Raw genomic sequence first — 72,089 nt, 5'->3', positions numbered from 1 at the left:
CATGTCCCGGATATATATATATATATATATATATATATATATATAAGACACAAAGAAAAATAAAGCAGAAGAAAAAATGCTGAAGTACCCGATCGCGGATTCGAATCAGCATGCCCTCGCTCCCCAGCGCGCTGCGTTACACAGCTCAGCCACACGCCATGTATGCGCCAGCAAAATAACGGCTACCTATTTATTTACACCATGTGCCGCTGGTGGTACGCAAATCTCGGAGGAGCGTGAGCGTAGTTTCTGTCACGCAACGCTCCTAATTTTCTTTCAGTTTGAAAACTGCCCTTGAGTCGCGCACGACAAAGTGGCCCTTTTCTGTGCCTACTCGTGATGTGGAAAGAAAAAAAAGAAAAAAAACACCGGGAACACCTTGCATCAGACGACCCCGTGTGGTTGGAGACGCAGGGGGTTACTCCAGGCGCCACAGTTTAAAAGAAAAAGAAATACCTAAGAGCGTCTCATTCTCCATTGTCGACACTTGCAGACGCAGCGCCCCTAATTTTCTTTCATTTCGAATACTGCCCTTGAGACGCGCACGACAAAGTGGCCATTTTCTGTAACCACTCGGGACGTGGAAGAAAAAAATCACAGCATATCCACGGAGTGAATGATGATGAGGGGGCGAAGCTGCGGAGGTTCATCGGTAAACCGCGAATCTTCCGTGAATTCTGCCCAGTACATCATCACCGACGTGAGATCGGCGCGTTTATACTAAAGGTTCGATGAGAGTTATGACGACTTGCAGCTCACTTTAATTTTACATGTACGCTGTGAATTTTCATTTTTTAGAAAAACCATTGCTTTAGAAAACATCTGGCGTCTTTCGTTAAGCAGCTGGCGTCTTTTCGTTTTGCTTTAGAAACATCTGGCGTCTTTTCGTTTTGCTTTTAGAAAACATCTGGCGTCTTTTCGTTTTGCTTTTAGAAAACATCGGGCGTCTTTCGTTGGTTTATTTCATCAATCAACGGCGTTTTGAACAAAATTTTTATTGTTTAATCACGCACAGGAGAAATCTCACCAGGCACTACCTTGGAGGTAAACAATGGCTGCTAATGGGAATGAGAGACAGAAGAAGTCGGCTTTTAGCTAACACTTACACTTCGACTTCTACTAACGTTTCCTACTGGAACATGCCAATGGCTGCTAATGGGGAATGAGAGACAGAATAATTCGGCTTTTAGTTAATGCGCACGTTGCGAATTTTTTATTGTTCAACAACGCACAGGAGAAATCTCCCACCGGCACCACCTTGGACGTCAAGATCTGGTACTAGCGTTACGACTGGTTACGCGCTACGAGGGACGAACGGGTGCCGCTTTAAGGAGCTTCGCCCCTAAAAAAAGACAAAGAACACCGGGCACACCTAGAGTTACTGTGTATGCTACCTTTAGGTAGAAGAGTTGCGCATCTGTTTTCCAACGCCGCTAGCAACCATGCATTGCGGAGAAGCTGACGCTCGGGCCAATTTTTGTATTTCTCGACGCCGCCGCTGAAGCTCACTCAATTAACACTAGTCATCGACAGCCAATGTTTATCGCCGGCCTTCGACACGCGAGACATGTTTATCGGCGACGCGGTGGCATGTCGCCTGCAAAAACGAAGTGCGACTTCACCGTATAGCTGTGGTTGCTAGCCGGACCTATGCGCTACTCTGCTACCTAAAGGTAGCATATACAGTGACTCTAGGCACACCTTGCATCAGACGCCCCCTGTGGTAGAAGACGCAGAGGGTCACTCCACGCGCCGCAGTTTGAAAAAAAGAAGAAATATCTAAGAGCGTCTAAATTCTAAATTTCCCCCACTTATATTAACTGCCGGTTTCATGGCCAATCCCCCCGTAGAGGGCAAGAGCCAAGAATTAAGGCACATAGGCGTAACAACTGTGACAGTTGTTAGTTCACGCTTGCCTTGTGCACGCCTGTGCGTTCTTTTCGGGCGACCATCTTTGTGCTTCAGCGGCACGCTGTAGGTATCGAGCTGCTTCTGGTTCTTCGTGTGACATTTCGATTTCTCGCTATCGCATTCATTGCTTCGCCCTTGCGGCGAAACTGTGACTTTTTTTTATGAAGCAGCCATGGCCCCAAATGTTTCCGTATCAGCCATAAGGAACGCAAGGCTTTGCATCAAAGCGAAACATGCACTGAGCTAAGCAAATAGCACAATCAGTTTTTAGTTAATTAGGTGTCCCAGTGAACGCATCGTTCGTGGAAATGTACAGTCTAGGTAATGAAGATAATGAACGGCGGAACGTGCTCAAGTATCGCTGTTGTTTGTGAAAGGGCCTTGATCGTTGTGTACTTCGAAGGTTGTCATTCTGCGTTAAAAAGCGATCATTTCTTGATCCATCATCCCTTTGTTCAGCTGAACTCCCCTACTTTTCTCGACAAGACGACGCGGTTGTTCGTGCATAAAATATTCAGTATTTTCACTACCGAGGATCTTAAATATGCAGCTGCGACATTCATTACCTTCCCAAAGTTGGTGACAGGCTCACATGAAAATCCGTCTTCAGCTAATAAGATAGAAAGCCTATGACGCCAGATAATGAACGAAATACTCTGCTCTTTGTATGTAGGCTCGCGTTCTGGACGCTTCAATGTTTGTATATTATTATTTATATCTAGCACAACAATAAAGAGAGACGTACTTAAGCATAACGTGCTGTGTAGAGCGTCTTGCGTAATAAGGAATGCAAATTTAAGAATGATTAATGGCTGATTAATAGGTAGGCACCAATTTTAAGACCCTTGCGAGGTTATCTCGACATTTTATTAGTTCTTTCACAGCAACTAATGGAAGAAGAAGAAAACGAATGACATGCTCAGTGACGAAGCACCCTCCCTTCCGTTATCGACGAGATTAGAAAAAAATTAAAAAATTAAGGCAGCATCGCACTAGGGCTGCCAAGCCTGAAGAAGTGCGGAGCTGGGAGCCTTCTTTCTTTCTCTTTGTTTTTATGTTTCCTTCTTCATCTCTTTCGTTCTTTTTCTTTCTTCTCTCTGCTTTTTCTGTCGCCTTTGTCTCTGTTTACTTCTATTTCTTTCTTTCTGTCTCTATGCATTTGTTTGTCTTTCAAGCTCTTCTGTCTTTCTCTTTCTTGCCGTTCTTTCACAGTCTTTCAACCTTTATCTTGCTTGCCCTTCTTTCTCTCTCTCTCACTTTCTCTCTCTGTCTTTCTTCCCTTTCTTTCGCTCTTTCTCTTTCATTCTATGCTATGTCTTATTCTCTCCCTTCATTTTCCACCTCCTCACCCTAACTTTCCTTTCCCGACAGCTGGCTTTAGTCTACTATACAAGGCAAGGCTATGCACCGCTAGCGTGCCTAGATAGCCGAGTATGATCGCTTAAAAAAAACGTTGCTTAAAAACACTGTTTGAAACAGTTTTCTTTGAAGGTGGCCTTGGAGAAGTCATGTGTTTACCTAGCACATGGCAGCCTAAACGATCAGGCTGCTCGGTTGATGAAGGCTGGTTTTCCTACGTCTCTTGTGGTTTCGCTGGCGGAGATGCTCCTGCATAGGTTGAAGGCTAGTGCAACTCAGGAATGTCCAAATCGCAAAAAAATACGGCCGGCGGTTGTCAACTATATACATTGGGTGTCTCACAACCTTAAGAATGTTGCCAATCACCATGGTGGGTCGGTGGTATTTTCTGGCCCAAGCAAGTTGGCTTCACTATGCACCCGCATCACTTCCGCAAGTAGGAGTGTGCAAGATTGCACTAAGCACCGCTCAGTTCGTCGAGTGATCGACGGGGGTGGTATACGAAATCCCTCTCAGATGTGGGGAAGTTTTCATCGGCCAACGGGCCGGTGTATGAATGAACGACTTAGGGAACACCAGCTTTCGATAAAGACCGGACAAGGGTCTAATCGCCCCCTCCACTGCAGTGCATGCCCTGTTGGCTGCCTGTGGTAAACCGTGCCAGTCTTTACTGGCGACAAGGAAAATTTTGAGACGCAGTCGTGGCCAGTTCGCACGTGAGCTTGCCGAGACTTTTAGGGGCGAAGCTCCTTATGCCGTGGGTCTTTCCATTCTCCGTTTGTTTGTAGCGTTGTAGTAGCCACCTCTAGCTCGTGAGAAGCGCGCGTTCTGGTATGCAGTAGAATAAGAAGACGACGTTGACGAGTGAGACTCTCGTGCGTGTTCACCTGTGTGGCATTCTTTCTTCTTTACTGCGCGCGTTCTGGTATGCAGTAGAAGAAGAAGACGACGTTGACGAGTGACACTCTCGTGCGTGTTCGCCTGTGTGGCGTTCTTTCTTCTTTACTACGTCTCGTGTTTTCAACGACACCCGGGCAGCGGTGGAAAGGCTATGCCTCACCGCACATAATGCCCGGGTGGCCTGAGCCCGGGCCGGCAACCTTGCAGGTGTTTTTTTTTTCTTAATAAAGTTTTTTTCCGTCCGTCCGTCCAACGACACCCGAAGACAACATTTCAGAAGTAGCGCGCCGTGAGACTCCCTCTTGGCACGCTTTCTCGTTAGCTCGGAGTCGTCAGATGGAAGACGAGGCTGCGGAACGGAGGGCAAGGAAGGCGGCGGCAGCGCGCGCTCGAAGACAGAATCTTGAGGTGAGAGCCCGCGAGGCCGAAGCTGCACGTCGACGCCGCGAAGCAAATTCCGCCGTTTGAGCCCGCGAAGCCGAAGCTGCTCGACAAGCTGCACGGCTGCGGCGAGAAGACCCCGCGTTCGAGCCCGCGAGGCCGAAGCTGTTCGACAAGACTGCACGGGGCGCGAAGACCCCGCCGTTCGAGCCCGCGAGGCCGAAGCTGCTCGACAAGCTGCACGGCTGCGGCGCGAAGACCCCGCCGTTCGAGCCCGCGAGGCCGAAGCTGCTCGACAAGCTGCACGGCTGCGGCTCGAAGACCCCGCCATTCGAGCCCGCGAGGCCGAAGCTGTTCGACAAGCTGCACGGCTGCGGCGCGAAGACCCCGCCATTCGAGCCCGCGAGGCCGAAGCTGTTCGACAAGCTGCACGGCTGCGGCGCGAAGACCCCGCCGTTCGAGCCCGCGAGGCCGAAGCTGCTCGACAAGCTGCACGGCTGCGGCGCGAAGACCCCGCCGTTCGAGCCCGCGAGGCCGAAGCTGCTCGACAAGCTGCACGGCTGCGGCGCGAAGACCCCGCCGTTCGAGCCCGCGAGGCCGAAGCTGTTCGACAAGCTGCACGGCTGCGGCGCGAAGACCCCGCCGTTCGAGCCCGCGAGGCCGAAGCTGCTCGACAAGCTGCACGGATGCCGGGCTGCGGCGCGACTAGATCTTCAAAATGTAAAGGACCGTGAAGCGGCGAGAAAGCGCGCGTACCGGCAGGCAGAGCCCGAGGCTGTGCGAGCACGTGAAGTGGCTGCAAAACGCATCAGGCGGGCTTTGCCCGAAGGCGCCGACGCGCGCTTCCACCGGGACTTCCTTGATAACAATTTCGGCCATAGTTGCGGTGTGTGCAACAGATTGTGGTTCTCAAACAATCTAGTCACAATATCTTCCATCAAGAAGGACCACGCTCGCGCCAATGCCATCGCCATGCTGCAGCGCGAGTTCGCTTCGCCCCTCTCATCATCATTCACCACGTGGATATGCTGTGATTTTTTTCATCACGGAAAAAAAGACACGTTTGTATCAGTGATACATGGGTAAGATTGTATAACAATGAACACCGGTTTCTCGGATGCGCGTAGTATGCGGTTTGTAGCGCATTTAAATACGCGTTTTCTTTTTCCTTAATAAAATCCAGTCGCGAGTCTGCGCCTGTCCTCGTCCTCTTCTCATCTATAGTTCTTTTGCGCAACACCTTGTTTAATGATGCACGACCGACTAGCCCAGCAACATGCACTAATGACGATAGTTTCTGCTCGCACGACCCGGCGCCACGAGAAGCTTGAAGAGCTCCGCCTTTGACATAATATTCTCCACATTTTTTCAGAAACACTTTACCGGCAATCTCTAATCTTATTACCTTTACCGCCCTTAGATTTAATTTACTTCGTGTTAAACCGCGTACTTTTAAGGCAAAATCTTTATATACCTCATCAAACGCGACAATTGACCGCCGGAGGCGGCTGCGTCAACACAAGTGATGTAAAAATCATTACGTGATGACGTCGTCATATGGCGCCATCATGACGCCACAGATCGGCATCGCCAGAATGTGTGATATCATCGTGGCGTCATCATGACGTTACTATAATATGACGTGATGACGTCACATGATGACGCCATCACGTGATATCATCCTTTGGTCAAAGGTGGCCGGATCCCGGAGGCACTTTAAACCCCCGTGAGGTGCAGAAAGCTTGCAATGCCTGCGATCCCGGAGGCAGGGTAAAACCACGTAAGGTGCAGAAAGCTTTCGGGGGCATCGGTACAATCGAGCGAGATGAAAAAGAAGGAGATGGCTTTCGCCTGTGAGTCGGATTGGGCGAATGCATAAGGGATCGTGTGAATTTTTCGCTCAGGTTTAGAGTTCCTTCTCGCGTTGTCTTGCCGGCAGTGGTGCAGCTATAACCACAATACTCGTACTTACAATTGTACAACCTATTTCCACACATTTTTGTTGTTCAAGCGGGTACACTTTCTGCTGACGTTCATCGTACAGACGGCGTTAAAAGTTTAGAGACCAATAGGCCTGAGAAAACTTTGAATTTCCCAACAATTTGCGAGTGCATTCGGTCGAACTGCGCATGCATGTTGTTAGACGTGCATGTTTTAGAGCCCGTAAATCTAAATTCTAGCCTGTCTTCCGAAGCAGCGGGAACATTCAGTTTATTCCTGTGCCTCGTAGTCCACAAACTTTTGCCAATGACTGCATCTTCACGCGTTACTGCACCCGCGGGCCAAGTTCTGTACAAATCACAATTGGGATCGTAATTACACGAATAGGGCACTACTGCCCCGACATGAAGCGACTACCTGTGTAACTACGCTGTACTATGCAGCGTAACCAACCATGAAATTGCACTGTCACCTGAGGCAAACAAGCTGCAAGCAACTCCTTTGTGAGAGAGGCTTTGGTAAAAATGAACCAAAGTGTTTACGTTCGACCTCATTCGGATTTAACGGCATAATCAGAGCCAACTAGTTAGTACTGTGTGCTCACTACTTTGTGTAGTGGACCAGAAGAAGGGAACCAACGGGTCGTTAAGCAAAGCGGTGTGAAGGCAATGAATGTAATGGATGTAGTCCTTTCTACATCAAGGGTGCAATTCGTAGCGACATTCTAGGAAAGCAGCACTACTCCGCCTACGTTTCTCTGTACCCGGTTGCCGGTTTAACTAGAAACCACCTAGTAAAGCTTTGTCGTGACCATTTCAAATAAAAAAACAGCGGGAAATCTTGAGAAAGGATTTATGCTATATAAACAAGCCTAACCTATAAACTTTAACGAGAATTTTCCAAACTTTGTACTCCACCACCAAATAGCATATACAGACAAACTGTGAAAACTATAATGGACACTGTATATACAGCCGACACCCGAAGAAGTTTAAATAAATTACCTCAAGCGGAAGCATTCGTGTCGCGCCGGTAAGGAGACGGTAATTTGGTTATTGAATTCTTCACTAATACTACCGATTGAGCTTGTTGTACGCCTTTATTTCAGAAATCCTGCTGCGCTTAAGGAAACAAGGACTAGAGAACAGGAACAAACAGAACTGACGCTGAACATGTAAATCACGTTTTTAGTGAAGCTGAAGAAGGCATACATACGTATTCATTAAGGTTATCAAAGAAACTTGCAAATTTAGCTAGTGTCCATGCGTGTTACAATGCATTCATCCCATGTATATTCATTTGTAGTAAGTTGCACATGCATATTTGTTTTTTTTTTGGTATTGCTTATGATTACTGCTTTTATAAACATTCATTTTGACAGTGTAACAGTACATGTTTCACGGTTGTTTATGTCATTTAACAGTGTTTTAATGTGTCCTAAGGTAACGTACGTGTATTTCGATATATTTCTGTCCAAAGAATCACGTGTTGCATAACTGGAACTGTCACAACAAATACCTTTGTGTTGCGCATCTGTGCACTTCGTGAGAAAGTTGGCAAGGAAAGTTTTGGCGATCGCGGGCTTAATTACCGAGCGCGTCTATGCGAAGGTGCTGTATTTATGAGGCAAGCGCACAGCGAATTACTTGCAGTAGTGTCTCCTGAGATCCGGCTGTTGGTACTAGGCACTCTCGTTCGGTTATGCGGGCTTCTGTATACCTCGCTGAAACATTCACACACTCTCTCGGCACGTGCTTGCCCGGTGGAGTAGTTGTCGCATTCGGCTATATGTTCTCTTGTCGATGGGTGCTAGGTGTCGAAGTTTAGGAGGAGGAGGGGGGGGGGAGCACACGTAACGCACTGAAGCACTGAAACTGTATAATGTAGAAGGAGAGATCACAAACCACTTCTCTTCTGCGGGAGCACACGTAACGAGGATGACAACCAATGCAAAGTCGTGACGTGGGTAGTTGTTTTGCTTTTCACGTGAAAACAAAGTTGATTTCGAAGGTGCGATGTGTCCCGTTTTGCGTTAAATGGCACAGTATACAGATCAAAATTGATTTTAAATACGTACCAGACAATATGTGCCGCTGCTATGTCCTACGTAATGATAGGTTTTAGGTATTTTCCCATCTATTTACATCCGAAGTCCCCAACCGTCGAAGTATTCTGTCACAATTACTTTGAAAGGGTATGGACACGAACATTTTTCATTGCCGCTTCTTTTTTGAGTGAAAGGAGGGGCCATGCCATCAAGAGCCTAAAAAATGTGCTGGAAAGTCTGAATGCGCCTTGACAGATTATTTACAACATATATTTTTAAAAGTTAGTTTCGGTTCCTCCTACCGTACCCTCACGTCACGACCCGGTATGAGCTTCTCGTCTCGCGCTCTCGCAAGATTCCGTGACGTTTCCACGGTAGCCTTGCTCCGCGGCTGCGTTGGTGACGCACAAGTGAACATTTTGTATTTTTTGGTACCTGACGTCACCACAACTAGCCATTCTGGTGCATGAAGTCGCCAGATTTGGTACTGTAGCCTGACGAGGCGCTTGTGCTGACGTCAGTAGGCGTGACATGCAAAAATTAACTTTAAAATCCAAACGAAACACCTTATCAGCAATAACTAAGCTTCGCACATGCTCAGAGCCGTCGCTGTATGCAGGAGATCTGCATAGCGGAGTAAACTCAGCTTCCGAGATTGGTGTCAGCGCCTTTTGAACGTTTGGCCCGGCTCCGTCTCCTGATGCATACGCCAGGGAATTTTGTCGCTTCAAAAGCAAGGGGCTCACACAAATCACTTCTCTTCTACGAGCAGCCGTCGGCGTATACATGGGAGGTCATACTGCAAAGCAAGTTCAACGCACTCCTGAGAGCTCCGTGTCTCCCGAAATTCACAAATAAATGATACACTGTGTTAACCTTTACTTTTCGTCGAGGCAATATGGCGCAGTTTTCCCGAGGGCCTACTGTGACAGGGACATAAAAACAAAGAAATTAAAGTGACTTCTCGTGTCGCTTCAGACTCGCAACATCGGGACGCACTATTCAGTGTTTTCCTTTTTCGTTAAAATTCGTCGTTTAACCTCACTCTTTCTGTCTATGCAACTACGTTGAATTCAATGCTATTTGACGGAAAGTTTGAAGAGACTGAAGAACATTTTATTTCGTTATGTTAGAGCGATTGTGTACTTCACCGTCGCGTTGAGCACAATGACTCAACTTTGACGACAGTACATGCATTCTCAATTCTTGCATGAGACTGCATGGGAACCTCTACTATATAAACTACCTTGCACAAGCTCTATAAAGAAAGGCTGTTGGAGCACTGAAAAGCAGAGTTATTGTCTCGGGGGTCGTAAATATTCAAGTAGCGAGCAACTCCCTCGAACTTGCTTGCGTGTCACCATCCACGCGGGTATTTTTGAAAGTGTTTGTGCGTTTTTTTTCTTCGCGGTTTGTTCATACTAACAACAGTCTCCTCAACGTTGCTTTGAAGAGGGAAAGTGCGTTGTATTAAAATGACATAGCAGCATTTAAATATCAGAACTTCGAGTTTTGGTGAATTCATTTGCTCGTCCTGGAAAACCCGTTTCGTCGTTTTTCTTTTCAGAAGCTCGTGGTGTTCGTTAAAAAAGTGCTTTCTCGTTCTTTCTTTTTTTCTTTTTTTAGAGCGAAGCTTTATGTATATAGGCTATTCGTAGCTCCGCGAAGAATTTGCTATTCAAAAGAGAACTATCGTCCTCACTAACAACCTTTACCTTCAAATATTAAAAATAAAAAGACCATGGACTTGAACCATGGAGCTTCAACGATAGCTGGCAAAATGGGCGAATTGCTTGACATGACTGCGACACTGAGACTAAGAAAAACATATCGTAAATCCATAAAGAGTTGCCTACTCGGCAAAAACCTACTCAAAAGTAGACGCTTAGCTGGCATTAGTAACAGAAATTGGGCCGTTTTCAGGATTTTCCAAATGGTAAAGGCATTCACTGGACTTTAGAGTAATTTTACAACCCCGCGTGCGGCCCCCTAATAACACTCCACTACATACTTTTCCGGCGCCTTTGCGATTAGCGTCATGGAAGACTGACGGGTTACTATATCTCCTACATGCAAGCATGATGCTACGTCTTGTGTCACGAGCGTCTGTCGATCGGTGCCCCGTCTAGAAACACGAATGGTGAGAAGAATATTACAAACCGACGACGCAACCGTTGCGAATGGATCGGAAAGTGCAGACCATTATTAAGGACATAAGCACGCGCACAGGTGAGGGGGGGGGGGGCAGCCGCCCCTTTCCCCTATTCATCTCATCATCATTATCATCATCAACCTAACTACGCCCATTTCAGGGCAAAGGCCTCTCCCGCGTTCCTCCAATCAACCCGCTCCTGTGCTTGCTGCTACCATGTTATACCCGCAAAACACCTTAATCTCATCTGCCCACCTAACTGTCTGTATTTTCCCAGCGCATGAATACACCTCCCACATGGATAGGCGAATTAACCCTATCTAAGAGGGCGCAAAGTCTGCCCGGTACCTTCGCTAAGTCGGTCCTGTCACGTGGCTGTTTAAAGTACAGGTTTTTGTTCATGAAGGCTTTTGACGATAATGGCGGCAAGGGCCCCTGATGTTACATGCTGGGAACTGTTTACTTCGCGTCTTTGCTCCCGGAAGGTAGAGAACCAAAGGCGGGCCGCTGTGAAAAGCACGTCATCACTTGACTTTCATTTCTGCATCCATTGCGAAGCTTGTTCAATTCGGACTCGACCAATGAAGGAGGGGGGGAGGCACAGCGGCAAAACTTGCCTCCCCCCCCCTTTTAACGGGGAACCCGGCACACGCCTATGATAAATGTGCTCAGTCAGCGGTGAGAGCCGCGATTCTCTCAAATACATTGATTTCTTGCAAATGTTTCGCTCAGTGGGCACCTTGGACAAAAACTGCAGCGATACATCCAGGCAGCTCACGCCAATTCGTAACTTTCACGAGTATTGTCCGAAGATTCCGTGACGAAGACGGGCACTTCAAACGGTTGCTTTCCGAGAACGTTCCCAGGAGTTTTTCCTGCCAACTCTCGTGTCAGCGTGATTGCAGTTTCATGTACCGAAACGTCTGTGCATGTCTGTGCATACATTCACAGCCTATCCTTCCGGTCTCTGACACATTTTCTGTTTTCGCAGAAGTTCCCCAAGCAAGAAATAACAGCAATAATAAATATGAAGAAGAAACAAGGGCGAAAGTGTTTAGCCATCACTACTCAATGCATACTGACATTTTTGGCAGAGATGCTCGAGACCGATTTATCACTTTTGTTACAGCTGTCAGGAGGCGTGGAAATGTTTCTCACAAGCTGCACACGTGACGTAGCTTTTCTTTTTCCTGGCAAACATTACGAGAAGCCAAGGTGTGCATTCGAAGGTAACATAACTCTTGTGATTTATGTGGTTCCGACGTCACTAGGTTCGATAGATAGTGTCTCATTCTTTTTTTCGCTTTCTCTCTTTGTTTGTTTGTTTGTTTCTTTCTCTCTTTCTTTCTTTCTTTCTACACATTGCGCAATGCCATCTCCGAACATCTGCCTTGCACAATGTCGCGAAAGTGGAGCTTCATCCACGTGCTTAGCAGGGCAACACTTGAGTGGCTACAGGCAACAACGGAGGTCGTACGTTCGTATCCAGGAAACAATGAATCGTGGCAACGTGAAATGGCAAGTGACCTCGTAAACAATCCGATTGCCATACAATGTCAGATAACTGTGCTCTCACCGCAAGTTTGTGCTCTTACCACATATACAACAATTACCATTCGTGGTACTCGGAGCTCGGTGTCTTCAGCGTGTTCTTGTTATCACTAGCGAGATGGTGCGAAGAGCGCGCAAGGCGCGCTGTAAAGGTCGTCACACCGCGCGTCGCGATGCGAGCGCGCTTCTACAGGGGGTGTCTCTCGAGCTCGCGCTTGTCTCGAGATGAGGGCGGGTTGTTACGTCTTACCCTTTCATCGCAAGTTTCCGTTGACGATTCAGGGAGCGCGAAGGTCACTTCGCTCCCTGCAGCGGCCGCTTTTGCGAAAGAAGCGCGCTGCTCACACAGAAATAAGTTACAACTGTGACAGTTCGCGCTCATCCTGTGTATGTTTGTTCCGTGCGCCCTTTCTGCTTGAGCAGTGCGTTGCAGGTTTCGAGCTGCTTGCCGTTCTTCGCGTGACATTACAATTCGTTGCTGTAGCATTCATTCCTTCGCGCTTTGGGCGAAAGAGTGCACAACAAACGCTCAACTACGTCTGTGAAGACACGTTTCGCTTTCGTGTTATACCGATTCCTATGACAGAGGAATCAGCCATGTTTTTTTTTTCTTTGTTAGACACAATATTAATGAGAACTAACAGACGATAATGCCAAGAAAAATATAGGGGGTGTTAATTGTAATAATTGGAATTTAAATGTCAAGAAAGTGGACGAAAAGATAACTTGCCGCCAGCAGGGATTTATGTAGTTTCGACGTCACTAGATTCGATAGATCGTGTCGCATTCTTTCTTTTGCTTTCCCTTTTTCTTTCTTTCTTTGTTTGTTTCTTTCTCTCTTTCTTTCTTTCTACTCATTGCGCAATGCATTCTCCGTACTTATGCCTTGCGCAATGTCGCGGAAGTGGACCTTCATCCACGTGCTTAGCAGCGCAACTCTTGAGTGGTTACAGGCAACAACGGCGGTCGTACTTCATATCCAGGAAACAATGAACCGTGGCAACGTGAAATGGCAAGTGACCTCGTAAACAATCCGATTGCCATATAACGTCAGATAACTTGACGTCGTCGCTTGGTCAAGGGTGGGCCGATCACGGGGGCAGTGCAAAAAAAAAGATGAGGTGCAGAAAGCTTGCAATGCCTCCGATCCTGGAGGCAGTGTAAAACCGTGTTAGGTGCTGAAAGCTTTCGGAGGGGGGCGGGGGAGGATCTGCACATCGACAGAGCAGAAAAAGGGAGAAGAAAATGGCTTTCGCCTTCGAGTCGTCTTAGGCGGATGGATAAGCGGAGTTCCAAGTCTTTATTTTTTCTGTTGGTTTGGGTCATCTTGCCTATTTTACTTGGCGCACCTAAATTTCACACAGCCACGTGGGGCTTTTCCAACCAGGGCGAAGAGGAGTGCTTTTTTTTTTAATCTATACTGAGCCGATGAGTAACCGGTGTCCCAAATGAGCGCTTTAATTGCAACGTCCTGTTAACGTAAGTCGCAGCTCGTTAGCTGCTAACGTAAGTCGCGTACATCGTTAGCTGCTAAGTTCGAGAGCCCTCCTATCAGTAAGTACTCCAGTGATGCGTATTCAGCAGTGGTTTCGCAATACGGCGTTCGCAAATCAAAACGACAAAAGAAAACATTTTTATTCTTCCCTCGCATTCCTTCTGAAAATCCCCACTGGAACGTACTCATTATTCCAGTGACAGCAGTGGCCCACAGGTTTTGTGTGTTCATTTCAATCAACGCCACCATAGTCCTTGGATAAGAGGAACGTGGGATCGAAGCTGTCGAAGAGCACGCGCCGTTTGCTCCCAAATGAAACTAGGAATGCGCCCGACCGCTAGGCTGAACGTGACATATTGCGCCTGCGAACTTTTCCACTTGGTTCAATAGGGAATAGCGCGAAAAGTGGGGCACCGCCACTCTGGGAGGTTCTGAGAAACGTAGCTTTTTCGCTGTGAATGCCACAATGCTTTATCCCGTTTTATACGTTTTATGTGCCACGATGATTTGACACCAGTTCATATGTACGCTGGAGAGACATCCCACCTCCGCAACAGTGGTCGCTAGCCTTTTCCCGTGACCGACTGCGCATGCGCCATACGCGCGCGATGGGTTGCAGAGTAGCGCTAGATTATGTGCTGCTTTTTGATGTATGGTTCGCGGTTATGCAGGGTGCGCGTCTGACTTGGAAAACGACGCCTTGGATCCATGGGAAACACTGCACTCACCCACCTATTTAGAATATTGTAGATTTAGCGGGACCATGGGCCATATTATGAGGTTATCACTTTCGGCGATGGTGTCCCTTTGCATGATGCCCATTGGCGTCCAATGACTCTTACGTCACGAGACAGAGTGGCACAACGATTGGTGGAAAGTGTCGCCGCCGAGTACAGCGACTTTTGTGAAAGAGGCAACAGTGGTGCTGAGGAGCCGATGGGCGTCTTGAAAGAGGAAACTATTACAAACAGGTAATAGCAAAAGAACAAAAAACATTAACCACCGTTTAGCACGTTTTCAGATAAAAAAGGCCGGAAAAGAGCATGGTCAGAAAATGTCACCGATCGGTAGTCGAGGCTCCTGAGTACAGGCGCGACAACAAGCACGTGGCCTGGAATTTACAATTAATTATCAAAGTCGGCTAGAAATCAATCCCTCCTCTCTCGACAAATGATGTCATAAACCCAAAGCCCGCGACCATTGGCTGATTTGAGCATTGTGAGCTGCATAGTTACCACGGTCGCCACCGGATGCCGCCACGTGCGCGTGCGCGTGCACGGGATCACACTGAAAGTAAGCCGTATGCGTTCGAAGAAAAAAAGAAAAAGAAAAGAAAGTGCTCTAGGTCATGACGCGCGCTGACGAACGGACGTAGCTTCTTGCCTCTTCGTCGAACCCCCACCCCCACCCCTTGGCAGCTTTCAACACTGCTGGTTGGTACGAAAGGAGAGAGAAAGCGCTTGAAGCGTACTGCAAATTTCTGTCAGTCCGCTCGCACTTGATGGATTCTAAAAATCTTTGCTGCAGTCGAGTCGTGAGGCAAAAACTCTTCGAATAAAGATATTCGATGCTCACTTCAAAAAACGTTTCAGGGCCCCTTTAAATCAAGACACTGCTTCGAGAACTTGACAACTTTCGAAGCAAAAGGAAAATAAGCACACACTATTTATCTAGAATGGGTCCCAACAGTGTAATGTGTTCCAACACGCCATTCCACTGACTAGTTTCAAATGAACACTTTGCGGGCTTAACACCTTGCACAACACTACAAAGCCCTCGGTGTGTATAACATTGTTGTAACGTCTACGAATGGATCACTTGAATGGTCGTGCGAAGAAATTTGTCGCCGAATACAGCCTCGTGGTAACGCGTACGCATGGATCGCTTACAATACCACGCGTCTGCATATAAAAAATGGTACAACAAAGATAAAGATTAGCAATTGATTGTGAGCCTTGTTGAGAGATAATAAATGGGTAAAGCCAGGAATTTTTCGTTTCTTTGTTTTGTGTTCAGGCAGAAGACGATTAGGATGACGACTAACGAAGTTACCGGACTTAGATGCCAGCGATAAACTCAGAAATTTGGGGCACGCGTTCCACGAAATTAGATTATCTCCTGGTCGCTGCACTTATGCAAAGCCGCCTGTAACTGCGCTTGCAGCAAACTCGCCGACAGTGTTGCAAAAAAAAAGAAAGAGGAACCAACGCATGACCGCGGCTGTAGCGCGTTGTTCAATATAACCCGTAATAAATGAACCATGCCTAACTTATTTTTGTTCTGTTCCGGTTTTGTACGCTGAGCAAAAGGCGGTCGTATACTTGTGGGGGCTCAAGTGATTAATGAGGTGATAACCAGCAACGCCATAGAAAACACTTGTCAGTGCTCTGTTTGGCCGAACTGTGAATAAATGTTAGTATGTTAGCAAACGGGTATTGAGGAACACCGCAAAGTGGCGCAGTGGTTATGAAAGGGATAATTGACAGCCACCCGTTCGCAAAGGGAAGCCACAAGAAAATCCATAAGCATTTATAAGATATGAAATCTTGTTAGTTGAAAAGCTCTCACTTCTGCGGGGATTGAACCGGGGACCAACGTGTTTTCGGGGCCACCGGTCTGGAAAGACCGAGCCGGCCAAAGGTAACGTCAGAGTGCTTACTTCTCGTTTGGCCAGCTCGGTCGTTTCTTTATTTTACTGCGCTCTATCAGTTCAACAATGACAAATCAACTTGCCCAATCTTCGACATTACTTGACACACAAGGTGGTCATGGTACCGTGTAGAAGAAACGGGTTAAAATTTGGGTGGCGCATTCCAATTCGCGCAAGTATAAGATCTACCTTCAAGGCACAAATTGCAGCGCTTAACACCAAAGTGCAGAAAGAGAGGCCTTTAGACAGCGAGAAAAAAATTAACCACGAGTTATAGGGTCCTGCAAATATTTGTAGAAAAGACGTGCCATTTGTGTTGAAGCTGATGAACTTCAGCAATTAATAAGGCGGAGGTCTTAGATGCCTCACCATTGGCGAAAAGCAACCGCCAGCGTAGGCGTTAACATGAGTGATGCAAAAGAATCATAATCATGTGATGGCGGTAGCTACAGGAATCCCGGACTAGGGATCCGTCCTGGTGTTTGCGTGGGGCGGCCCCTTCCGACTCGCCCCAACCATATATACCTCTCAGTGTAAATAGTTAAATAAATGTTTTCCACCACCACCATATGACGTCATCATGACATCACAGGTTGCCAAAATTTGCGTGGTGAATATGACGTTCCTCTGACCTCCTACAAACTGACGTTGCAAAGATGACGTCATCACATGACTTTGTCGCTTGCGCAAAGGTGGGCCGATCCCGGAGGCACTGCGAAACGGTCTGACGTGCAGAACGCTGCTTCTAATACCTCAGATCCCGGACGCAGTGCAAAATCACGTTGAGTGCAGGAAATTCTCCAGGGGGGGGGGGAGAGCGGGCAACAATACAACCGACTCAGACACAAAATAATAAGATAGCTTTTAGGAAAGTGCTCAAGGCACCGTGTGAGTTTTCTCATGCCCTTCGTTAAAAATTAGCCTCATGCGATTCTTAATAAGGATATGAATAAAGCAACAAATATGTTCCGAAAATATATAAGCATGAGCTCCACTCCCCTCTCTGCGAAGTTTTTCATCAACTGCCACTGAGGGTGCTAGTAAATGACAGTCACGACAAGTGCGAAATGTATTGCTTGAATTATTTACGACACGAAGACGTCTCGCGAATTTTAAAATTGATGTCTGTCCAGTAGGACGGACAACATTTGATGTTATTTATTCTATGTGTTTGTGATGTGGTTTATGTCTGGAAGCAGGCAATAAAGCAAAAAAAAAAAAAAAAAGTCGTGGCCGAGTGGTTAAGGCGATGGACTCGAAATCCATTGGGGTCTCCCCGCACAGGTTCGAATCCTGTCGGCTGCGTGTAATTTTTTTCTTCTCTTTTTTTTAGCTATTTCTTTTTGGTTATCGACGAAAACACCACTATCACACAGCAAGTTAACTTCATGAGCTTATTTAGCTCCTACGGCATCCTAAGTACTAATGAGGTGTTTCCTCTAAAGGTGGCCGATCCTGTACGCCTGCAAAAGGTTTGATGGCTGTGGCATCGAGCTGAAACGTTACAAATTAATAATTGATGACTACCACCAACATGAAGCACGGGTATGTCACCGTATTCTTGCAGTTAAATATAATAAAAACATCGCTCATAGAAAAGAGCTCAACCCGAATAAACGGAAACTTGTCATGCTCGAATTACACGTTAAGGCAAAATTTCAGGCGATTCTAACGCTGCTTATGTCATAAGCGAAATTGGGCAGCCAATAACAAAAAAAAAACTTATGGTAAGAAATCTTTGCCAATTCAGCCTCAGATCTCTCACGTTTCTCCATGTTTAAAATTTTTGGTATTTTTTATGTTCGTTGAATTCCATCAGCATTGCTTGCGACCACAGACTGAACACTGAACTTCTGTCACCGATGCAACCGTACTCTAAATCGCGCAGGCTTTTCGCAATCGGACGAGTCATAGACAGCCGGCTGTTATGTAAGGGCATATGTCACAAAACCTCATTCAAAATGCCGTTTCCAATCGTTATTGATGAAGCATTCCGCTATGCTGAGCCACAATATCAACGCACCATCGTTCCGCGGACAGTTGCGGATATCTGTGTCATTCTGTTACACCCGCGCTATCGGGACGTAACAGGCGGTCCGATTTCACGCATGACTTGACACAAACGCGCACCGCTTTCTTCATTCCGAGAACTGCAGCCTGAAAAAGAAAGCCGTGACAACACAAGATTGTTGAAGGACTCTGGTAGTACGTTTTCCGCGTCGGATCAACGTTTGTCGACAGTCACCGCACACGTTGTATTCTTTACTTTTGCTTGCCGAAGAACTGTATGCAAATCTGACACTCTGTAAGAATGTCCAGCCTTTATGGTCGTCTGTTGTCATCTTTATTGTATATTTTTTCTGTATTGTGGTTGCATTTGTACGGGCCTGCCTGACGTGCAGCCGGCCGTGTGATATTCGACGTTGCCCAAGCGTCGTACAGTGAGCCGGAGGGTGGAGTGTTTGGAATAAGCGTCACGCGAAGGCCACGCTGTCGCTGTCACGCATCTCGTTTCCGACAGTCGACGGTGTCGCCAGAACGGTCCGCTAAGCGAGCCGGAAAGCCCAACTATCAGGAGACGTGGTGTGACGGTGGAACGTGCGGTAATAATGACCGCATTATACTATGAAGCCAAACACCCAGGCGACTACTTAGAAACGGTTAAATAATGTACGCAGGAAACGTGCTAAGTATATCAAGTGCGCTTTTTTTGTATAGGGACCGACTTTCTTGCTATTGCATTCATTGCTTCGCGCCTGCAGCGAAACTGACTTTTTATCGAGTAAATAACAAAACGTTACCTCCATGGATAAAATAATCAGCCCAGTTAAATTGTTTGAACGGTAACAATAAGAAAGCGAGAAATATTCTACATAACAAGTTTAAATAAAGAAAAAGAAAATATCTTCCAAAAACGTGAGAACGACAGTTGGCACTGCAGCAAGAAATAGTTATAGAAACGCATGAATAAGAAATATAAAGTAAAGCTCTGTTTGCAAGCCTTCCGGATTGACTGTTCTTTTTCATTTTGTCAGAAATTTCATATATATCCGAACGCGCTCTACGCAAGTGCGGTTATCAAGCCACATTGCTCAAAGAACTCGATATTACTGGCATGAAAATTCCAAATTTTTATTTTGAAGCAACGAGCACTGTTGACTTATAATAAACAGATTGCTCATAAGTACGAATACTACAATTTAACGAGCTGGATCAATGAGTTGGTACGATGCTAGTACTTATCCGCAACCTTGATCATGACTTCAGTTTCAAAATTTGTGGTCGCTAATTGTACAAAGAAATAGCGCTTGCGTAGCGGTCATTTCCGTTCTTCAGAGCGTTAAAAACAGTTCGATAAAAACAGACTATGCGCAACATTGTACTTTCATCAAAGCTCATACTCAAGGCTGAAAATTAGTTCCAAGAACCACAAATAAGCGGCGCGAATAATGGAACACAAGCTAAGTCACAAACAGAATAAGATGACTTACCGGCAACAGAAAGTCTATCGTGAAAGTTAGAATCTGTTCTAACCCTACATGTCTTGTGTCATCAAAAAAACAAGCTGTTAAAGAACAGGAAAAAGACAACAAGAACCTTTAAATGAATTTCTGATGGTTTAGTTGGTGACAACTAGGCCCTCAGAATGACAATATTATTGAAAGTAATATTGACGACGATATTATTGAGCGCAATACAGGACACGACACACAAGAAGCTAATGAAACGAGCATACAATCAAGCCAAGGTAAGTATAGGGGCATTATTTGCATTTTCTAACTGTAACGTGGTAATATGACATAAATGTAATGAAAATCGAAGTCGATGAAAAGACAACTTGGCCCAGGTAGGGACCGAACCTACAACCTTCGGATCCACCTTCGTCCAATAATCCACCAATTGAGCTACAGCTGTGGTCGTCCCGCCTTTCCACATTATTTCGTTTTTATGCGTATGTAAATCTGGGAGTGTTAGCCAGCGGCACTTGCTGGTTTCATTAGGTTGCAGATGAGAACAAACACGAGCACTTGATCAATTCTCCTTCCGTCGTTGACAGAATAAAGCGTTACGCACAAGGCCGCTAAATCGTTCGCTATAGCCGTTCGCTATAGCCGCTATAATCGCTATGGCCGATTTCGTTCGCTATAGCCGCTAAATCGATGTATCAGTGTTTGTTATAACGAGATTCAACTCTACCACGTCATACAACGCCTCACCGGAACTGGAGCCATACCTCAAGGCACACTGTCAATGGAGCAGGTGTCGGCGTTTGTTTTGCAAATAATAGGGATGACTTACAATACCGATGGGGAGAGCTGCAAGCTGTCCCCATCTACTAAACACGAAGGTCGGTGTGTCGTAGATGATGTCATCCTGACCAGTGCTGGGCAGTATCGAAGATACAGGTATCTTAGATACGATCTTAGATACTCTTTGGGTATCTTGTATCTGTATCGCGATACGTCTCGCAAGACGTGTATCAGCATCTGTATTTCCGATACATTGAAGAATGTATCGTGTATCCTAAGATACAAGATACTGCGATCGCACAACCACTGTGCGAAACAATAAACAGGAATAACACGTTTCGAGCTGGTTGGTTGTTCATACCGAGGCGAAAAGAGCGCGTAGAGACGAGTACGAACAGACACAAGAAAAGGCACAGACACAGGCGCTGACTAACAACTGAAGTTTATGGCTCATACGCCACGAAAATGAACAGCACGTATCAACAAAAAACCAATACGAAGAGAGGCACAGCAAAAGAAGAAAGGCTTCATAGGACACTCAAAGCAGTTAGCCAGTGGGACCTAGATTATCTAGTCCCCGATAGGAAGGCTAGCTCTTTATCTAAAAGGGCTATGATGGGGCGCTTACGCAGCTGTCCTGTAATTTCACGATATTTTGGGCCTCCAAGATTTCTCGGGACACTCTATCGCTAGACCTGCCTAATACTTTCGTGTTGTTGAATTAGGGCGCGCATTCACAATCTCGGCAGTGGATAGTCAGCGCCTGTGTGTGTGCCTTTTCTTGTGTCTGTTCGTACTCGTCTCTACGCGCTGTTAGGTAGGAACGGTAGGAAACAATAAACGTTGGCTGAACTCGGCTTCTCAAGCTGATACTGCTGCCACTAAGTTACCAGAACAAAACTAAAGGCAGTGACATTTTATCTTTCCTCCAGAGCTTTCCAGCGAGGATGAACGAAGAGCTCTGAGCGTCCCTAGTGGTGGATCAGAGTCACGTGGTGGCGCTCGCGTCGTCTCGGCAAACAAGCGCGCGAAGCTTAAGGCCCAGCCTTGACCCTTTCGTTTTCTCGTTTCCTTTTTTTCTTTTTAGCTGTGCGAGTTCCATGACACCGGGCACTTAGCCACTGTCCTGTGCCGCGTAATCCAATGCGTGCGGCGTCTTTCGCACACATTCTGATGCCGCTGTAGTGTCATCAGAGAGTTTGAGAATTGGGACCCCAAGAAATTTGTGAGTCGCCAGAGCGCATGCGCAGAACCCAGACCATTCTTAGGGTCTTGCGCTCCCGTTGACCCAAAACCCAAAAATCGAAAACTAGCGTGAGTCCCCAAGGCGTACTGGGTCGCCAGTGAGACGACGCACACGCAGTGCGGGCCCCGACGCAGTATGGCCCGTGTCACGCATAACTTTAATTTCGCCCCGTTTGGAGCCCCGTGCGCCTGATCCAACGCAGCCTGCGCTTGACCCAATTCTCAAACTCTGCTGATCCTCTGCTGCTTGGGTTCCCAATTCTCAAACTGTCTATTATCAAGGCTTCTCTTGCGTAGTGCTTCGTTACGAAGCCTTAAGAAAGCAAAAATGGGGGGGGGGGGGTTGCTTTGCCTCTCGTGGCTTTCACATATCGCGATTTGGAAGATCTCTCCGGTGGTTATGGCGCTCGACTGCTGACCCGAAGGTCGCGGGAATCGAATCCCGGCCGCGGCGGCTGCATTTTCGATGGAGGCGAAAGTGTTTGAGGCCCGTGTACTTAGATTTAGGTGCACGTTAAAGAACCCCAGGTGGTCGAAGTTCCCGGAGCCCTCCACTACGGCGTCTCTCATAATCATATCGTGGTTTTGGGACGTTGAACCCCAGATATTATTATTAAGGATCTCGTGGACGTAAGTTTGACTTACATGCAATGAGATTGACTTATATGCACAGAAGATTCTAACGGCCATAGCACCACCGGTACCGGTGCCGAACCTAACACAGCAAGCATTTACCTAACAGACTCTATCTTAGAGTACGTATCTTTTCTTTTATTGAATGAGTTTTAAAATCATAACTTTTATTGTTAGCACAAGTTATTTTCTAGCTGCCCTGCTTTTCCATCCAATACATAACCTATGTCTCTATATTGTTTTTTTATCGGTCTCCTTACTGCAATATGTCTTTGAAGTTTTGCCAAGGTAAGCTCTTTGCTTTATTCTTACTTTTAACGGGGTGCGTCATTCCTGCTACTCTTTCGATACTTATATTCCACTTGAATTTACTGTTACGAAAAAGGCCATGTTGAGAACAAACATGTAGTAATCCGGCCACGCCTGGAGTATACACAGCAACAAAAATTCTGCTTACTACTAAGCAAAGTAGGGAAATCGAGTTTGCATTATAATAACGTAAATTATTAGGAGCCATCTTGAATATGTAAGCAAAGGTACTTGAGGAACATTGTTATACCAATCGCGCCGTTTTTTTCAGAGGTGTGTCAGGAAGCCTTTCCACGCTATTTTTCATAGGCCCTAAATTTATTTGTCATAGCTATTAGGGGATACCCGCCGCAGTGGTATAGTGGTTCTGCTTACCTGAAGGTCATGGCGGCCGCATTTCGATGGATGGTATATGCCAGAGACTCATATTTAGGTTTTAGAACCTTAGGTGGTCGAAATTTCCGGAGCCTTCCATTACAGCGTCTCTCGCAATCATATCGTGGCTTTGGGACGTAAAACGCAATAATTACTTCTTGAGGGTGCCGCATGATTCGTGCTTCCATACTTATTCGCTGTGTTTGATACAGAAAAGCTTTTCCATTTTACTTAGATATATTTGTTTTCCTTGTTTAGGCTTCCCTAAATTCTCCTACTGTTACTAATCACCAGGTAATCGGAGCTATAAGTGGCAATAGTGTGAATAGTGGCGGTGTCCTGCGGTGCTTTGTGCAGCTGTACAATGCGTCTGAAACGTTTCATCGCTGCACATGTTCTTGGCGATGTACACCTGTCCGCTGATACGTTATTGCGAAAACCGTAATACGTTTACGGGCAAGGTATAGGCTCCACAGCGGTATTTGCACCATCGTGCGGAGACTTGGCATTGAAGTTGTTGTGGTTAGACGAGAACCCGCTAGCTGACCTGCAAGCAGAGTAGCGACCATATGTCGGCAAACTCATGAGTCGACTCACTCAGACTCACTCAGACTCAGATCATGCGGTGAGTGTGAGTCCGAGTGAGTCCGGTTGAGGAATATTTTAGTGAGTCTGAGTCCGAGTAAGTCCACTTGAGGAAAATATTGGTGAGTCTGAGCCCGAGTGGGCCCTAAGCGCAAAATATACTTTTTCAGTGAGTCCGAGTGAGCTCCACCTTTTCTTGCCGACCTATGGTCCTATCCATAGACGTGCGAGGAGGGGGGGCAGGGGGCGGCCGCCCCCCTAGTCACCTAAAAAGAGGGGGGCGTAAGGTCTGCCCCATACATTGACTTAATAGGGAGGGGGGCGCCGCGGTGAACCTCGGCCCCCCCTGAAGGGGAACCCTGCGCGCCTATGCTCCTACCTACTCATCTTCAGCATTACTATCTGCCTTATAGCGGCTTACGTTTATACTCAAGTCTATTCACGCGTATCTCAGCACACTAGCAATCCTGCGCCACCTCAATATTTATCGACGAGAGGCATATTTAGGGGGAGGGGTGCCATGACCTCCCTCGCCAACTCTTTCATGGGAAGTTCTTGATAAAAATATCTCGTGTGAGTCGCGTATTTCGTAAATTATGTCCTTACTGGATCGATTATGATAATGATAATATATGATGTATGATGATAACTTGTAATTGAAGGTAGAAGATCAAAAGGCGTATCGTAGGGCACTGATTATGTGAGATATTGGCGCAAAAGAGGATTGACATCATGATCGAAACAGTTAATTTTACGTCAACGGACTCATGACTCCACTCACTCAGGCTCAGTCAGACTCAGTTGAAGCAGTGAGTCTGAGTCTGAGTGAGTCCGGCTGACTAATATGTTGGTGAGTTTGAGTCCGAGTGAGCCCGGCTGAGAAAAAGTTTAGTGAGTCTGAGTCCGAGTGAGGCCGGTTGGGGAAAATTTTGGTGAGTATGAGTCCAAGTGAGCCCTCAGAGCAAACTATATTTCTTAATTATTGAGTGAGTCTGAATGCTCGAGCTTTAATTGTTTTGCCGACCTATGGTAGCGACTCCCATCAATTACAAACGCGACGAGCAAAAACCACTATCAGCGATGTCTGTAAGGAGCTGTAATGTTAAGCACCTAAAACGCCAGTAAGTTGTTTTCGGAAAGAAACTAATATAGCTTGAGCAAGAAGTACAAATGTTTTGAGATAATCATAAACATTTCATTTGAATAAAACGAAATTGGTCGCAGGTAATAAATGTTCAAGCCAAAATTTTAGCGCACAGGCGTTCAGTGCTGTATTGTATAGATATATAACAACAAATTTCCGAATGTATCGAAGTATCTTAAAGGGCCCCTCACCAGGTTTGGCAATTTTGAGCTGACTAGCGCACTGCATACACTGGGCGTTCACGATCCAAGGAGGTTAAAAAAAAATTCTGGAGTGGAAGCTCTCGCAACGCCTTCCCAGCACAAGTGAAGCCAGCTTTTGCCCACCAAAGAGCTCGGAAACATGCTCTTTTCTGGTGGTACCTACTAGAGATCAAAGGGCTTTGATCTGTTAGTATAAACACTACGTTAATTATAAAATAAAAGATAGTTGTTGCCGACAAAAGTAACTCGTCGAGTAGAGTATTGGCGATTGATCTCCAATAAAATTTGCCATGACTTTGAGGCTTACTGATAAAAACTAGTGACACAAAGACACGCTTGGAGCGGTATCTGACCCGTAAAAGTTGCCATGTTAAACTCGTCTGGCGTGCGTGGAAAACGCTCGCTTTCCTTCGCCAAACGCCGATGATTTATCGTGCCCCTACTAAGATGGCGGCCACAGCCGCCATCTTTTGGTGGGCACGGCTTCACTCTTGCGCAATAATCGCCACTCCAGCAAATTTTCTTTAACCTCCTTGTCACGATCACGTCTACCAAAATTTGCAACGCTACGCGCCGCAGAAATGGGTCAAATTTCAAGCTGAACGCTGCTTGCCCTTCTTCTCGCGGCCGCGCGCCCAGAGAATGAGGGGATGACGTACATGAGAGAATGGCCCTGCGTAGATGGTAGTGCTGTGACGTCGGTCCTCTACGTAGACGACTGTGCTCTGACGTCGCCAACAGTAGCACGTGACACTGCGATAAATATTTGACACGACGTGTAGTTTGCGTAATTTGTTGCTTGAATGGATGAATAAAACTTGAGAACAATAATAAAACACACAAACGGAATGTGTGCGTTGTCGTTTTTTAATTTTTACTGCGAATCGCAGCGAGATTCGAGACTAATCTGCCTCCGTTTTGCACGCGTTCGTGTTCTCGCGCTTTGCGCATCGTGCAGACGCCACCCCTTACAACGAAACTAATTTTCCACCGCGTTCCAGCGCTTATTAGGCTCATTTATCCTCCCGCGTCTAACTAGATGTTCATGCGGCACACCGCTAGTCTCGCGTCCGTACAAATGTCGCAGCTTTTGTGTTCATTATTAGGTTGAAAGCCAAGTGATCGGCGAGGGCGCATTCGGCATAACTTGCAGAGACGAAGCGCAAAGAACGCCGCCACAACACCGCTCGCGTCTCGGGGGCTCGGGCTGGTTCGGGCACGTCATGCGTTCGTGACATTGTGTGCGCATGACGTGTTCATGCGTATGCGTTATGTGATCCTCCCGCTCGCGTGCCGAAGAGGGCAGGGAAGGGATTTTGCTTGTGAAGGCTACACGGTGCGAGCGGCAAGGGTTTTGCAGCTCACCTCCTCGCATCATGGTTTCGCGCCGCTACAAATTATTGTTTTTCTCGGCTTCCATCGGACCGATTAGAAAAATTCTTGTGGCATAATGCTCCTTATTGGGCTCGCAACAACTTCCAATGTCTAACTAAAATTCGTTATGTCACCTGGTGAGGGGCCCTTTAAGATACAATTAGAAAGTATCGCATCGGATACAATCAGTGTTGTAGCGTTGTAGTATCTTGTATCTGTATCTCAAATACTTCTTGCCAAGTATCTTGTATCGTATCGCGATACAATTTCAATGTATCTTTGCCCTGTCTTGATCCTGATCCTGACACACTTTCCGTATAGCCAAACCACAAGATGAAAGGCAAGTACTGCCACTGCCCTTGACGTCCTTTGTTATCCCAACAACTTTCAAAGTTCTCCTTAATTCCTGCGGCGAGGTTTCTCAAATGTGACTATCGAAAGACGACACAGCAACTCACTTCGTCATAACATGATGTCTTTTTATCTATTATATCCCTGACGTGCCGTAGAATGTCACAAGACGTAAGCTTACGACCTCGTATTTCTGCTCCCGAAATGGCGGGTACCTAGAGGTACGCAGCTTCCGTCAAAAGACCCCTGACAGCGAAATTTTTGTTTGCGACTTTTCTACTGTAATTAGTGACTTTGTGTCCGGTAAGCCTGAAATTGTATCGCGAATGCTCTACCGAATCATATAATTAATGCTAGCGTCGCTAATTGCGACCATTCTTGCGTCGCTTCGAAACGCTCGCCTAAATTCATAAGACACAAGCGCCCCGCTGCAGGGGAGCGGCTAAGGCTACGTGCACTCAAGCATGGGTGTAGTTGAAAGCGCAGTTTTCAAATAGGGGCCCCGCGAGCGGAAAAGAATGAAACGATGTGGGTTCTTCGGTGTGTTAAGCCTTTTAAGCGCGGGTCCCCTCAGTAAAAAAAATCACAGCATATCCACGGAGTGAATGATGATGAGTGGGCGAAGCTGCGGAGGTTCATCGGTAAACCGTGAATCTTCCGTGAATCCTGCCCAGTACATCATCACCGACGTGAGATCGGGCGCGTTTATACTAAAGGTTCGATGAGGGTTATGACGACTTGCAGCTCACTTAAATTTTACAGGTACGCTGTGAATTTTCATTGTTTAATCACGCACAAGAGAAATCGCACACACGCACTACCTTGGAGGTCAAAATCCAGTGCCTATAGACGAGATTTTTGTTAGCCTCGTAGCGCGAGTGTCAGCCGCGCCGCTACTCTCGACACCAGGCGCCGCCTGGTGGTGCAGACGACGGCGGGGGCTGCTGATGGCGGGAGGTGACAGCCGCGCTTGTGTTCACTTGTGTCAGTGCTTTCAGAGCTGTTAGAAAGTTGCCGTCTCAGTTGCTTGCTTGCCGCATACTAGGAACGGCAGTGCAATGTATAAAAATTCATCCGGGTGGCACTGCGCCGTCGTTGGGTGCCCGAACAACGAGAGAAAAAGGAAGCGGCTGATGCAACAGACCTGCGACGTTCACGGGAACACGAGCGGTTTGTGCTTGTGCAGCGTGTATTCCAGACGTTCTCAGGGCCCTTGATTTCGATAAGTAATAAGTGAGCTGGTGCTTTTGCTCAGGAGGCCATATTTTCTACCTGTTCAAACGGCTGCACTGCAAGTGTATGGGTTAAAACAGGACCACCTGCTGGATGAGCAAAAAAATATTAATAAACTGAATTACTAGAACGACAACGACGAATCTTGAAATGAGAAAGACAGTATTCATGCACCTCACCAGATATTTTTCAAACTGCGAAGCCAATTAACAAATGTTTCTTAATTTTGCCTGAAGACTTACAGGCGCCACCGCAGCTACCGAGTGGAAACAAGCTTCAGTTATTAACATGCATAGAAATTTGAACACGCGGTTGTTTATTCTTGCTTCTGAAATCCAAAATGCGGCCACCTTGGTTGTAAATTTGCTCAAAAAGGCGCAGGTAAACCTCGATGTAACAAACTGTTTCACTTTTTACAACTTCATGTCTATAGAATATATGTATTTTGAACCTCACAGCCGCGAGGCATGTCGACCTGTGGTTTCATAACAACGAAGTTTTACTGTGACAGCAAAGGAAGGTCAAGGCGATAAATCCTGATCCGGCTCAATTGTGATATCGAAAGTGCCCGTGTGACAGGGATCTTGTCATTGCAGGGGCGATCCTTCCATTGCAGTTATCCTTAACGACGCACGTCGCGACAGAAAGTGCACGCGTGTGCGCCGCTTGGTCCGGATCGAACTCAATCAATATCGGACTCAAACGTAATCTTCGTCTGTTCTGATAGTGATTCAAAGCACCTGTGCGACGGGGTGTTCTTGCAGACTGCTCTTTAAGAACACAGACGTTGGGGGCCGGCATGCGCGCTGCGTCTAGCTTTGCTTCAGACGCTACGCCAGGCCATCCTTTCGCAGTAATTAAAGAAACCGCACGTAATCTCCGCTACAGCGTTCTGCGTTAAAAACTTAAATAATCGCCTAAGTAAATTCATCCCGTTGCATTTTGCGAGAGAGCACAAAACAGCCATCGTGCAGCACAAAGTCGGACGGTAGCGCGGCACGAAAATATCTGTCGCTGCTGCCTTTCAGAAAAAAAAAAAAGAAGATACAGCTTACTAGGCTTCATCTGGCCGTTATCATAACAAATGCGTAAGTTTAAAACGTTTCTTGATATGATACAGTTATAAAAGAAAAAAGAGAGTGGACGACTGCACGGCGTTGCAACTATTCAAACTTTCGTGACGATGTTGCTGAACGTTCTCGCGATGTTTGGCAAGCTCCCTGGCACAATTGCACTGTTCGAACATGTAGTCCCATGAAAGAAGATGCACGTTCCGACATTCAGAGAAGACTGAGCGGCTGCAGCGCTCGCGAATCTGCCATCGCCCGCTACTGAGAGCCACAAACGTGGTGCACCGCGCTGTACGCCAGCGCGTTTCAGCAGCCCCCAAGCAAATGCTCGCACCGCGGCGCCTCGGTCGGCCAAACATGGCAGCCCCCTACGAGCGCTGGAAATTCTGGTCTATATATACGGGGTGGTCAGTGAACGGTTGTGCAGCGCGAGCGGTCGGTTTTTTCAGTCAAGACGCTGCCGCGACGCTGCCTGCGTCGGCGCCGCTGCGCCGCGAGGCTAGATAGGGGGACCGTAGGAGAGGAGAAAGAGGGGAAGCGTAGGAGAGGAGAGGGCGATACATATCACGTACTGTCGCAGCGCATTGTCTTTAGGGAGCCTTCATGTGTGCACGCCCCCTCCGTTTTTAAGACTGGTTACACACTACGACGGGACGAACGGGTGCCGCTATAAGGAGCTTCGCCCCTAAAAGAAAAAAATCACAGCATATCCACGGAGTGAATGATGATGAGTGGGCGAAGCTGCGGAGGCTCATCGGTAAACCGTGAATCTTCCGTGAATTCTGCCCAGTACATCATCACCGAAGTGAGATCGGGCGCGTTTATACTAAAGGTTCGATGAGTTATGACGACTTGCAGCTCACTTTAATTTTACATGTACGCTGTGAATTTTCATTGTTTAGAAAACCATTGCTTTAGAAAACATCTGGCGTCTTTCGTTAAGCAGCTGGCGTCTTTTCGTTTTGCTTTAGAAACATCTGGCGTTCCTTCGTTTTGCTTTTACAAAATATATGGCGTCTTTCGTTGGTTTATTTCATCAATCAACGGCGTTTTGAACAAAATTTTTATTGTTTAATCACGCACAGGAGAAATTTCACCAGGCACTACCTTGGAGGTAAACAATGGCTGCTAATGGGAATGAGAGACAGAAGAAGTCGGCTTTTAGCTAACACTTACACTTCTACTAACGTTTCCTACTGGACATGCCAATGGCTGCTAATGGGGAATGAGAGACAGAAGAATTCGGCTTTTAGTTAACGCGCACGCTGCGAATTTTTTATTGTTCAACAACGCACAGGAAAAATCTCCCAACGGCACCACCTTGGAGGTCAAAGCGTAAGACTGGTTACGCACTACGACTACTACTACGACTACGAAGGACGAACGGGTGCCGCCTTAAGGAGCTTCGCCCCTAAAAGATCCCTGACCTGAGACACAAGAACTACCTTAAGAGCAGTCCGACAACAGAGCGAGAGAGGTGAGGAACAACAACCCTCGCCGGGTGCCTGTCGTTGTATTGTGTGTGCCCCGCAAATCTTCTGTGACGTCGAGAATACTCGCTTTACTCGTGGAACGTCACACGGGGTCTCAATCTACGTCTCACTAGGGGCGATGTCGCGAGGGCCAGCCAACTCATATGAGCCCTCACGCATACCTTAAAACCAAATTAAAAAAATCACAGCATATCCACGGAGTGAATGATGATGAGTGGGTGAGGCTGCGGATGTTCAGCGGTAAACCGTGAATCTTCCGTGAATTCTGCCCAGTACATCATCACCGACGTGAGATCGGGTGCGTTTATACTAAAAGTTCGATGAGAGTTATGACGACTTGCAGCTCACCTTAATTTTACATGTACGCCGTGAATTTTCATTGTTTAGAAAACCATTGCTTTAGAAAACATCTGGCGTCTTTCGTTAAGCAGCTGGCGTCTTTTCGTTTTGCTTTAGAAACATCTGGCGTTCTTTCCTTTTGCTTTTAGAAAACATCTGGCGTCTTTCGTTGGTTTATTTCATCAATCAACGGCGTTTAGAACAAAATTTTTATTGTTTAATCACGCACAGGAGAAATCTCACCAGGCACTACCTTGGAGGTAAACAATGGCTGCTAATGGGAATGAGAGACAGAAGAAGTCGGCTTTTAGCTAACACTTACACTTCTACTTCTACTAACGTTTCCTACTGGAACATGCCAATGGCTGCTAATGGGGAATGAGAGACAGAAGAATGCGGCTTTTAGTTAACGCGCACGCTGCGAATTTTTTATTGTTCAACAACGCACAGGAAATATCTCCCACCGGCACCACCTTGGAGGTCAAGATCTGGTACTAGCGTTACGACTGGTTACGCACTACGACTACGAGGGACGAACGGGTGCCGCTTTAAGGAGCTTCGCCCCTAAAAATCTTAAAACTAACGTCCGCCTCTGGTAATCGTTGCGAAATAAGTGCCCCTGTATACGGGATAATGAAACAACACAAACATCTTGAGGTTTCAGTTTTGGTGTCAGAGGTGGTTCGAACGCCGACACCGTAGTCCGTGACACCGGTGACTGTGAGACAATGCGTGCGCTCACTGACAGAATACCGTAGTGTAGCACCTCGTGCGTAATAAAAGGGGTCAGCCCTCACGCCTGTTTCGTGATGCAGTTGAACCTCATTAGAACAAACACTGTTTTAGTGAATTATCGGTTATAGCGAACTATATACGTTCTTTGATTTGTCACACTTTATTTTAATGACATTTATTCTTTCTACAAGGAAACTGAAAACGCGAGAGTCGCCGCGCTATCGGCTGTAACGAAGAACTACGTTGTTCGCGCGAGGCTTCAAACTCGAAAGAACGCTGAAAGACAATTCGAAAGAATTCGAAAGAAAATGAAGTCTGAAAGACAATTCAGAAGTATAGGACCTACACATACATCTACATCTACCATATCTTTAAGCAAGAAAGTGGTCGTGACATTAAAAGTTTTCAAAAAAAAAGTTAATAATTCTTCGAATAAATGTGGACGCACACCTGCTTTGTCAGTTGAAATTGGTTCTGCTGTAATTTTACCTGATCATGTTCAAGTCTATTTAGCTTGATATGCCACAAGACGACTGGCAGGGATGAGTCTGTTTGAAGCCTAGAATAATGTTTTTGTTAGACACCTCATCAAACGCAAGAATTGACCGTCAGCGTCGGCGGCGTCGGCGTCAACACTATCGATGCGAAAAATCGTCATCAAGTAATGACCCCCTCAGATGAACTATACGGCGTCTTAGATTGCCGAAGTTTATGCCGTTACAATGATGTAATTGTAACACCACTACGACGTGACGTCACATTGTGACGTTAGCTCATCACATAGTCGCTTGGGCTAAGGTGGGCCTATCACGGAGGCAGTGAAAAACTGGGTGAAGTGCACAAAATATTTCAATGCCACCGATCGCGGAGGCAGTGCGAAACCACGCTAGCTGCAGAAATCTTTCGTAGGGGGCTCGGGAGGATCGTTACATCGACTGTGAAGAAACACAAGAAGAAGATGGATTTCGCCTTCCAGTCGTCTTAGCCAAATGCAAAATGTACCCTGAGAGTTTCTCTTTCTTTTAAAGGCATGTAACTTTCAAAGGAGTTTCCCACGGGCGACAGAAGCTCAACAGAATGCACAGCCTCGCTGGCCAAAGAAGCAAAATATGGCCGCCATCGGGCTAGAGACGAATGCGGCCAGCGCCTCTTTGATCTAGTATATCCACTGTTGGCTGGAACCACTGCCGAACACATTCAGTCTTCAGTACGCGTGGCCGCAGAGTTTCCTAAATTTAACTAGAGGGGACTCTGGCGCTGCGATCGTTCAGCCACCATGGGAATGATGGGTATTATACGGATTTGCCTAGTCTTCGTACTTGCGGGCTTCAAACGCACTTGTGGCTGTGTTCATTGCTGTGTTTTGGTTTTCCTTCGGATAGAAGAATGGATCGTTGTGAACTTGGTGAATAGATTTGAATTGGTGAGGCTAAAAAAATGCCCCCACCTCCCCGAAGGGAATCATGAGGAAATGCGAATGCATTTCTTGCCCCGAGAGAGGGTACCGTTGCCGTCAGACATTCACCTTCACCGACTTCTGCCATAGCCTTGAGAGGCGCCCAGCCAGCGAATGGTCGAGAGTGAGGCGCGAGCGGACGGGAGAGTGGGGCGCCAGCGTTCTCGGCTCGGCGTTGGCGCTTCACAGCGGCGTCTCGAGCACACATTTCCGGATGTTCTTGAGAGGCGCCCAGCAAGCGAACGGTCGAGAGTGAGGTGTGAGCGGTCGGGAGAGTGGGGCGCAGGGAGGAGAGAGAGCGAACGGCGAGAGAAGGAGCGGCGAAGCACTGCACCTACCCTCTCCTACATTCTCTCGCACCACATGCTCCGGTTGCTAGGGGCGAGGATAAGCGCGCGCCCCCGCAGCTGTTGCTATGGGAGAGGGCGCCGCGGACAACGACGGATGCCTCACATAGCCCGACTAAGAAATGCATTCGCATTTCAAAGGTTAAAGTGGTGAAGCGGAACTGCTGACTTTTGCTGAACTTCGTTTTGCGACAAAGCGGATGGAGGCGACGCGGAGCCAAACGGAGCCGAAAGAACGAAGTTTAGACAAATCCGTGTACTACCTATCATTCCCATGCTCGCTGAAGCGCCATGCGTTGCAGCTCCCGTAGACACTAGCGCCAGAGTTCCCCCTAAATTAATAATATCTGGGGTTTAACGTCCCAAAACCACAATATATGACTATGAGATACGCTGTAGTGGAGGGCTCCGGAAATTTCGACCACCTGGGGTTCTTTAACGTGCACCTAAATCTAAGTACACGGGCCTCTAGTAAGTATTGTATGAAACTCTATGCGCGTGCCACTTCTTTCGTGGTGCGAGCGACGCCTGACACTCTTCTCTCTTTTCCAAGCACTTCCTGGCGAGCGTTTACTTCCGGTTTGATCTAGAAAAACTGGGAAGAAATGAACGGTTCCGGTTCAAGTTAAGAGCCATATTGGATACACGTGATATCGGAGTACTTCAAATAAAGGCCAATTAACTGTCAGGATGACCAATGAAAGTTAATTGAATGAGCAGACGGTTTTCTTGTAAACAGCAGAGATCGTTGCGGCACCTGGCGGAGAAGGTCTCAACCACGAACTTTTTTCCACGTGGCATCTGAGATCCGAATCGACGTTGCGACGAAAGGCGCAGTTAACTCAAAGAATACACACAGGGCACGCGAGTGCCGAGGTGTCAGTGCCACTCTCACGCGCCTAAGTCTTCCATAAACCGTTTCCCTGCTAACCTTTCTGGACGAAAACTATACAAAAATGTCAATTTGTTTTCACATACGACATTTTTTAGCGCAAAAATGGAAAGGAAAGAAATCTTGTGAAGAGAAGAAGAACGCAGAGCACAGGGCGGGAGCTAGCTAGCGCTCGCCCTGTGCACTTTGTTCACGAACCCATCCAACAGGAGTATTATCGATTTTTTTTTATTCGTCTGCTTGATTCTACGTGTCTTGAAGCAACTGAAGAAGTTTTTCACAAGTGCTTTATTTGAAAAGCAAAATATGTTTTTTAATACGTGTGGAGGAATGGCTTCACAGCCGTTAGTGCCGTAACCTCTCCAGTCTTCGGTGCAGAAAATGTCTCTTCAAAATTTAAAAAGTAAAACGCAGGGAAGAGAGTTCGTGAAAAGAAACTTTGGATGTGCCGTAGGTGGTTTGCTTACATCTAAATGCGTTTACTGCCGACACGTCGACACACGTTCATCGTCCGAATCCGATGACTTAGAGAAACTATGCTGCTATGTGTAGTCGCTGCGACTCTCGAATGATGACTGAAATTCATTTCACGAAACTTCGAAAAACAAGGGCCCTTTCTTTCTTCTGAACGGAGCTGTCCCGGCACGCGCGAAGCTCTCGCTCACAGAGGAGGACGCCATTTTCTAATACCGGTTACATCGATTACATGAATCAAGTCGTTTCTGCATGCTTTGGCCTATATGCAATATGCAAGGCCAATATGCGTGCTTAGAGCGCGTTTCTACAAATTTAGTGCTCTGTCTGTTGAAGTCAAAGAGAACACAGCAAAATAAAGCAGGGCAGCTTAACTGCGGCGTCCCGAAATGCTTGTTTCACGGTGGACGAGCTCAGCTCATCTTCGGCAGGGAAAGTGTTAAAGGGACACTAAAGCGAAAAACGATTTTTCTTGTTTTAGTAAATTACTATTTCATCATACCAAAATCACCACGCTTGCTACGATAGGACGTTTAGAAAGCGGGAAAACGGGCAAAAAGAAATTGGGGGTGCCGACGCCACATTGAAGTTCCCGAACCCGTCGCCGTGAGGTCATACATTTTGAGGTCTTCTACAAGAACACAGGTACTTCCCAGTCCTTGAAAATGAACTGCGTTGTCTTCTGCGGGAACCAAAGACCTAACATAGCTACTTTCAAGAAATTTCTTTGAGGCATTGTAGTCAAAATACGAAAAGACACTCGAAAAAAATGTGACGTGATTTTGGCCGGATGTTTAAAAGCGAAAATTTTGACACCGCGTTCTTCATCTATCAAAGTTGTGGGGATGAAACGATTGACACTAGAGCTTTCAGAGCGCCATTCACCAGTCTAAACTAAGTTACCTTGCTACTTTATAGACCCTTTTACGGTTACTATAGATGGTTTTCATTTTATTTTTTCGAGACGCGGGCTCTAAAACGGCAGTGGGTTGAACTAAAATGGAGGCGCGTGCACGTCTTCTATTCCTACAGCCAGAAGCGGCCGATATCGACGACACTGGGAGGCTAAGGGAGAGCTGCGTAGCGTCCTGTGGTCTGTGCATGTTACACAAGTGACGTGCATCAACATATTTCCAGTTTCAGAGTTTGAAAAGATGATGTTGTTGTGACGCATTTATCATGGTTTGCGAGGTGTGATAAAGGGGCGCATTAAAACTCCGTCAAGGAAGGCAGTTGCAGCAGCCTTGAGAATGCCGATTCCCTTTGTCGAAACGCTGCCACCAAGAGACACTGCCTGCTCGACGGTTTCTCCTCACTCTAACCACCAGGCGGCTGCGTGTTCTTGCGCCCCATCATGCAACGCCCCACTGGGAATGGAGCCGAACCCCGAGGTATGTTGTCAATTAAGGAGGTGACAGCGTTTGTTTTGGAGATAATGGGAATGGCTTACACTACAATAGGGATAAGCTGTCCATAAGTAAGGGCGGTGTGTGTTTAGAACAAAAAAAAAAATGGTGCAGCTACGCAGTAGTGGTGTGAAGGCTGAGCAAACAGTGGAGCTGGTGGCCTGAACTTCCTTCATTCCCACTTCCTCAACATCACTTCCCTTTCCCATCCCTTGCTACACAAGGCTACACAAGACTATACTATATTATACAATACTATGCTATACAATACAAGACTATGATAAACTATTCAAGATTATGCTATGCTTTCCCCTCTCTCTTCCTTCTCACCCTCACACTCTTTCCCACCGATTTGCTATACTATACAAATATCTGCTCTATGCTTTCTTTCTCTCTCTCGCTATCTATTTTTCAATCTATCTCTCTACTTCGTTCTGTTTCTTTCATTGTGTCTCTTTTCCTGTGTTTCTTTCCCTCTCGCTGTTTCTCGTTCACCGTATATTTTTCTCGTTCTCTCGAACACAGCAACGCAATGCTATGGTTACCATAAATGCTTGTTCTGCTAGCGTGCTTGCATAGCCTAGGCGTTACGACGCTCGCCATCAGACGCGGGTTCGAATACCACCTCGCCAATAAATTTTATTTGACTTTACTTACTTATTATCCTCCTCCTTTTCTTCCTCCATCGCGTTGCTGGGCGCAGACGTGCCAGGTGGTTGCTAAGCAACGCGCAGAAATGTCAGACCTAGGCGACATCCTGCGAACGGTGTGTAGTCTAACATCGAGCTTCAACAGCTCCTTCAACTTTGTTGTAGCGCGGCAAAGGACGCGGCCACCAGAAAGAAACGTACGAGGACACACAACGCTAAGAAAATGCGTTGAAGAAAATGCCCCACTACCAACAAGCACACGTATGCACGCTTATTGAAGAGCTCCGCCAAGCTCCGCTGTCAAACGGTGAACGATTCAGAGTGCAACATGTACACTACCATGGGACACCAGTAAGCCGCCCCTGTCTTAAGGGACCCGCAATATGAATAATGCGGCATGGTCAATACAAGGAGGTTTAAAAAAACCTCCTTGGTCAATATCGAGTTTAGAGCAAGGTATGAGCCATTTTGAGTACTACGTGTAGTCCACTACGGCAGAGCAATAAGCCTGCCCCATCCCGTCGATATCCAACTGTTTATTGCTATTGGAGTCGAACCTAAAGCTGGAAAGCAAGTACTGCCATCGCCCGTAACATTCTGTGTTATCGCAACAACTCCTCAAGATTTTGTTTAATTCTTGCGGGAATGTTTCAGAAATCTCATAATCGAGAAGGGGCGCAGCAACTAACTTCATCATAAAATGATGTCCTTTATTCTATAATATCCCTTGCGCGCAGTAGAATGTTGCCAGACGTCATGTTACAACCTTATATTCCTTGTGTCAGAATGACGGCTACCCCTAGGCGTGCAGCTCCGTTCAACTCTGAAACCCCAGTCAGCTGAATTCTGAGTGAATGAAGTACTCAGTCACGCCCCACGTGCGGTCTATACTGAGTTACAACCAAGTGCGATTTAGAAAAATGCTGAAGTGGAACCTGTCGCAACGCGTTACCCGCAAAGGTGAAGCCACGCTTCGCCCCTGTTTTCTTTCGGAAGCATGCTGCTTTTGGGTGGTGCCCGCTTATAGATTAAATGGTTCGGCTCTGTTAATGTAAACGTCAGGGTTACTATCAGGTGAAGGATTGCTGATCCCGGCGAAAGCAACCTATCGTGAAGACAGGGGCAGCGCCGGATTTTTTAAGTGTGTGTGTGGGGGGAAGGGGGGGGGGCACTCACGACAAGTGGGTTCCTTCAGGGGGTGCAGGAAAACGGAAAACCAATACGTTATGTTTGAATATGTTTCCTATTGGGGGGGAGGGGGCAAAGGGGGGGGGGGAGACGAAAATTTCGGGGAGGCTGCTAGATTGCAGATACATGCATTCATGACAAACTTGCGATATACAGTGAACTTTATGTCACGACATGAATGACTTCGTTTGCCTCAATGACGCAACACGATGTATGCAGCACTTTGCTGCCTGCTTCCCATAACATCGACTCCCACATTGCGTGGGATCTGCCGGTTTTTTTTTTTTATCTTGCCACTGGTAAGACGGCGGATTCTTGGCTTCACTTTCGAGGCATACCTCACAGTCCATCAATTTTTTTTTAATCCTACTGGATTACAACCTATGAAAACATGGCAGCTTCGTCCACAGCCATCGCTTCCGTTCAACAGAGAATTTGCATGAATGCCCCATCGAATAGCACCTACTCATTTTCGTGACGTACAGCACATCTCCACTTGGCGACACACAAAGCATAAAAAACTATCCGTGGACCCTTGTAAGCACGATAACCTGAAGCAGTTCAGGAGGCACGGTTCAGGGATGCCACTTTAATCGGTCGTGGGAAATAGCCAGCAGTGGTTTCTTGGCACGGGGCTCATACTCCTAGTAGACATGGTCGGCCGTGAAATAAAGCCACAAATCAAGAAATCAGTACGTACCAGTGGTTCGAGGGACGATCGAAACAAACCAAGGGTACAGTGGCTGTGTGGTATTATACAGGCCAACCTCATTATACCGATGTAGCATCGGGACCATCAATTAGCTCGTTATATTCAACATTCGTTGTAACCGCAGAGTTACAAATGGCTTTTAACAAATCAGCAATATTGCTCTCGCAAAAATACTCTTTTCAAAAACACATTATCCTATGCTTCAAAACGGCATAAACGAGTCAATTGTTACTTGCTTGCATGTGGCAATTGAAGATAAATTGACCCGGAGATAAGAATGTGCAATTACAGGAAAACAAAGTTAGTTTGGTAGATGGCATGTTGCTGGGCCAGTGGGTCCATAGATTCAGCAGACATTTTTAAACTGCGCGAAGAAGACAACACCTAAGAACATAGAAACACGCGCACACACGAAGCGCAGACTTTCGACATTTTTTTTTCTTCACTGTACAACATTCACGATGGATAACATGGAGCAATCGCTCCGATAATCTCACACAAGGCTGCGAAAATGTGGCGAAACCACGTGCGCGTTTCAAGCCCGGAAGGTTCCTGCTGTGCCGATGTAAGAAATCCATTTCTTTTGTTCATAATGATAGTGAGGATAGAGTAACTAAGGCGTCACCTCTTTTTTGCGATGAAGAATGCCTCGATGGCCTCTCTTTTAATTCTCATTTTTGCCTTAGAAAGGCTTTTTTTTTTTTCATCTGAGGAAAACAGCTCATGCTGACTAAAAAAAGAACAAAAAAACGAGCATAGCTTGCGCAAAAAGAATCGCGAGATCAAGTTCACAAAATTCATGTCAAATTTTGTCTATGAAATTCCTTTGTAATGTGATGCTGCCGGTCGTGTATTGGTCAAACCGGCCGCTGCTTCAATGAACGCGCGCAGGAACAGAAGCGATCCACGCGCTTAAGCTCGGGCAGTGATCTCGTCTAACGCTTGAAGAGATACAACTGCATTAGCTGTTTTCCTCAGTTACTCCACCCTCTTTGTCATCAACAAAAGAGGCAGATTTCTCAGATGGGCACAACAGGACCCTTTCGGGATTGTAACGCACACGTGGCTTCGGCACACTTTCGCAGCATCGTATAAGAATATCGGTGTGATTGCTCCTTGTCGCCCCTGATAAACGTTCTACCATCAAGAAATAAGCAAGCGCTCCGTGTGTGTTCGTGTTTCTATGGTCTTACGTGTTGTCTTCTTCGCGCAGTTTAAACGTGCCCGCTGCATTCGTTTGAAAAACCAGGCCTGCGTTCACATCTCTATATTTCAAGAAGGATGTGGCCTTCGTCTCGTGGTTTTACCCAGCCATTCACAATCACATTTTAAAAAGAAAATATTGTTAATTGTAGTTCAATATTTATTTTGCTTCTACGCTACTTTTGAGTTCTGAGCCTTGCACCAACCATATATTCCTTCTTTATAGCCTATGTAACGGCCACTCTTGTGTTTTCGATTTGGTTAAACGAAATTCGACAGATCCCACACCTTGTGGGAATCGGTTTCATGCGATGCGGTAAGCGAGTAGTTCTATGCTGCATTTTGTTTGCTTTCAGTCAAGCGTTACGAAATGGATCGACGTGTTTATGTGCACATCGTGGGCTTACCAGGCACGTCGACAACACTGGCGTTTGAAGGGTAACCTATGGTCTGACGTAACGTTAGCACCCACGTTAGAGCACATACGTCAGTATTATCGAAACGAAGTGCACTTTACGGCGCGATAAAGTGAATATCATACGTAACTTTCGTTAGTGTATTCATCCGGGGTTGAGCGACGCTTGAATATAGTTGCTGAACCATAGGAATAAAAATGTAATGTTTCCACTCCACTATAAAAGCGGAGCCAACGCTGGAACCACATACGTTAACCTAACATGACGCCTGCATCGTAGGAATACATAAGCAGCGCTGATTGCTTTGTTATAAAATTACATAGCCAGCGCCACAACCACAATCGTCGTGGCACTGACGTTACGCTTGCATATGGTATTTTTCCAAAGCAGTATCCGGACCTGGCGTGCTTTATGCGCAGTATGCTTGAGATCGCTTCCTGCATGGATCCTCCTTTTTATTCTTTGCGTTCGTCGGGTCAGCGCGGCAGGTGTCGGTTTTTACCAATGTCTGTTGTTGCCGTTCTTTGGCAGATATAAACTAGCAATCACCTGTGGCACATACCCGTATACTACGGCCCGTGGTAAACGGGTATGCGCCATACCTGTCTGGAGGAATTGTTTTGACGCCGTACGCGACAGGATTTTGACGTTATTCATGTCATGACCAGACAGTCACATTTGTCAAGTCCTCTTACCCTCCCATGCTAATTTTGGTCCACACCAAGTTAAGGAGGCAATCACGAGAGCACCCAGACGTAGCCGGCTCGATAGATAGATACGTAGACAGAAATGCTCAAAAGTGCCAAAGGTTCGCTAAGAAATGCTTCGCATTTCAAAGAATAATTGCCACTGAAAAGAAGTGTGACCAACCAAAGTCCGTATTTAGTTCTCTATAACCGATCATTCGATAAATCAGTTTTCGTTACGACGAGGTTCATCTGTAACTCTTTATGCGACGCCCCTCTGTGATTGGTGCCGAATCTCAAAGCATATTATCAAGTGATGATGTGACGGCGTTTTTTTTCCCGATATGATGGGCATGGCTTAAAATACAAAGAACTCTACTACGGGTTAATAAAATGTACGTGACTCGGCTAGTTGGTCGAACATATTTAGGATAAACAGAACTATTATGGGAGAGAGCTAAGCTGTCCGTAAATATCCCAAGGGCAATACGTTGGCCGCTTGACTGCAAAGACATAGTGTGCATGGAGCCGAATGTCAAACGCAATTCAAGTACTCATATCACCCGTGAACTTCATTGTAATCCCAAGTAGTGCTCAAAATATTGTTACATTCTTTCGGTGACCTTTGATAGATCTCACAATCGATAAGCGATAAAACAACTCACTTCGTCATACCATGATGTCCTTTAATCTAAAATATCTCAGGCGAACCGGAGAATATTGCAAGACGTAACGATATGACCTCATATTCCTGCTCCCACAATGGCGGGTACTGCGAGCTGCGCAGCTTCCTTTAAACTGCGACACCAAAGCACCAAAGTCCGTTCCAAACATCAGGTGCAACGCTGTGGAGGCTAGCGAGGCTTCTTGCAGCAGATGCGTTCGCACCAAGAAATAGTACAATGATTTTACGACCCGTAATATGATTGCTTTTCGTCTTGAGGCTGCGTAATAAATGAAGATGCTTTGTACCTCAACTATAAACAAACCCAGTTATACGGTTGTGAATAACCTGTTTTGGACCTCTTTGTCTCTTTGTTTTCGCTTTTATGTGTTCCATTTTGGTGCCCGTCGCGACGCATGACACGCGGGCTCCTGCTCGGCTCGCGCGAGCGTTTACAACGATGAAACCCAAGTGCGAGACGCGCGTACTCACACATCTTGCTGGCTGAACTTCTTGCAGAGCTACGACAGTGTTGCGCCTGATGTAAAGAAGTGGAGTATCGACACTCGTGAATACGAGAGAATTCGTGTATTGTGTCACGCAGGTGCAATTTATTGCACCTGATGCGTTAAATAAAAATGAGGGGGGGGGGGGGGGAGTCTAATGCCCGTTTCGTGATACAGTTGAAACTCGTTAGAACGAAGAATGTTTTAGCGAATTATCAGTCACAGCGAACTATATATGTTCTTCAATTGGTCACGATTCGCTTCAATGTCATTTATTCTCTTAATAACGAAACCGAAAACGCGAGAGCCGGCTCCATATCGGTTGTATCGAGAAACTGTTTGGTTTGCTCGAGGCTCAAAATTTGGGAGGTAACGTAACAAGAATAATTATATACTGCAAGAGAATTCATAACCACTTTTTTTCAACAACAATGTTACCGTGTCAATAATTGTTTTGTTAACAATATTTAATATCGTAACAATATTTATTATTGCCTGTTTTGTCATACGAAGTATGTTCTGCTCTAATTTTCTCTTCTCAAGTTCCGGTCAATTTAGTCTGATATGTCACAAGGAGACAGATAAGGAAGACCTGGTTTATAGTGGGTTTTAATCTTAGAATATTGTGTTTTAAGGCGAAGGCATTAGGTGACCCATCGAAATCTGATATTGACCGTCAGCGTCGGCGCCGTCGGCGTCAACACGAGCGATGCAGGAATGATCATCACGTAATGGCCTCACCACATGACGCCATCATGACGTTACAAATAGCCAGAACTTGTGCCATCACATCATGCCAACATGAAGTCACTATGACGTGACGTAATATGATGACGTCATCAAATTGCGCCTTCGTCAAAGGTGGGCCTATCACCGAGAGAGAGAGAGAGAAGCAAGGAATGGCAGCGAGGTTATCGAGAGGAACGTCCGATTTGCTACCCTGCAGTGGGGGAGAGGGATAAGGGGGCGAAAAGAGAGACTGAGGAAGGTAGGAGGGATGGACACAATCACGAGCACACTTGGGGGAGCACATCCAATTTACAGACGGTCGCTCGGATTTGTTGCTTTCAGGTACTTCAGTAGCGCTTTAGTTGCCTTCTGCGCTCTCAAAGCACATGTCCAAGGTCCTAAAATCTTGTTTACAGAAAATGGTCTCAAGTCCAGTTGGCCAGAAGCATCCGGGGCGGACATCGCTGGGTGTCATAGCGAGCGCGGCTGCACAGGTCGTGTTCAACTGTCTCTTCGGTTCTGTAGGACTCGAATGTAGAGGTGTCTGCCATACCGATAGGAAAACAGTACGCCTTTGTGAGTGCAACACCCATCGAAAGGCGGCATAACAGCGTGGCATCGCAACGAGAAATTCGCGATTGTAGCTGTAGGTTCAGCGAATTGTCAAGTTTATGTAGGTGACACCTTTGGAATCTAGCAGATGACCAAAGACGTACCTTTTGGCTGATCACGGAGGCTGTGACAAAGCAGGTGAAGCGCAGAAAGATTGCACTTGCACCGATCTCAGAGGCAGTGCAAAATAATGTTAGGCGCAGTAATATTTCGTATGGTTGCTCGGGAGGAGCAATAAGAATCACAAGAAGAAGACAGCTTTCGCCTTCGAGTCATCTTTAACAAATGCATAAGGGACCCTGCCAGATTTATTTTCTTTTAAAGGCATTCCAAGTTCAACGATCTTTCTCACGTTCGATAGAAGCTTCCAGAATGCACAGCCTGGCGGGCGGAAGAGACGAAATTCGGCCGCCATAGGGCTAGAGAAAATGCGGCGGGCGTCTCCCTGATCCAGTCTATTCACTATTGGCTCGAACCCCTGCGAGACATTTTCGGCCTGGAGCACGTGTCCCACTTTTTTTTTGTGCGAGCAACGTGCGACACTCTTGTTTCTTTTGCAAGCACTTCCGGTTGAGCACTGGCTTACGCTTTTCCGAATATTCAGAAAATATGTTTTAAGAAATGAAGCTGGTGAGAAATGGATGGTTCCGAGAGTCATATGGGATACGCATGCGTTTGGAGCACCACTTTACTTAAAGGTGGATTAACTGTCAGGAGAACTAATGAAAATTATTGAATGAATTCATTGAATAAGCCGACGTTTTTATTTATTTTTTTGTCAGCAGATGAGATGATTGGAGCACCTGTCGGTGCAGGTCTCAATCACGAGCTCATTTTCACATGGCTTCTGAGATCCGTTTCGTCAGTGCGACAAAACGCGAAGCTAACCGAAAAAAATACAACAGGGCTCACAAATGCCGAGGTTGGAGTGCAACTCTTGCGCCCCTAAATTTTGCACTTAAGGGACACTAAAGAGATAAACGATTTATAGCGTGATAGTAAGCACCACTTGCACGCTACCAAAAACACCACGCTTGTTGCGAGTAGATGCTCGGTAAGCGCGAAAACTCACAGAAAGAAAGTGCGGCTAACGACGCCATACACCTTGAAGTTCCGATCCAGTCGCCGTGACGTCACAGATTTTGACATCGTACTGTAGAGCCTACATACTTCCCAGTCGTTAAAAATGAAGTGCAGTATCTTCAGCGGCAGCCAGATACTTAGCATAACAAGTTTGCAAGGAATTTCGTTGAGGCATGCAATGGGACCACAATCTTATGAAAACGCAGTTTGAAATCCGCGACGTTACCATCATAGATAACGGCGAGATATTTAAGAGCCAAGCTTTTGACACTGAGTTTCGTGTCGAATAATAAAGTTATGCTGATGAAATAATGACACTGGAGTTTTCAGAGTATAATTCGTCAGTATAAACAAGCCTACGTTTTCACTTTGCTATCTCCTTTAATGTCGCTATAATATTTTTGTTTATATTTTTTGAGACGCACGCTCTAGAGCGGCAGTAGCTTGAACAACGCCTCCTCTAGAAAGATGCCTGCCGCGTGAGCCAATAACCTCCTGCCCTACCCTTTCCCTATTTCAACGTTTCTAATGAGGGCAGTAGCTGGCGATCCTTGCGGTGGCCGCTTGCAACACACATTTGCGCATGCGCACATTAACCCCCTCGACGTCACACCACGCCAGCCCCATTGAAAACAATAGGGGAGAACGTGGCGCCATCTCTCGACAAGCGACCACAACTCAAGGCAGGATGGGATACAATGGGATAGCCAGCGACGCCGCAGGCATATTTCTAAAGGAGGCGTTGCCTTGTACTAAAATGGACGCGCGTGCGCGTCTCATTTTCTTTATGCCCGAAGCAGCCAATCTCATTGACACTTAAGGTTACGGGCGACCTAACTAGGAACATGTGGTCTGTGCACGGTACGCAAGTGACGCGTATCCGCCTCGTGCATCGGTATGGTGGCGCCACCGCTCGGCTAAGGCGGTTGTACCCTCTCCCAACCCCCCATAGGATCCCATGCATTTTGAATCAAGTTTGCGATTTCGTTGCGCAAAAACAAACTAGCGCCATCTCTCGACAATACGCCACACCGACGACGGAACACGTCATCTTGCTTCCTCCGACTGGCCATGCTCCAAGCTAACTCCTCTCTCCACTTTCTTTTATTTCTTTCGGTGGCCGTGAGAGCGCGCGCTGTGCACTGTGCTGTAGCGCACCCGACAAGACCGGCTGGGCTCGTCGCTTTCGTCGCGTCTTCCTTGAACGTTGCAACGTTAATATTGTGTTAAGGCGGTGGCCACACGTCGGACGATGAGCCCTGATTTCGTTCAGCTGCCATCTCATCAACGGCAATGTTTCAGACGCCTCAGTTGTGTACTTTTGTCCGTCGGTTGCGGGACAAGATGGCCTCCTGCAAGACCGCGTTTTTCCAAGTCAGCTGTGTGCGTAGTTCTCGGCGTCGTAGAAGTTTGATGACGCGAGGACGTCAACTGGTGCTACATCGTGGGAACCGCTGAAGTGACTGCAAGCTTGACGACATTGTGCCAGAATATTCTAGCGTACTGTACGCGCACGATTGTGCTACACTTAAAATACCGCGCTTGGCCTCGAGCGTCAACCTAGTACGCCTGTGTGCAACAAGCGTCTTGTTATCGTTGTTGCGTCGGTTAATATTGAATTGCAATTGGAATACCGTTTTTGCAAAGGTAAGTGAAGCTGTAAGTAGTTGTTCTGCTATATGCTCGCTACTCCACGAACATTACTTCTAGAATCGCATTTTATTTTGAGCTGCACGTACCAAAGGAGAATCTAGCATACGAGATACATTGCACGCGTGCGCATTTCCTATATAAATCTGAGTAATGCCACGCGTGCGCATTTCCTATATAAGTCTGAGTAATGCCATGCTCAATTTAAAGCACATGTGTTAGAGGATTGTGGCTTCAATGGTGAAAGTGATTAGATATTCTGAAATATGTGATTGCAATGCAGTTAGAACTTCCTCATATGTTAATACGGTCTGTGAACAAAAAAAAAAAAAAAAACGCTGGGTGAATGTTTGTTGGTCATTTGCTACAGTACTTTCACGCATTATTATGCAGCTGTGTGACGGCTGTTAAAACGTTCAGCAAGTTAGATTTTGGTTTTCTTGGCCCAGTTGAGTGCTACGAGTGTTGGGCGAAGATAAAATCGCGTGTCTTTTGTGCGTTTCTTAAGCAGGCATACAGCCGTAATAGTCATTGTTGTACTGTTTGGGGTGTTCAATAAAACAAGAATGCTGTTTTGTACTGCAACAATTTTTATTTCATCTGTGTTAACAGATCACGCAAATAACTTGGACACATGCACGTAAGAAACGTACGCAGTGCATCGCGCGCACGCATAAAAAACGGGCCTGTCATTTTAAAACAAATAATATAGAACAATGGACGTAACAGACGGCATGGTTGTCTAGTGGAGCAGCGTCGGCAGTACAAATATCAAACCAGAATGAAACATGAATAGAAAAACGGAGAGTAACAGGCGCTTTGCCCACGGCTTCTATGAGCCGCGCATATCCACCTATCGCCACCGTCCGCCGTTGGTGGCGCCACCAGTACCACTGAAAGCAGCAGCGCACGAGGCGGATAGGCTGATTTCCAGCATTACAGTTATGAGACGCTATGTTGTGATTGTGACGCACCTTTTCAAGTTTGGGAGCAGTGAGAAAGGCACACATAAAAACACCGCTAAGGAAGGTTGTCGCAGCCTTCACAATGACGAGTCCTTTTGTCCGAACGCTGCCACCAAGCGACATTCCCTGCTCGAAGGTCTCTCGTCACTCTGCCTAAACACCAGACGGCTATTGGCCTCGAGATCTTTGAGTGACGCCCTCTCGCATGTGACGTCAGAGAGTAGACTCGGGTGCCGCTGTTCGAGCGCGCGCTCGCTACGTAAAAGCTGCTCGACGCCACCGGCCAGTCTCTCCTGCTCGAGTTACTGAAACATTAGTGGGCAAGTTCATAAAAGAATATGTGCTGAATGTTCAAGCGAAATTCCCAACGAAGTCGAGAGTTGTTGCCGTCAGGAGCACGTTCAGTGTCGATTGCTCCTGGTGTAGTCTGCTAGCAATCAATGTGTACATCTGCATGTATGGCGACGATTTCTTTTCGCGACTGTTCTATGGCTGTGGCGCACTCAAAATGACTTTCCGGCCCATTTGCGACCACCGATGTCAGCGTTTGGGCTTCGGCTATACCCTGTCTGCGTTAAAGCACAATATACGTATACCGCGTGCTGCGCGTGTTCGTTTGCCAAGCCTGCTCCTTCGATTCAATTCCTTTGTTCGAAGTTTTAAGCGCATGAAGCGACGTGTCATGTCATTCAAATAAATGTCTTTACAGGTAAGAACCTTTGATTAAATCCACGTTTTCAGCGCCTACCGTGTAAGCGCGTCGTAAGTACTTGAAGTTTAAACAAGAAAAAAAAAAAAAGGTTGAGAGCATGTGTCAAAAGGGCATGCACGACGGTGATATGAAAGATTTCGTAGGTTGTTCGGAGTTGTCTTTTTTTTTTTTACTTCTTGCAGCATATTTTAACCCCTACGTTAATAAATCAACGTTTTCTGACCCGTTCCCGGTCGTTTGAGAGAATGCTGAACAGAATTAGTGTAATCATACTAAGGTAAATAAATACAAAGCTTTCGCATCAAAAGTCGTAGTTAAATGTATTTGCAATAAATAGTGTAAATCACTCTCAACGGTAGTCTCCTGATAGGGCGTGATGCGGTCACTGTACTAAAAAGACTCAAAAAGACCCTTACGCATTTGCCTAAGATGATTCGAAGGCGAAATCCAACTTCTTGCTCAGTCGGCGTATTGGTCCTTCGCCAGCCCCTTCAGAATGGTTTTTGGACGTAACGCGGTTTTGCACTGCCTCCAGGATCGGAGGCATGGCAAGCTTTCTACACATCGCCTGGTTTTGCATTGCCTCCGTGATCGACCCACCGATCACGGAGGCAATGCAAACCAACGATGTCATGTGATGACGTCATCTTGTCACTTGACGTTATGACGTCACAAATTTTGGCGGTCTGTGATGTCACGAGGACGTCATAAGGTGACGTCATCGTGTGATGATTTTTTGCATCACTCGTGTTGACGCTCCCGACTAGGGACGCCGACGGTGAATTTTCTCGTTTGATCAGGAATCCAAAGCTTTCCCCGCAAAATATTAGATCTTGTTACAGCGCGGTAAAGAATAGCAATAACCAGCCAAAGGGGCCAAAAGAATGGTGGGAAAGAGCTCTCCTTCTCCTCTTCCTGAACATATTCGCCGATTGTTCCTACTCTTTAACAAACTGTATTGTCGGTGACAAATAAAACACGAACAGCGGAGCGCGTTCCCCAAGCATTAGGAGCTGCATATTGCGCGCCGTGCTGTCATCACCATTGACAGGCATGCACACCCGATTAGGCAGCACTGCGCAATCGAAAGCATGAATCTGGCTCACGAGCGGCAAACCGGAAGCGTGTATCTATCTCTCATCATGACGGTGCGAACTGTGCCACGCGCACCACTGCTGGCGTTTCATTCGGAGCCCACAGTACGTGTAACACGTTTTAATATACATCCAACTCGCCCGGTCTACGCTAGTTGTCCGCAGTAACCTGCTGGTCGAAGAAGTTATCAATTTTATTTTGCCGGCCAACGTTTTGTGTACGTGACTACAATTGGGAATGGAGTGTGAACTTTCGTTCAAATCATTTTACATAACGCGAACTTTTACGAATAAGCCGCAAAATTGACCGCGCTTCGCTTCCAAAGCAGCGCAGACTATTTAACTCGCTTGGCGAGACGTTCGCGATTTTACGTAAGCTATTTCAACGCCATCCAGCACGGTGAGTGACGCTACGAAATCGGTGGCATGATCCTGACCGCGATGGCTCCGTGTATATGGAAGATACGTTAAATGTTAACGTTCCTTAACTTCCTGTAATGCTAGCAGCCATCGAAAGTGCTATCATTACAAGAAAATACAGCTAGTAGTCGAGGAACGCCGTGCGACGCGAGCGAACTACAACGAAAAGGCTGCTGTTCTAGCCAAAGCCTAGCAGACGACAAAAGCCGAATCCCCGCTTTTGCGTCATCGGAGCGCCGTTCGCAGCGCCGCCATTGGTGGCGCACTAGGCGAATGTGGAGCTGCTTAAGGTATATTGTCGATGGAGCACGTGATGGAGTTTTTTTTGGAAATAATGGGGATTATTTGCAGTACCAAGCACTCTACTATGGCACACGATGAAGGCGAAAATGTTTGAGGCCCGTGTACTTAGATTTAGGTGCACGTTAAAGAACCCCAGGTGGTCGAAATTTCCGGAGCCCTTCACTACGGCGTCTCTCATAATCATATCTTGGTTTTGGGACGTTAAACCCCAGATATTATTATTATCTACTATGGCACAGCTTCAAGCTTTCCCTAACTACCTATGAGCGGTGTGTGCTAAGAACAAAAAAATTGAGGCAGCTACGTGCTAGTGGTGCGATGACTGAGGAAACAGCGGATCTGCTGGCCTTACCCTTCTCGTTACTCTCACTTCCCTTACCCATCACTTGCTATACTATACTATGCAAGACTCTGCTCTGATTTCCCCTCTGCCCTCCTCCTCACTCTCACTTACTGTCCCACCCTCCTGCTATATTATACAAGGCTCTGCTATGCTTTATTTCTCTCTCTCTATCTTTTTTATTGTCTCTCTTTTTCTTTTTCTTTCGTTGTCCTTTTCTCTGTGTTTCTTTCACTCCCTCTGTTTCTCTTTCCCTCTATCTTTATCTCGTTCCCTCGACATCAGCAACGGAATCATATGGTTCCCAAGAATGCTTGTTCTGCTGGCACGCCTGCGTAGCCTAGGGGTTACGACGCTCCCCTCAGGCCGTGCGTGCGCGGGTCAGAATACCACCTCATCAAGAAATGCTATTTCGTTTTATTTTATTATTCTCCTCCTCCTTTCCTTCCACAAACGCGCTGCTGGGCACAGACGTGCCAGGTGGTTGCTAGACAACGCGCAGTGACGTCAGTGTTAGGCGTCTTCCTGCGAACGGTTTGTAGCGGAACCTTCAGCTTAAACAGCTCCGCTGTCAAAACGTTAGCGATTTGGAGTACAACATGTACACTGCCAAGGCAAACCAGTAAGCCGTCCCTGTTTTAAGGGCACCGCAATATGACAAATGCGGCATGGTCAATAATGTGTTTAGAATAAAATGCGAACCATTTCGAGTACCATATGTAGTCTACCACCGCGGAGCAGTAAGCCGGCCCCGTACCTAGCACTACGCGTGTACCATTATCGCCATTGGAGCCAAACGTAAAGACGGAAGGCGAGTACTGCCATCGCCCGTAACATTCTGTGTTATCCCAACTACTCCTCAGTATTTCGTTTAATTCTTGAGGCGAGGTTTAAGAAATTTCATAATCGACAAGGGGCACAGCAACTCACTTCACCATTAAATGATGTCCTTTAATTTATTATAGCCCTGACGTGCAGTAGAATGTTGCGAGGCGTCACGTAACCGACTCATATCCCTGCTGCTGTTTTGACGGTTGCCCATAGGCGTGCAGCTCCGTTCAACGCTGAAAACCAAAGCCGCTACATTTAGACAAGGAAGTATTCAGTCACTCCCACGCTGTCTCTGCTCGCTTACAACAAAGCAGGATTTTAAAAATGGAGTGGAAGCTATCGCAACGCGTTACCGGCAAAGTTGAAGCCACGTTTTGCCCCTGGTGTGTCTCGCAAACATGCTCTTTTCGGGTGGTACCTGCTTAGATATAAAGTGGTGCGGCACTGTTAATGTAAACTAGGCTAATTATAAGGTAAGTAATCGCTGATCCCGCGAAAACAACATATCGAGAAGAATAGTGATGAATTGATCGCCAATAAAATTTGCCCAGATGTTGAGACATTAAGGTAACCTGAGATCCAAGGGGACACGCCGAGCACTATCTTTCCCAACAAATTGCACATAATAAACTGGTAAGACTACACGCTAGCGTTTGGTGTTGCCACTGGTTCGATGGCAGATAGTTGGCTACATTTTCGAGTCATACCTTTTTTTTAATCCTCCTTGGTTACAAACTAATAAAACATCCCAGCCCCGCGCACAGCCGTCGCTATTCCTTCCACAGAGAATCTGCATAAATGCTCCATCCGATAGCACTTACTAATTTTCTTGACGTCTAGCACTTCTCGAGTGGGCGACGTAAGAAACCTCCGAACTATCCCTACTCCTTTGGAAGCGCGACATCCTGAAGTCGTTGAAGAGGCGAAGTTCAGCGATATCACTTTCGTCGCGCGTAGAAAATAGTGAGAAGCGGTTTCTTGGCACGGGGCTCATACTCCCAGCAGACATGGTCGGCCGTGAAACACAGACAAATATTACCTTTCCTCCAGTAAACAGTTTGTTTCAATGCTCAAGGCGCTTTGTTGGGCTAGTTGGTTATGATCCATGAGACTGTTTGGCGTAGCGCACACCCACAAGGACAAAGAAGGACACACACACACACAGCGCTAACTGGAAGGTGTGTAAACCGGAAGGTGTGTAAACCAGAGACTCAGAGAACACTCGTATAATGTCAACAAAGCTGTGTCTGGCCACCTGGGCATTCACTGCCAAAGGTGTGGTTGCGTTCCAGAGTTTGCGAGCACTCGTATTCTATATAGGGCTCGAGACAAAACAACCCGGGAAATAATCGAGGCATTTGAAATTGAAAAAGTGAAAGAAAAATGCGTGAGTGCGCCTTCTTTAGGTTTGTCCGATAAAGAAAAGAGGTATCTTGAAATGTCGCTTTGAAGAAGGTGGGTGCAGATGTGATCAGTGATGACGTGCACGCGGTCAATGCTGTACTATTACATGTTTTCTTGGTTTTATCGATCGCCTGTTTGCTGTATAAAAAGGACACGTGTGATCAAAAATAAAACCATTAGTTGAAAGTTAGCGCTGTGTGTGTGTGTGTCCTTCTTTGTCCTTGTGGGTGTGCGCTACGCCAAACAGTCTCATTGTTTCAATGGACAGATTTAGGTCGGCCATGCGCTGAACTGCGGCGTGCCACAAGGCAGTATTCTGGGACCACTGCGTTTCAACATCTGCATTAACGATCTGGTCATTATTGATGATTATGCTAGATTTATAATATATGCGGATGATACCACGGTATTTTAACAGCGAAGCTATATGCCTTTACACGCCAACGGGTACGTCTCCGTGGGCAGAAAAACGCGTGAGTGAGTGAGTAAAAACTTTATTGGACATGTCCGGCGTCATTGGGCGGGGTGGGGCTACAAGCACCCCGGCCTAGGTGACGGCCTCGAGTCCTTGGACCCGGGCGGCATCCTGGGCGTGCCGGACGGCCTAGTGAGCAAAAAAAAAAATTCACGTATATCCACGAAGTGATTGATGATGAGTGGGCGAAGCACCGGGGATCACTCGAGTAACCGTGAATCCCCCGTACTTGGCCCACTCGAGCATGCAAATGCATGACAAACACGTATGTACAGTAACCGACTCATATGTTGTTTTATTCATTTCATAAGGTGTATATGGTGTTTAGGTGATGACTTCGTTTCCCCTTCGTTAGGAAGGCCTTGTGATCGGCAAAATGAAGAGCCAGGGGTTCTTGAATGGGATGTAATCTGAAGTTAGCGATGACGAGGTCTATACACGTCCCCCTGGTTGTTGTTGGGTGTTTATGGTCGTATGAAATGCATCTGAGAGCATAATGCGCCCCTAGCTGTTTCCATTCAAACCAGAGCACGCGCCGGGTGCGAGAGCTGCTACCGCAGCGCCCCTAGCGGACTCCGTGTAAACCAGAGCACGCGCCGGGTGCGAGAGCTGCTACCGCAGCGCCCCTAGCAGACTCCGTGTAAACCAGAGCTACGCTACACGCGGGGGTACAAGGCTCGGCACTAAGGTGCTTCGCCCTAAAACAAAACGCCAGGCCTTCAAACCACCAACAGACGCTCGTGCTCGCGGGCTTTTTTTTGCATTTTCACCTAGGACGATGAGGAAAGGTTCGGGGAGGTGGATAGACGACTCGACGAACGCGTTCGCTGTAGACTCGTGCACAACTACAACTAAATTTCGACTTCTGGGTGTTTTAGAGGCCTTTTAACAATCGAAGGCAAACAACATATCTTTCTTTGCAATCAGGCATACAGTGAACAGCTCAGCATTCCTTTCGATAAAGAAAACCACGAAACAAGCGTCAGAGCCGCATGCTGGATGATAAGCTGCCTGTGAACAATGGGAACAACCTCCCACATGTCCCCGGTATAAATTAGGTTGCAGCCAGCTTTGCACTTCCCACGAGGGCTTCGAGACGTCAAACGGCCCTTCATTCTCCCCGCGTGTGTTGTCGCTTTCATATATAAAAAAGTCACAGTTTCGCCGCAAGGGCGAAGCAATGAATGCGATAGCAAGAATTTAATGCTATACGAAGTGAGGCTCGCCAATGGATACTCTCAGTTTGAACAGCGTTCCTGTTGCAAAGGCGGCCGAAGCAGCGAAGGAAACTAGCGTGCTTCAACTGTCGAGCTGTGACACTTGATAGTTCGCGCTCATCTTCTGTTTGTTCGTTTAGCGGCGTCCCTTCAGCTCGAGTGACTTTCGTACGCTCGGTAACATGAGCGCGGACATCACGGTGAAAGCGTGAAACATTCCTCTTCCCCTCACCGCGAGAAAACCGCGCGAGCAGACAACGGAAGGGCAATGTTCTCGCTGCGCAAATATAAGAAGCGAGCGAGCTCGACGACGACTTTTAAATGCGCCCGTCGCGCTGCTAGCGCCATCTCGCTGGTAATGAAGAAAGCTTATTATCGCCTGCCGTCTGTGAGTCCGTCCAGCGGTAAAGGGTATGTATATAACGCTCGCCGTTAGCTACGTGGAGGATCTGCGTTTCGTGGCGTAGTGGATAGCGCCACTCGCTGCGGAACAAGAGGTCCCTGGTTCGATTCCGCGCTTCGGAAGCATTTTTCTGAATTATTTTTCTTTGGGGCTTTTATATATATACATACTTATACATATACGGTGCATGACGGCGACGGCGACGGCAAAATCCAGCCGAGACTGTCCATATAATTGCTATCGCAATAAAAGGAATACCGGTCTAGCAACTCATTCAGTTCATTCTAAGACTGCCATGGGTAGACTACAGAAATTAAATACACTAGAAGCACAGCGTGAATACAATGCTCGACGAAAGGAATAAATTCGTCTTGCTTCAAGTTGTCGCGGAACGAACCACGGTTACCACAGCGACCACAAAGCGATTATCACTATCATTACTCTAAAGTAATATTAAAACGCCATCCCTTCATCTTGAGATATCGTCACCTGTTGTTATTCATTTTTTATATTGTGCTAAATGCTTGCTAATAATATTTGTACGTCTTTGTAGTCTTGCATTCCTCAGATTTCTGTAATGTACTGGCCGCAAAATTAAACACGTGGAAAGGAATTTCACTCATTGTTTTCGGTTTTGTTTTCTCTATCTCTTTTGTTTAGCCTTCTTGTAAACATACAGGGAACATATGCAGGGTGTTTCAGCTAAAAAGCACCAAGTAATAAAAATAATAAACATAGGTACTACGCATCTCCAATTAGAGCAGCATTGTTCTGAGCCATATAGAGCACGTCAGAATATTTTTTCCAATCCGCCAAGCTCGGTAATAACCAAAGATTGCTTAATGAACTTTTTAAATAGTAACTATGGAGGAAACTTTTCAATGCAAAAGTTCTAGCGCTTGTTTAGAAACATCGAATTTTTTATGATATGCTAAGATAACTCCCCTGTTTAATTTTTTTCCGGCCTTTTCGTAAAACGCGCGGATTTTAAAAAAACCACGCCATATCCACGGAATGAATGATGATAAGTGGGCGAACCACGAGAGGGGGAGATCATTGGTAAAACCGTAACCATCCCGTGAAAGTTCGCCCATTACATCATTAAGAAAGACGTGAGACTGTGTGCGTATATACAAATCAACTTTTATTTTGTTCTTTTATTTTGTTCGTCTACTATCTACAGCCACCTGCTCCATCCGGTGACTAACTGCGAACGCCAGTGTGACTCGTCAACGTCGTCTTCTTCTGCTACTGCATACCAGATTTGCACACTAGCTCATGAGACGCGCGCGTTCTGGTATGCAGTAGAAGAAGATGAGGTTGACGAGTGGTTACAAACCGGTCACAGAGGAAGGACAGACCCACGGTTTAAAAAGCTTCGCCCCTAAAAGTACATCGTGACTGCCGCCAAACGCGCGGCGCTTTTAGTGCCCTCAAATGTAAGTTAAACGAATTATCAAAGGCTGCACCACGCACGAAGATCGATTGATCAGGCTATCGGTGACTGCGATGGACGCTAAATGATGATAGGGGCATACCGTCTAAAGAAAAAAAAAAGTTACGAAAGAGCGGCCGCCACGCGTGCGTGAATCTTTTATCTCGGTCCTTCATCAGGCTGTAACCCTCGCCCCTTCCAATGCGTATATTATTGGTGCGAAAAAAAAATTAAATGCCTACGCTGCATGAAATGCTGCCTACGGTCTCATGTGCCTTTTGCTCCGTGGCTGCAAGTTTTTCGTTGAAGAATTTTTTTGTTGTTGTTGTTGAAAGGGTATGCTCATTTTGTAGCTTAACGTCATCGCAGTCACCGATAACATGTTCCATCTATCTGCAAGCGCGAAGCAGCCTTTGATAATTCGTTTAACTTACATTTAAGGGCACTAAAAGCGCCGCGCGTTTGGCGGCAGTCACGTGGTATTTTTTAGATGCGAAGTATCTTAAGGCGGAGCTCAATGCGGTGGTGGTGGTGGTGGTGTGCGGCGTGACCACCCTTACTTTGCATGCGCATACCCTCTCCACACACCTCCTCTCCACTCACCCTCTCCCCTTCCTCTATCCACTTTCCCTCTCCCTCCCTCTATCCACTTTCCCTCTCCCCTCCCCCTCTCCCATACCCCTTTCCACTCTTCCTCTGAAACGCGGGCTAGACATGCCGAAATTCTCTCCTGCGCAACGCCGCGATGAGCTCGAGCGCATGCGCGTCCCCTCCCCTTCTCTCTCCTCTCCTACGCCCTCCCCCTCTCGCCCGCCTGTCGACCGCGTTCCCCGCTCGCCCTGTGAGAATTAGCGGCTAGTCTAGATGGAAGATACGACGCGCTTAGCGTCCCTCTTCGCGTTCCACGACGCGAGGTCGGTAGCATGCCCAACGAACGCCAACGGAACGCGATCGTGCAAGTGCTCCGGCTTCGCATCGCCTCATGGTCCCCTTTAGCGGGAGATGGTGTAATTTTTTAGGGGCGAAGCTCCTTAAGGCGGCACCCGTTCGTCCCTCGTAGTCGTCGTCGTAGTCCGTAACAAGTCTTACGCTTTGACCTCCAAGGTGGTGCCGGTGGCAGATTTTTCCTGTGCGTTGTTGAACAATAAAAAATTCGCAGCGTGCGCGTTAACTAAAAGCCGAATTCTTCTGTCTGTCATTCCCCATTAGCAGCCATTGGCATGTTCCAGTAGGAAACGTTAGTAGAAGTAGAAGTGTAAGTGTTAGCTAAAAGACAACTTCTTCTGTCTCTCATTCCCATTAGCAGCCATTGTTTACCTCCAAGGTAGTGCCTGGTGAGATTTCTCCTGTGCGTGATTAAACAATAAAAATTTTGTTCAAAACGCCGTTGATTGATGAAATAAACCAACGAAAGACGCCAGATGTTTTGTAAAAGCAAAACGAAAGAACGCCAGATGTTTCTAAAGCAAAACGAAAAGACGCCAGCTGCTTAACGAAAGACGCCAGATTTTTCTAAAGCAACGGTTTTCTAAACAATGAAAATTCACAGCGTACATGTAAATTAAAGTGAGCTGCAAGTCGTCATAACTCATCGAACCTTTAGTATAAACGCGCCCGATCTCACGTCGGTGATGATGTACTGGGCAGAATTCACGGAAGATTCAAGGTTTACCGATGAACCTCCGCAGCTTCGCCCACTCATCATAATTCACTCCGTGGATATGCTGTGATTTTTTTTCAATTTCGCGCGCTTTAAAGAAAGGCCGGAAAAAAATTAAACAGAAGAGTTATCTTGACATAGATTGAAAAATTTGATGTTCCTGAACAAGCGCTACAACTTTTGTATTGAAAACTTTTCACTAGAGTTACTATTTAAAAAGTTCGTTAAGCAATCTTTGTTAATTGCCGAGCTTGAAGGATTGAAAAAATATTCTGACATGCTCTATATGCCTCAGATCAATACTGCACTAATTGTAGACGCGTAGCGCCTATGCCTAATTTTTTAATACTTGGTGCTTTTTAGCTGAAACAACCTGTATGGTGTTCCCTGGTGCTGCCTGCTGTAAAAAGTGAGGCCTTAGTCAAGCGTTGCTCGCTTGTGGTCTCACACCTTCTATCAAGCTTATTGTATTGATGGGAATTATTTATTGTTATTATTACTATTATATGCACTGTAGTACGGCGCTGTGTTACCGACGACCATTCCCAGAATTTGGGGACATCTGTGCGTGGCGCCATCTCTCGGCGGCAACGACGGCCTCCTGCCATAACTGAATGGGAGATATGCGAAAAAAAATCATATCTCTTGAAAAAAGCAAGCTATGAAAAACGACTCGGGGTTCTATATAGTAAGACCTACTGGAACATTTTGGTAAAATTGCAGTATTGCACTACAAGCCTGTGGCTTCCCAGGGCAATTGAATACCGCCCATTAGAAACACATGGGGCCCCATTGTAAAATTTTAAACACTGTGGGAAGCCACGCGATTTGTAGCGCCATACTGTAATTTTAACAGAATGTTCAAGTCTCTGCTGTACAGAACCGGGAGTCGTTTTTGATATCTGTATTTTTTTGTCAGATACGATTTTTTTCGCCTATTTCCCATTCAGTTACGGCAGGACACCGCAGCCCCGACGACAGATGGCGCTACGTGCATATGTCCCCAAATCCTGGTCATGATCGGCGTGTAGGACTCTCCGTGGAGCCAAATAACTAGATGCAAGGCAAGCATTCGTCAATGGGAGAGAAGAAGGCCGTCCTAATTTTAAATGCCACGAAAATAGCCAATCGGCATGGTCAATGTTTATAAAAATAGTTTACAGTTGGGAGCGCTGATAGTACTTCACTACGGAAGAACAGTTAGCCGTCCATTAAAGTTATTTCCTGGTATATGTCTAAACCACATGTCCTTGGCGCCAGACCTCAAGAAGGAAACCAAGTATTGCCATCACTCATAACGTTCATTGTTATCCCAAGTACGCCTCAAGGTTCTGTTCAAATCTTGCGTTGAGGTTTCAAAGAACTCACAATCAACAAGCGGCACAGGAACTTATTTCGTCATCGCAATGATGTCCTTTAATCTATATCTCTGGCGAACCGTAGAACGTTACAAGACGTAACTTTACAACCTAATATCCCTGCTTCTGTAAGGGTGGGTACGGCGAGCTGCGCGGCTTCAGTTAAAAGCCGACGGCGTAGACCTTGACACCGGTGACTCCGAGACCACGCATGTAGTGTGCCGAGCCTTAGCTCAGTCTAGCACCCCGTAGGTGAAAAAGGGGTGAACCCTGACGAACGTTTTGTGATACAGTTGAACCTCGTTAAAACAAACGTTGTTATAGCGAATTATCGGTTGTAGTGAACTATATACGTTACTTGGCTGGCCATGCTTTGCTTTAATGTCGTTTATTGTCTTGATATTGAAACCGAGAACGCGAAAGCCGCCGCCAAATCGGTTGTGACGAGAAAATATTCGGTTCGCGCGAGGCTCAAAATTCGACAAGTAGCGTAAGAAGTGAAATACACAGTTAAAGACAAATCACAACCAAATTTTTAAAGAAAGAAGTGGTTGTGACATTAAAGATTTTGTCAAAAATATTAAGAATTATTCAAATAAATGTGAACACGGGCCTGATTTGTCATGCGGACTTTGTTATGCTGCAATTTTTCCTTGTCTTCTGGTCTATTTAGTCTGGTCTATTTTGCTTTAAGATATTTAGTCTAATATGTGCCACAAGGAGACGGATAAGGATGACCTCGTTTATAGTGGATTCGAAGCCATGAATAGTGTGTTTTAAGGCGAAATCCTTAGATGCGCCTTCCAACGCGAAAACTGATCGTCGGCGCCGTGGGCGTCAACACTAGTGATGTGAAAAATCATCATCACGTAAATAACTCACCGCGTGACGTCATCGTGACGCCACAGATACCAAAATTTGTGCCATCGCAAATCGTTTTGCTCTTTAGTGTCCCTTTAGTCGTGAGTTAACTCTCAGCATAATTAACGAAAAATAAATTCCATGAGTTCATTAAAAGAGCACAAGCTTTTCTTGTGAGTAGCACAGATCGTTGCGGCACCTGGCGTCGCAGTGATATGGGAGGTTAAGGGAGAGCCATGTAACGTCCTGTAGTCTGTGCATGGTACACAAGGGACGTATGTCGACCGATTACGGATCCAAGAGTTCAGCGACGCCCTGTTGCTGCTGCGATGCACCTGTTCAGGTTTTGGGGGAGTGAGAATGGCCCACATAAAAAATATAAACTTAGTATAGCCTCGCACCAGCGGTGCCAAGTCTGTAAGAACAGCGGAGCTGGCATTTCACCCTTGTTTCTATTCATTCGCTTCTTGCTTCCTTCCTCTCCTTGTTTCTCTTTCTCTCTGTTTTTTTCTGTCTTTTTTGTCTCTTTTCCTTTTTATTTCATACATTCTCTATCTATTTTTTTCTGTATATTTCCCGCTGTTTATAGCTTTTTTTTGTGTTTCTTCTCTTGTGTTTCTTTTCTTTCTCACTCCCTACATTTCTGGCTTAATCTTTCTTTGATCTCTCTTTCTTTCTCTGATTTTCGCTCTCCCTCTATTATTTGATTCTCGCTCTTTCTTTCTCTTTGTGTCTTTCTTCCTTTCCTTCTCTCTCTCTTTCTATATGATTTACTCTCCCCTTCTTTTTTCCTTCCACCTCGCCCTCACTTACATTTCCCACCCTTTACCGTACTATACTATACAAGGCTACGTTATGCTCTGGAAGCTTGCCTGGATAGCCTAGGGGTTACGATGCTCGCCTTGGGATCGTGGGTACGCGGGCTCGAATCCCACCTCGTCAAGAAATCTCTTTCGTCAAGAATTCCTTTCTTTCTATCTCTTTCACTCTTCCTCTCTTTCTTTATTCGTTTCTGCCTATCTGTACTCGCTCTGTCACCCATCAGAGTTATCAGAATCGTGCGCCAGACAGATCGGCGCACGGTTTCTGAGAGCGAAGAGGAAGAAGAGGACGAAGAGAGCGCGCCCGTTAATGATGGTGGTAGTTTTTCTTCACACATTACGGGCAGACGCTCGGCTTTAACAGCTGTCCTGTGTAAAATTCACAGGGTCCCTTATGCCTTCGCGTATTATGACACGAAGGTCAAGTCTACCTCATTTTAATTCTCAGTAGATGTATTGATCATCACCGCTCCCCTCTCAAAGCTTTTTGCACCTAACGGGGTTTGCACTGCCTCTAGGATCACAGGCATTGCAAGCTTTCTACACCTCCCCTGCTTTCGTGCTGCCTCCGTGATCGGCCCACATTTAACCAAGCGACGATGTCATGAGATGAAGTCATCGTGGGATGCGTAATTTGACTTCTTGATGACGTTACAAAGTTTGGCGAACTTATGAAGTCATAATGATGTCATATGGTGACGTCCCCACGTAATGATGAATAATTGGATCACTCCTGTTGTCGCCGCCGACGCGGGATGCTGCCGGTAGACTTGATGAGGCATCTGAGGCTTTCACCACAAAATGCCTCTAATGAAGGTATTTGCAGCCTTGACAATGACGAGTCCTCTTGTCGAAACGCTGCCACCAAGCTGCACTCCCTGTTCGACGGTTTATCGTCACTCTGTCTAACCACCAGGCGGTTGTGTGCTCTGCTGCCCCGTCATGCAACACTCCAATGGGAATGGAGGCGAACCTCAAGGCATATATATATATATATATTTTTTTTGGGGGGGGGGGATGGGGCTAAGTCACAGTACGAGGCACACAACTAGGGGAGAACAGTGAGCTGTCCCTAACTACCTATGGGCGGTGTGTGTTTGGAACAAAAGGTTGAACGATTCAGGGTACATCATTAATTCTACTATGGTTGAGAAGTAGGCCGTCCTGGTTTCAAGTGCCGAAACAATGGCAAATGCGGCATGGTGAATGTTTAGAAAAATAGTTGACGATTGGGAATACTGATAGTACTCTACTACAGAAGAACAGTTAGCCGTCCATTTATGTTTCTGTACCCCATAGCCTTCACAGTCAGCAACTGTATTTGGAGCGAAACCTTAAGATGTAAGCGAAATAATGCAATCATCAATGCTCAGAAAAATACCCGCAGGCAGCGGGAGCAAATGCCGGCCGCGGCGGTCGCATTTTTGATGGAGGCGAAAGTGCTCAGGCCCGTGTACTTAGATTTAGGTGCACGTTAAAGAAGCTCAGGCGGCCTAAATTTCCAGAGCCCTCCACAACCGCGCCTCTTAAAATTACATCCTCGTTTTGGGAGGTTAAACACCCAAAATTGATAATGTTTAGAAAAATAGTTCATGATTCGGAATGCTGATAGCACCGTACTACGGAAGCGCAGTTAGCCGTCCGTTCGAGTAAGCGGCCAGCTGCAACTGACGGAGCTGTCCTTGGAGCCAAATGTAATGGTGGAGGCCAAGTATTGACATCGCTGGTAACGTTCACTGTTATCCCAGCTACCCCTCACGGTTTTGTTTATTTCTTGCGCCGAGTATTCAGAGATCTCACAATCGACAAGCGGCGCACCTACTGGGTTCGTAATAACATGATGTCTTTTATTCTACTATATCTCTGGCAGACAGTATAATGTTACAAAACGCATCGTTGCGACCTCATGTTTCTGCTCTCGTGAAGGTGGCTACCGCAAGCTGCGCCGCTTCCGTTAAACGCCGACACCGCAGTCCGTGAAACCGGCGACTCCGAGACAATGCGTGTACTCCATAGCACCTTAACGCAGAGTACGCAAAGTTCAATAAGAATCTAACAGACAGAACGCAGCTTGGTTACACTGCTCTCAACTGATGGTACAGCCGCCCGTTTTTTTTAACCAAAACGCGCGAGCGTCGACCGCCGAGTCGATAAGCGCCGTATAGGCTTCCCAAGCAACGCTTAGCGGCGCTGCTGCTCTTGACAGGCAGTGCCATCTCTGGCAGAAAAAGAGAAACTGGGGCGTGGAGCAGCGCGCGTTTTTCCCTTCTCTCCACCGCGTGCCGCTCGCTTGCACGTGCAGAGCTCTCGCGGTGCACTTGCGCCGTCTCACAATGTACCGCTTGCAGTGCGGCTACCCTAGTGCGGCTATGATTGTTGTTTTGATATGGCATGCTTACAGTAGCAGCCGTGTACTTTCGTGAACAAACGTTTGCGGCGTGCGAAAAAAAAAGATTATACGGCCATGGCACTGCTTCCTGAGAAGGTTAGAGTCAAGTCCTCCGTGCCGCTGGAGAATCACCCGCCGATTAAGACGCGAGGCAGCTAGCTGAGCTTTAACCACTATGAAGCAAGATGAACTGCTCGCCTCGTTTTTTCGGCTCTCGCGTCATGCTTGCAGTCTCTTTTTATGATATCGACTTGACAGGCGTATAAAACCTGCTGCGTGAACGCGGCTAGAAAATCGCACAAAGTCAGAAGGTGGTTACTTCAAGGTTGCAATTACAAAGCATGTATTAAGTGCCAGTTATATTTAGCGGCTTAAATATATATCACTCCCTAATAAAGTGACGAAAACAAAGCAAACCTGCAGAACGATGTAATAGCTTGCTGCACATGCACAGACGTCCGTTCCGGCGTGATAAAGCAGCCTTCCCGACGCGTGAAATGCAGGCGCCGAACTTCTGACGATGTGCCGAGTTCAGTTGAATTCAACCAACCGCGCAATGCTAACGGTATAACGCGAATGTGAACGTTCAACAACGACTGGTAGGTCTCACGAACACGGGGAATCAAAACACAAAGTTGCTTCACCTACAACCGTAACTGGACTTTAACAATACGAGAAGACAGCGAGTAATCATTAATGTAGTCGCTGCGTGCATGCGCCGCGTTACTTACCGATTCAGGTAGTCGGAACGAACGAAAGCGATGAACTCAGACAGCCAAAATAGAAGACGAGACAGCGCTGTCAGCTATCCACGCTTGCCGCCTTTATTTCTCGTACGACACACCCGGGAAACGATACAGTTTAACACGTGAATCGCGTGCCTTGGTGTTGTGTGCACTGTTGTGGCTGGCCGGCTAAACCGCAATAGGCCTTATGCAAAATTGCTGCCATCTGTCGGAGGTTTGACGAAACTACCGATTCGGCGCCATGTTGGAGGCTTGTGTCCGCATCGTATTGCTATCGCTGCTATAACTTCTTGCTTGTATCTGCGTTGATAGTCGGCAATCGGGGCATAAAAATGTCAGATGGGCCTGTACACGTTACCGGCATTTCCTAGTTTTTACGTTGGCAATTATTACGCGTGAAGAACTGCCTCGCAACGAGAAGAAGGTACATGTTTGTCACCGAGTCACATGTAAGCCGGTCGTCGCTGAGACTGAAGCTTCGCGCTTGGTTATAACTTTTGTCTGATTTAGTGTAGCGAATGAAGCGTTGTTATATAGCTATCGGAATATCATGTGTGTGGTTTAGCGCGCGACGCGGCTGAGCACAGCGATGACGGTAAGAAAGTGCTGTTGACCCATTTCAAAGTGTATTTCGTAAGGGACAGCTACGTCGACCTAATGTATTGTGCATCTTATTTTAAAATACATTGTCCTGTTTGTTGTTTTTGAAAGAATGTAGTCACAGATGTATGTTTTGCATAGAGCTACCGCACGATTAAAAGGTAAGAAAGGTCCGCTTCTCACGCGCGTGAAAATTGAGCATGAAACGCGTTAGTTACTCCAAGAAGTAGGCGCCGATTTGGTTGGTTGGTTGGTAACAACTTTATTGATGGTCCGGCAGAGCTTTCGCCGACTGGGCTTTAGGTCTCCCACGTGGGAACGTCGAGGCCTTGCCTCACCGCCGCCTCGCGGGCCTGCTAGACAGCCCAAAGTTGGGTCGCCGAGGCTGGGGCTGCGCAAGGCAGCGGCCCACCGCGGCGGAAGGGTAGGCGCCGATTAGCTAGTATTTTATTGAATAGCCTTCCGACATGTACTCGTAAATAACACAATCCGCCAAGAGTATTCGCGTTCACATCGTCGCTTTCGGGGCCTACTCGCGCCTTACAATTTCAACCCGTTGCAGCAAGGCACCTTTGCGTCGCCGACTGAACGCTTGCGAAACCACCTCAGCGCGTAACCAACGGGAGCGCACCGATGGTCGAATGTAACACATCTGCGGGAACAGCATTCTTTTTTTCCACGTTCATACGAAAAGTGGCACACAATGCATCTCTTAATATTTCATAGCACACAGGGGTGGATACAGGATTTTTTTCCGAAGAGCGATCAGCGTCGGCTGGGAGAACCTGACATTTGCTCTTCTTGGGGTGTAAATAAAAAAAGAAAGTAGGGGGGGGGTGAGAATCGATGACGCGCACTAGCTACCAGTCTAACATGTAACTGTTATCGAAAAGAAATAAACAAAGTATTGCTGTCAACAGCAGCGCAGGCATGCGCGAGTAGCCGCGATGCAGCTTTGGAGCTCGTACACGAAGTCGGTTTTTCTGTGCCTGCAAAAGTACACGGCGCAAAAACTGTCTCGTTCCGGCATGACACGAAAGACTGTTCTCCGATGAGCTATTGCCGATGCTGTCACATACCGAATCTATTAAGAACGGCGAACGTAAACACGGCGTTAGTCGTAAGCAGTAGCTGGAGCAACGGAACGATCTGCTGCTTCCCGTCGGCCGCAAGGAAATCTAATAACACATGGAGGCTAGTTTCCTGCTAACGTTTTTTCAGCATCCCATTTTTCTCAATCTCAGCAACACGGCACACGAAAATATGTTGGCATTGCCGTTCCTATCAGCCGCCACACGTCGATAAGTACGCTCCGTGTGTGCACATGCGGAGCGCGCTTAGCCTTCGACATGGCGGAAATGCGCACTGCGGCCGCTAGATGGCAGCAGATTTGCATAAGGTCTATACTTCGGACCACGCTTGCGCTTCCGCGGGGTCGCTTCTGCCATCGCTGAAATGCGCAGCTTCGCACAGCAAGCCTCTCGTTCAACGTACCCAGCTGACGGTCCCCCAGTTATCCGCACCGAGAGAAGAATGCGTGCGCACGTGCGCTACCGTTACCGTGAAATGGGCTGAGTCGGCCGCGCCGAAGGTTCAGAGCTTTCTGACAGAGCCGCAGCGCGGCTGGCGCGGCGCTGTCGTCGCGCCGCAAACATGAGCTTGGGTTCCCTATTCGCGGCGAGGTCGACCTATAGGTGGCAGCACCGTCACCCCCGCTAGTGTGGATACTGGTTCGTGTGGTGTGTGTAGAAAGTGCACGGGGCTTCTATTTTCACATCGTGATTTTGTGTTCCGTACCCGCAGAAAACTCTTCGTTATCGATGGTGAGGTTTGTTCGGTGCCACAATGCCGCACATACTGCACAGAGCCAGGGATAAGCTTCCATTTTTATCCCACCGACGCGGAACGTCACCGACTGTGGCTCGTTAGGCTTCGTAACGGCGAGACGCCTTCCAAGTACGCGATGGTGTGCAGCAAGCACTTCGACGACGGTGCATTCAATCGTTCGCAGACGAGAAAGAATGGTGAGTAGTCAGCGATAACTTCGTTAATGTGTGCATTTATATGCTTGTTGCTGCGGTGCACTACGAGCACGAAGACGGTCGCAGTAAGCGAACGCTCGGGGAAGCTTCCCTGTGCATTGATTTTCGTACACTTCCGCAGGAAAATTAAGCGAGAATCAATCGAGAAAGAAGAAAAATTAATTCATAGAATTTATTCTTTGTCATTCGTGTACCGTCTGCGCCGTGAAGGCAAGGTTTGTTCGCGCTCGGCTATGAGTCTGTTTAAACGAGAGTCCCCGAGCCCTTTTGTAGTTCGCGCATGCTCCATTGTGTTTACACGGCCGCGAGAACAGTTCTCAGTGTTCCGCAGGGCAGGTACGTGCATCGAAACGCGGCAAGTGTGTATGCATGATCTGGTGCACAGTAAAGGGTATCGTTTTATGAGCCCTCACTCGCCACGTAAGCGATGAAAATGCGCGAGCGATTTTATCGCCACTGCTGATCTTGATGAATGTATTTTTCTCGCTCGCTGTCTTTTTGTAAGGGTTTTCGCGGAAGAGATTGAGGCCTGACGCACTTCCGACACTGAACTTGCCAAAGCTCAAATTTGACAGGCATAAGCTACCTCGCAAGTACACGGGTGTCTTTGTATACATTTCGCCACAAGTTATAAACGCGCAAGGCAACTCAGTTTCGCGATTTCCGTGTCATACCATTTTCTGTTCTGTTTAGGGGACAATTTAAGTACCGAAGTGTCAGACGTGACTTGACAGAATATTTCTCTGCAGTGGGACCAGGACCGTATACAACTAAAGCTCGTCGCGTAACCTATAAACGACAGTCCCGAAGTTATATACCTAACCACAACGCGCAAGTGCATGAGAGCCTTTTTTTTTAACCACCGAGCCGCTAAAAGGCTATATTCACATGAGATTAATACGTCTCATCTTTAGGACAACGTCGAGTGCACTTTGCAATGCGCTTGAACCACAGAGCGGCACCTACACTAATATGACTATCTGAACGGACGGTACGACGACCGCACACAGCACTCTCGACAAGTGCACTCACTGATCTTATTACAGTACATATACAGCCGATCAAGGCCAAATGCTTCTGTACGTCGTGTTAGGCATACGTAAGAGCGGTTAAAGTTGCACCAGCGCAACGGAACAAACCGCCTTTTGGGCCCTGCATGACGTACGCGCACATGCAAACACAACGCGGCTAGCAGACGACGCATGGAGCAATCCACACTAGGCGCGCTTCAGCCAGTAGCCGCCAGAAGGCGACTCCGCTCGATCTCGCGGCCAATAGCGGAGCACAGTGGCAAAATGAACGAGAATGCGCGCAGTGAGCAGTCCTGAGCATCTGTCTTCTGCTAGGCTGCTCCGGGAGAACCGGACACCATCCCCCGCTTCTTTTGAGCACCGTTATCTCCATTTCTTTTAGGGACGAAGCTCCTTAGTGTGCGGGTCGTTCCCATCCTCTGTAGTAGTGTGTAGCCACCTCGCCCGACCGGCAACGGGCGAGCTCCGATCGGTAAAGTCCCCCCCCCCTCTTCGGCGCGACGCCGACGCTCCAAGGCAGTGCATGTGTGAGATTTCTCCTGTGCCTGATAAACAATACAAATTCACATCGTACATGTAAAATGAAAGTGAGCTGCAAGTCGCCATGACTCTCATCGAACCTTTTGTATAACCGCGCCCGATCTCACGTCGTTGATGATGAACTGGGCAGAATTCACGGAAGATTCACATATGGTGCGTGTCATTGGTGGAAGGCAATCGTTCGATTTAGTGCGGCAACGTACGCTAGGAGGACCGTTGTAATAAAATCCGCTCGCTGTTGGCGCCTTTCACTTTCGCTCGGAGTATTCACGGTTTACCGATGATTTCATCCGAGCTTCGCCCCACTCGTCATCATTCACCCCGTGGATATGCTGTGGATTTTTTTTCTGAACGTTACCATGAAGTTATAAAGAAAAGGTCAAGTGGTTGCGCGTGCGATAGATGGGATCTAATATAGACCTGCTGATTATACGTGCGTATCAGCATTGTTTTTCGTTTTCTCTTTCTGTGGTTCACTCAGCACTTCAATGATTACTCTACATTCATATAAGAGAGCTTGCACGTTGTCTATTGGTGTTTGCCAGCTATCGCACCGTTTAACGTGGATGCACCCACATTGTCGCTTGGTGGTGCACCTTTATTCCGACGAGTAACGTCCATGAACATGATTAAACAAATCCTTGTGGTAGCTTTAGTAGTTAATGGCAAGAGCTTAATCAGAAAAGAGGTTTGACAGCCAGAAGAGCTTCGCTGATTGGACGCAGAACTTGGGCTAAGGTCGCGATCCCGCGGCATGGTAAAGAGTTATTGAACACTGCGGCCGGACTGAGGCAAACGCAGCGCGCGTCGTGCCTCCCCCGTAGCTCGGCCACGATTTTTCTCGTGGCGAGCGGAAGTCGATAGAACGCGTTTGGCGAAACAGGCACGCGTCGCAGAGCTATTTTTTGGTATAGATGGATGTTATGAGCGAAGCAGACGCTTGGGCTAAGGTCGCCACCTTGCGGTGTTCAGGCGTTGGACAAAATTGCAGCTCTGTGGGAAACGTGCCAAATGGGACGGATTCGTAGCAACGAAACGTTGCAGGCGCTAATCGCGGAGGCTACGGCCATGATGGAATACTTCACTTTGCCGCTCCCAGAGGGCGACACCACACTGCCGACCAAGAGCACTAGAGGAAAGTGTAAGATATAAAAGGCGCGTTTGCAAAGCCGCCAGAGTGCGTGACCGTAGCGGAGTGGATAGCGTGCCTTGCATCTGTTGTCGCGAACGGAGTTGTCGGGGGTTCGCTGCCCGTTGACCAAACTTGTTTTTATTTGCCCCATCTGATCGTGTGTATTTTGTCGACGTCGTGTGCATTTTGTCGAAAACACTGAAAAAGCTTTAGTGTTCTAGCGTTGATTGGGCCTCAGTGTTTTTGGGTTTTTTTTCTATGACAGTTTGTATGTCTTACTCTACATCCGTAGAAAATGTTTCTTTCAGGAATTCAGCTGCATACAAACTCCCGACGAGCAAGCCGAATGACCTTTCTATATTGGACTTTTGACAGTTTAACATAAGTTAGAATACAAAACCAAAATCAAGCACGACATTAAATACTCTTTTTCCGCATTGTATTCACACACGGTGTCATAAGGGCACTGTATTCACATACACGGAGTCATATCAATCATTATCTTTTTAATATCCCACAAAATTTAGTACCAATTCATTCGAGTCATATCATATTATTGATACGCTTACGTTTCTATATGCCACTGTCCAAAGGGCCCGCACTATTCATTATTCGCTATAAATTGCGCAGAGATCAAACAATAGCGATGGAAACTATCGCATCTAGAAACGTCAACCCAGAAAGACGACTCGTTGCGTATGCTGGCAAGAAGGCAATCGCAAAACACAGCGAATTCGCCCAAGGCCAACTGTTAGACACGCACTTATACTGCCTCACGCTCGATCATTGGACGTCTCTCGTTCCAAGCACGCGACGGTAAAAAAAAGTGAAAGAAAGTAGAACGGAAAAATTTTGCACACAGTTGTCATGACGACTAAACTCAGAGCATAACGAAAACATCTGAGAAAGAAGCGGGCTACGGCGCAATTCTGACGCACTGATTGCCATCGTATGAGGAATGCGACGTGGCTTCGCCCCATTTTTCAAATAATTACTTCGATGAAAACATGGCTGAGGAGATTGTGCTCTCGTCACAATTGGAAGGACTCTCGGGAAGTCCCGAGGGAAGCCTTCCTCTCATCGAATCGTCACATCGGCCGTCGGTTGTCTGAATAAATAATACGAAAAGCATGCGATCCACGACCAAAATATCAACATATAACATCAATAGCCTTACATGCTTGTTTATGGAACGTGACGACTGGGCAATTCCAAAATAAAGTAAAAATTCCATTAACTTTAAAAGCTCTATCTAGTATGTTAAATGCCAGAAACGATGACAATAAAGGAAAACTTCAGCAGTTGGGATGTCTGGATACTCTCTTTGAACACGTGGACATTTTTTTTGACGTAGCAGGTTGTGTGAGTACAGCCCTATGTTATCTACTTTCTCCCATATCCAGTTCTCGGCATACGACCACTTCGAGCCCAATCGAACCCGCGACGCCGAGCCCAGCGGCGCAACGTCATGGCCACTAACTTACCACGTCAGTCTTTCTCTAAACTTCAAGGCCTTCTCCTCGATGGTGGAGCTTTACAAATAGTGGTGTACTTCGATAAATGCTTGGAGTACGGAACGCGTTCAGAGACTTAAACAGAGTGTTGAACCAAGTAACGCCGACAGAAATTTTCTTTGAGCCCGAACAAATGATATATTCCCGCCTAAACTGTTGCCTTTTTCATTCGCCTCGAAGGACCTGACAAACATATGGCGAAAGTATAACGGTACCATCTATGCATCTGGTGACGAAACCACCGCGGTTCGGCATTGTTGAAAAAAAAATGCTTTCCCGATACCACCTTTCCAGCCTTCCCTTCTTTTTTACGTATTTAAGGCTCTCTCTGTATGAGGCCTTTCTGACACACAGAGGCTGATCAATAGTGCTGCAATTTCTCGGCCAAAGAATATTCATTGCGAAGAGGGCGAAATGCAAAAAAAAAGAAAGACTCATGTTTGTTTGTTTGTTTGTGTGGGGTTTTGTAGCACAAAGCGACTAAGGCTATGCTGCGCCATACACATGGTGATTAAGGAGTACGTTAAAAAGGAAACCAGGGTGATCCCACTTATTCCAGAGTGAGCACACTGCATGCCTCATAATAGGATCGTGGGTCGTGCGCGTTATACCCTAGAATTCCATTCTCTTCAGATGCACAGAACTAGCGTTTTGCGAAATCTCGATAACCAGGCCGAACGAGTGAAGAGCATCCGGTGGATCAACTGCAAACAAGATGAACAGAAAGCTTTTTCGACAGAGACTCATGAGTCCGTGGAAGGGTTAGGCTACCCTATTTTGTGTTTCAGCAAAGTTCACCGGCGTGTTGTGAAATTGTTTTGAACTATGCTGTGCCAAGATTGCACATTTGAAGAGCATAAACTACTGAACGTCGGAGATTTTTTTTCATTCCCTTCGAGACGTATATATAACCTCTCCATTCTTGCAGCGACCACTGCGCTGTCTGTGTTGAAACCCTAAGTATACAATGGATGGTTTACTTACTTCAATCTTTCGACATATTGAAATACGAAGGACTCTTTATAGTATTGGAAGGTACTATCCGAAACCCTGAGGCTCTGTTCTTGTAACTGTGTGCCGAGCGGGATCGAAATAAAATGCGAAAGGGCTTGCCTACAAATAAGATTCTTTGTCAGCTGTAACTACATGTATGCGAAAAAAAAAAAAAATACTTCAGCGCCACGTGCCAGCATTCGACTGAAAATCGAAACAACCTATCATCGATCACAGGCAGAATCGTCTACCAGCAGGCTACAGAAGTAGTGCAGCAGTTACAGGCAAAATGTGCTGATGTATATGATGGCATAATTATTACAGATTTTTACCTTTTGAACACTTCAGTAAATATTTCATGCCTTCATTCGACGCTTGAAATCATTAACTACGCATGTCAACG

Source organism: Rhipicephalus sanguineus, chromosome 7, assembly GCF_013339695.2.
Source record: "Rhipicephalus sanguineus isolate Rsan-2018 chromosome 7, BIME_Rsan_1.4, whole genome shotgun sequence".
Lineage (NCBI taxonomy): Eukaryota > Metazoa > Arthropoda > Arachnida > Ixodida > Ixodidae > Rhipicephalus > Rhipicephalus sanguineus.
The sequence above is the reverse complement of the archived record's forward strand: the minus strand, read 5'-3'. Positions refer to the sequence as shown.